Here is a 72,089-nt window from a genome sequence, read left to right on the forward strand (position 1 = left end):
AATTATAGGCAGTACTCTCAGAAACCCTAAGGAGTTTCTCTGTTTTTGCTCCAAGTAACCAGAAGTCTGGAGGTATTAGTCACTCTTTGGATAATCCTTAGATAAATGGATAAATGACTCAGGGCTCCACTCTTTGGGGAGATAAACCTGAGCCACACTACATGTTCCTTAGATGTCCCCAGAGAAATTGACATTCAGTTGTCCATAGCAGTAACCACCTTCATGATGCACTCTTTCCTCTTTTAGTTCACTCTTCCTGTTCCTTTACTTTCCACATCTAGAAAGCCCTCCCTAATAAACCACCTACATCCAAGCCCTGTTGTCATTTGGATCTAGAATGTTCCCCCAAAAAGCTCATGTGTTAGGTAATGCAGCAATGTTCAGGGGTTAAACGATTGGATCATGAGGTCTATAATTCCATTAGTATATTAATCAATTTAATGGATTGATAATTTGATGCACGGTGGGTGATGACTCTAAGCAGGTGGGGAATGTGTGGAGGAAGTAGATCAGTGGAGGTGTATCCTTGGGAATATATATCTCAGCTCTGGCTCCTCCTCCCCTTCCTTCCCAGCTGCCATGAGCTAAGCAGCTTTCCTCCATAGCGTGCTTCTACCATCATGTTCTGCCTCCCTTGAGACCTAGAGCAATAGAATTGGCCGACCACAGACCAAGACTTCTGAAACTGTGAAGCAAACATTTCCTTCTCCAAGTTGTTCTGGTCAGGTCATTTGGTCACAGTGATGAAAAGCTAACACATCCTCCTTAAAGAACTTGCTTTCAGGGCACCAAATCAAATATCCAGTCAGCCCTCAGTATCCATGGGTTCTGTACCTGTGGATTCAAATAATCATACATCAAAAATATTTGGAAGAAATGCATCTGTACTGAACATATCTTGACTTTTTTCTTATTATTCCCTAAAGAATAGAGTACAACAACTACTTACATAATTTGTAATGCCTCATGCATTGCACTATCTAGAGATGATCTTCAGTGTATGGGAAAGTGTGTATAGCCTATATGCAAATGCTGCACCATTTTATACTCAAGGGATTTGAGCATTCATGAAGTTTGGTACCTGCAAACGATCCTAGAACTAATCCCCATGGACACCAAGGGATGATTGTGCTGTGTTACACTGGGTTCCTTGGAAGCTGACTCTGAGATGAAAGCTTACTGGGGAGAGACCTCAGAAGATACAAGATTAGGAGGAAGGTAAAACTGACCTGCAAAGTGACTGGCACTTTAGCCAATCCCAATGGGGCTCTTTAAAGTTGGCATGGCCCCTCAAAAAGTCTCAAATTGAGGCAGGGGGCTCATTCAGTCTTTGGTGATTGCAATCAATATCCTCAGCAGCTGAGGTATGAGTGTGTTGGCCCTGAAGAGGGGTCTGGGCTGAGCACTACAATGTCCACAAGAAAGCCCCAACATCCTTGCCTCGTTACCCCTTCTTGGGAACTTTCAATAGCCCCTCAAAATCAATCATCCCTGTCTCCTGTAAGTAGTTTTCACTCGGAGAGGGAACTTCCCTGTAGACTTAGTGTTTAGAAAAAAAAAAGTTACATTTGGCATTCTGAGTAAATATACTTAAGAAACCTAAAATCACAAGTGTAAAAATTGGCTACAAGGTGCTAAACTTGAGTGTCCACATATAATTAAATTCCATCCATGATGTGAAGTTATATTCAAAACATCCTTTCTCAGAAGGGTTTTTTCTTCTAAACTGTGGTGACTGGGGTTGTGGATTGTTTTTTTCACACATGGAGTGAAGACAAAAGTGTCTGTCAAGGCACTTGTTATAAAAGGGCAATTAAAACATCCTGGATCCGGTATGACTAACAGATAAGAGCCCTAGTGCTCCTGAAAATACTTCACTAATTACAGTCTCATTTAGTGGCAGGCCCAAACAAAAGCAGGCTACTTCATTTTTCAAATTTAAATAAAAAGCATCTGATAGTTAAGAACAGAAAAGTGTGACTGCCTGAATCTCACATTCTGTAATGGAAACCACCACAGTTGCTGTCCTATCTAGGAGCAAAAAGCAGCCCAACTCCCCAGAACACCTGTCCTTCCTAGAGTGACAGTCTGGGTACATCATCAACTTCCTTCTTTCTGGAAATCTTTAAAAAAAAATTTGTAGTAGTAGATGGACAGTATGCCCTTATTTTGTTTATTTTTATGTGGTACTAAGGATCAAACTCAGCGCCTCATTCATGCTAGGCAAGTGCTCTGCCACTGAGCTACAACCCCAGCCCAGATCCTTCTTTTTCACTGAACATTTTCTTGAAATAATTGCAGATCCACATGCAGTTTTAAGAACTAGGACAGAGAGGTCCTGTGTGTTCTTTACCCAATTTTACCTCTGTGGTAACATCTTGCAAAACTATAATACAAAATGGCATCACCAAGGCAGTGACATTGATACAATCCATCCATGTTATTCATATTTCCCAAGTTTTACTTGTACTTTTGTGTATTTAGTTACATTACCATCTTATTATCTATGTGAGCTCACATATCTACCACAACAGTCAAGTTGCAAAAGATGTAGAATACCCCAATCAAGACAAGGCTACCACCTGTTATCCATTAATGACCACATCCACCACTGTCTTGCTCCTTTCCAATCCCCTTCCTCCTCTATCCTGCTTCTTAAAAAAATATTTTTAGTTGTACATGGACACAATACCTTTATTCTATTTTATTTATTTATTTATTTTTATGTGGTGCTGAGGATCAAACCCAGTGCCTCACACATGCTAGGCAAGCACTCTACCACTGAGCCACAACCCCAGCCCTCTAACCTGGTCCTTAACCCCTGGCAACCACCAATCTGTCCCCCATTTCTAAACTTTTATCATTTCAAAAGTGTCATATACATGGGTTCGTATACTGTGTAACTTCTTGGGATTGCTTATTTTTATTCAACATAATTCCCTAAATATTCATCTAAGATGCTGCATGTATCAAGAGTTCATTTCTTATTGTTGCTGAATAGTATTCCATGGTGTAGATGTACCATAGTTTAACTGTTCATCAGTTGAAGGAAATCTGGCTTGCGTCTTTGTTGGTTCTATTACAGATAAAGCTGTTGTGTACATTCATATATAGGTTTTTGTATGAACATAAGTTTTCATTTCTCTGAGATAAATGCCTAAGAGAACAATTTCTGGGTCATATGGTAGTTGTATATTAAAGAAATTGATGAAGTGTTCTTCAAAGTGGCTGTATCATCTTCTATTCCTACCAGCAGTGTATGAGTGATCCAGTTTCTCTGCATCTTCACATGCTGTTATGGTTTTGTATATGAAGTGTCTCCTAAAAGCTCCTGTGTCAATGTAGGATTTTCAGAGGTGAAATGTCTGAACTATGAGAATTATAATCTAATCAATGGATTAATCTATTTTATGGGTTAATAATTTGAAATGACTGGGTTTTAACTCTAGGTAGGTGGGGCATGGTTGGAGGAAGTAGGTCACAGGAAGTGTGCTGTTGGGGATCGTAGCTTGTCCCCCTGCTCTTCCCTCACTCTATTTCCTGGCTATCATGAGTGGAGCAGTGTTCTTCCACTATGCCTTTCCACCATGATGCCCTCCTCACCTTGGACCCAGAGCCAAGATAAACTTTTCCTTCCCTAAGTTGTTCTTGTCAGGTATTTTGGTCACAATGACCAAAAAGCTACCACACCAGGATTTGTTGTTCATTGCTATAGGTGTATAGAGATATCTCACCATGGTTTTAATCTGCATTTTCCTGATGGCTAATGGTATGAACATCTTTTCAAATGCTTATTCATCATCTGCATATCCTCTTCAAAACATTTTCTATTATTTCTTTGCTGAGATTTTCTATTTTTTATTTGCTTGTTGCCTGAGGTGGGTCAAAGGGGTTTCCCCTAGCCAGATAGCCAGATGTCCCTAGAGAGGATAGGGAGTCTTAGGCCAACAGAAAGAGGCTTCCTTGCCTTCTGGGCCACTTGTACTGGTGTCTAGGTTTCACCCAGGAGGAGAGGAATGTCTCTGGCAAGGAAAGATAACATGTCTTTTGACCACTCACCATTTACACCACTTCTAATCAATCCCCCATACTGGTGGTTCTGGATGTGCCTGGTGTTGTCAGAGGCACTTTCATTTGATCCAGGTATATAATGATCCTGTTTAGGTTGCCTTCTATTTCTAGGTTTGTGATCCAGAAACACCAGACCAAGTCACTTTCTCCTATTGATTGGGAGTATATAAGATGCCCCACAGCTATGCAGTTCTTCCAACTCTGGGGTCCCAAACCAGTTGACTTTCTCATACCACTTTTCAGGCTTCTCCTTTGGTTGCCTTTTGCATTATTTTCTGGGGTTTTGGGATTTATAGTTGTACTTAGCTAGAAAAATCTGGAAGAAGTGTGCTTATACCATCTTGTCTGAACCAGAAGTCAGATATGCCCTTTTTGAGGATGTATTTCCGCTTATTTACAGCTTAGTTTCACGTTCTGTTATATATAAAAAGAAATAAGAGATTATTTTTTCACCAAGCTTGATATTCTGTAACCTTAGATGTTGTTCTCAAAGTGTTACTTGTGGAGGTTAAGAAGAAAGTAAAATTTCTCCTGTAGATTCAAATTTTTGGAGTCAAAAGAATCTTAGAGATCATCTAAGCCAATGGTTTGTAAACATTTTTAGCTACCAAACACTGTGTTCCAAGTGGATTCCAATGGAGAAAACCAACATCTAGATGTCAGTATGCATGAGTAAAAGTAGGAGTAGGGAATCAGCCTTTCATTTTTCATATTCCTCACTCTACCAACTGAATCAGAGTCTAGAGAACTTAAGGAAAAGAGGTTCTAAAGGACACATGTAGTCCAATTCTTTTACAAATAAGGACTCTAAATTCTAGAGAGGGATATAATTTGCCTAAGGTAACAATAGATAAGTACAGATCAAAACTGAAGTCTCCCAAGTCAGTGATTCCAATCCTAGATATTTACCTAAAAGAACTAAAAATATATGTCTACCCAAAACCATGTGTATAAATGTACATGTTATTCAGAAAAGCCAAAATTTGGAGGCCACTCATCAACCAACAGGTGAATGGCAAACAGATTTTGGTACATCCATACACTAGAACACTACTCATCAATAAACATGGATGAACCTCAAAACCATTGTTCTAAGCTAAAGAAGTCAGACTTGTATATCCATATGTATAATCCATATTACATGATTCCATGTATATAAAGATCTTATCTAACCCTGATAATTACATTTTTCCTCTTTGGAATTTTACCATAATACTTCCTTCCAAAATAATCTAGTTTATAGATTTGACTGACATATAAGGTGACCTTAGGATCCCAACTCATGCTGTACAATCTTCAGCCTACACCTAGTTCCTATGTAGATAAACGTAACTGCTGATCTAGATGGCTTCTATGGCCCTAAAACTATATTTATCTATAAGATTTCAATGCATGGGAGGGAACAGTTGGAGTTGCTAAAGGGCTAGGAAATATACTAGGGATTAGTCTGGAAGTACTGGTGCCCACTTGGACTACATAGAGATGGATTAGGTAAAAGATAAAGCTATGAGGACCCATGGGGGTTTTGGTCACCTAAGGAAAAAAGCAGTCCCAACTATAATTTCCCATCTCTACTTATCATCATTAGTGTATGGTGTTCTATGTTCCTTCTTTGTCCACAAGGGATTGGATCAGGGCCCATATTTGAGCTGAGGGTAACCATATGTGGGATGAGCAAAGAATTCAGGGCATCCTCCGTAGGGGAACTGTCCTGGAAATACAACCTACTTAAATCCTCCATATGGCAATCAAATGTGAACTTCAACAACTTTAACAAGAATAAGATGGGTTATTTTGAACGTAGCTATGGCCCCAAGACATTTAGAACTACCCCCCATGTTACCAATGAAGCTCATAGCTCATATCTCAGCCCAGAGATCTCAGCCATCACAGGAATATGTTGCTGAAGGGGCAAATTCTTCTTCACCACAAATTCCTCTGCATGCATAGCCACAGATCTCTTTTGGTAATGGGTATTTATTATATCATTTTCCCTCAGAAATTTGGCTAGCTGGCATGAAGAAGCCTAGAATCATAGAAGAAATTTCCCTCTTAGCAGGCATACAAAGACAAAAGAATAGAAAAATAAAGTGAAGGCTGGCCAATTGATCCAATTCTCTAGAAACCATCCTCTGGATTTAAAATACACGCAAAACCTCCATCTCATTTCCATCCTTCATTCCTCTCAAGATCTTGATGGATTGAAATCAAGGCCTTTCATTCTACCCACAAGGATGAGTACTGATCTATTTGTTCAAATCATAATACTCTAAGTGGTTCATATTTTCTAGCAGGTAGATCACTCTGTACTAAAAGATGTCCTGTTTTTACAATTGGGAACAACTCTTCTGAGTAAATGACACAGGAGAAGGAGTAGGCCACAAAGTTCCCTCTCCTGCTTGTAGCAGGGCATTTGGGATAACTAGCCTTTCCCCATGTCTCATTTTTTTTCAACTGTCCTGACTTCTCTTGAGGTCAAGCATATCACCTTTCACCTGAACTTAAGAATACATTCAGAGTAGGTTATAGAGAGTGGAGAAAGGACAAAAAGAAGCAGGGAGACCAGAGCGGTTTTTTGTTTTTGATAAATTGAATCATGTCTGGTACTGCTGACCTCTAAAAGTCAACATCACTGGCTTCCTAATCTATTTTGATTAGTGCTGATTTAGAATTTTATCCTGTCCCCCCCTTCTTTCAATCACAAACCACAGACATCAACTCTAACCTCATTCAAAAAAAATAGAAAAAAAAAACCCTTGTGGAATTGAAGGCAAAGCTCAATAAGCAGGACTTGGGAAGGGCAGCACATTCAGTGACTCTAAGAAGCTCCATCAGAAATTTAGAACAGCTGTCTACATGAGAACATTAGAATGACTGGGTCATGATATTTCTCTGTCCTTAGGTCATTCTGCTAAAGTCAAATCCTCAAGACACATACTCTGATTGACCTAGTTTATGTGATTTCCCCTCCACTTGGTCACTAGAACCATATAGAATGGGGGAGAAGGCTGGGTCTACTTATCCAAGGGGGATGACCCTCACACACATCAAAGTCTCAAAGGCCCTGCCCCATCACCCAAGCACCTAATGTGCCATTTGCTTCATTTCTCCCATCAGGGTCCACTACCGTTAATTCATCAAACTCTTGACTCCAGACCTCTGCATACTATTCCCTCTGCATATGATATTCCAATCTTCACTTGACTAGTTCCTGTTTCCTATAAATTCTCAGAATAGCCCTCCTACAAATTCCTCCATTCCCACCCCACCCCACTTCATCAGCCCTTATCCCCAATTTAAATGAGACTCTGGGCTTATTCTTCAGAGAATGTGCTTCAATTTCTCTTGATCATTGTATGCTACTCTGTTTAATATCTATGTCCCACCAGTCTGTAAGCCTGGTGACAGCAGACTTTTCATCTATTGGGTCCTCAACTCTTTTCCTACTGCCTTGCAGGTAAGTAGCACTCAACACATATTTGTAAGCAATACAGTGAAAGGGAAGTTTCCTTCTTTCTTCTGGAATACAAGGTAGGAGTTAGGGTGCTCTGACCTTTGAGGAGCTAAGATTCTGATTTGGAAGGAGACTCTTTAGGCTTCTTGTCCAGTAGTTCACCAGGATTCAGCACTGGGGTTTGGAGAGAAAGTCACAGCTCAACAGAAATGGCTTTGCCATAATTTTCCAGCCTTTCTCCCTTGGGCATATAATTTCTCCATCTTATATTTAGGGGTAAGAAGTAGGTTAGGATTACAGTATCAAATTTCCAGTGTCATCTCATAACATCCCAAATCACCATAATTTCTATCATCTGCCTTTTAATGTTTTTAATATTAAAAATAATGATGAAGTAAGGAAAAAATGAACTCATGTCCTTTGTGGTAATGGTTCTAAAAAGAGGATGAACAAAAAGTATATAGTTTCCCAACTGTTGATCTTATGGATGTGAAGACTAGAATAGTGATTGCTAAAGGAGGAAGGGAGATGTTGATTAATAGGTGCAAAATCACAGTTAGGAGGAATTTGTTCTAGTGTTCTATAGCACAAGTAGGTAGCTATTGTTAACAATGCTTTACCAAATATTTCAAAATATAAGAGAGGAGTCTCAATGTTCCCAACACAAAGAAATAATAAATATTTGAGAAAAGAATATGCATATTCCCTGATCTGATCATTGCATATCATATTCATGTATCAAAATATCACACTGTAACTGATAAATGTGTATAATTATGTATCAAATAAAATTTTTAAACAAAGTAATATATCCCCAAAATGAGGCTAAGGGGTTTTTGAAACATTTACATTGTAAATATTAAATGACTTAAAATATGAGCCTGGCTGCTGAGGAACAACAATAAAAGCCCAAGGTGGCATGCATGACCACATGTGTAGCAGAGTCTCTTAATGAGTTTGGGGACCTGTAAAGGTAGACTGGAAAGTCCTTTAAGCTAGGTAAGAGGAGCTGAACTCTTCAACTTTAGAAATGAATAGAAATTTGGGTGTTCAGAGGCTGGATAACAGACAGGAGAGACTGAAGATTATTCAAGGTAAGCAGCAGCCATTCCTACCACTGGGAATTTCTCCCTGGCTGGAAGATTTAGAAGAATATGGGCATATAATAGTCAATTTTAAGGTTTTTTCTGAGGTGGTTGAGATCACAAAAGTCTGCCCCACATAGCTGCCTCAAATGGATGATGCTTTGTGAAAATCAGGAAGTGGGAATCTTTTTCTTTGGGGGCTCAGAATTGGAGTATCAAAATGGGCAATAGCAACAGAGTAAAAGGAGTCCAGCACTACCAAGAAATTGGGGCAATGTCTCAGACTCAGGAAAAGGTAAGTTTCTACCCAAGAATGGGTTTCTGGTCATTTAAAGAGTGGTCAGGATATTTGATAAAGCATAATTCATGAAATAATGAAAATTCACCTTTAGTATTCTTATTCTCCTTGATGTCCCTTTAATGTTAATTAGGTGGGTTACTCCCTTTGCCTTTGAAAGAAAATGCCTTCAGGACCCTAACTTTTCTGTTCCTAATGTAAAAGACACTCCCATGCCCACTTTCTACTACCCCTAAAGAATCTCATTTCAGAAATTAGAATGCCCAGTCCAAGGCAGGAAGCAAAACTGGACACTTGATTTAACCTTGAAACTTCCTTCCCAGCTGAGGCTTGTAATTGAAATCTTGCAAAACTAAGATGTGCAAGGTGGGCCTCTGGTCTACTTCTCTACCTTGCATATCACCTCTCTTCACTCCAACCCTTTCCTCTAGCCCCCAACAAGTTGCTAGCCAAGTTCCACTCCCTCTAGAGTAGTTGCACTTATCTGCTGCTGCATTCAAAATAAGAAACTTAATGGCTTAAAAATAACTTAATTATAACTCACTATTCCGAAATCTGGGCTGGGTTCACCTGGGTAGACCTACTTCACATGGAATCTGCTGAGGCTGGAATATTCACAGTGACTTCTTCCCTCATGTGTCTAGCACCAGAACTGGAATAGCTGGAACAGCAGGGTGCTGGCCAGGTATGTGTACGCTTGACACTTCTCATAACTTCTCTGCAAGACCAGCTTGGGCTTCCTCAAAGCATGGGGGCCTCAGTATACTCAAACTTCTTCCCTGGCTGCTGGCTTCTAAAAGGAAGTATAAGCTACCAGGTTTTTTAAAGACCAGAAGTTCACTTCTGCTGCATTCTGATCATCAAAGCCAGTTACAGGTTCAGTCCAGATTCAAGGGCAGGGGAGACAGACTACCTCTTGGTGGCTCAAGTTCCAGTCACTGTATCTACCTTTTAGCTGGCAGAAGAACAGAAGGATCAAAGAAAGGCAAGTCCATTCCCTATAAGGATTATTCCTGGAAGTTGCCCAAGACTATAACCATTCTTTTTTTTCCTATAAAATATCCCTGCCAAGAACGGATCTCCAAATTGGTTCATGAAGGTCCTCTTCCTTTGTATGCATGATTGTAATAAAAAATTTGAACTATGTACTCATAGCTAAATCGAATGAAGTTTCCTTTAACATTAACATACACATCCAAGTTGTTGCTGCTGAGATCTCTCTACTGGAAAAAAAAATATCTGGAAGACTTCATGTTAGATCTCTTCCCAAATAGCCTACATCTGGTTCCTAAGAAATCCTACCTCCAAAAGAAACAAATTTTAGATATAGAAAAGATAAAATAGCTCCATTGTATTACCCCAGATTGTCATGTTTATGACAATGAAGGTTTCCCAGGATCTTGACCATTATCTTCACTTTTATCTCATTCAAAAATTATCAGTAAAAGAATTTCACTAGAATGGGTTGCATTCCATGTATGTATAATATGTCAGAATACACCCTACTATCATGTATATCTAAAAAATTAAAATAATAAATTTTTAAAAAGAATCCACAGGAGAGAAAAAGATATTCCACAAACTGAAAACTCATCTCTGAGTAATCCATTAACAATAACTGACCACAAACCTCAGCTTCCACTTTCTCTTTTCTTTTCACCTGCACTGCTGAAGTTATAAGATTTGTAAGGACTTTTCAGATCATGTGGTTTAAATTCCCAATCATTAGTGTCTCTGATCAATGATTGTCCAGCCTTCCTAGTAATACCTTCAGAGATGGTTAGCTCACTACCTCACAAAATAAGCCATTTATCATTGACATATACTCATTGTCAGTTCTTATATCTGGCCAAGAATGTGCCTCTGAGTAATCTCAGCTGTGGGGTGGGTTCTAATTCTTTAGTATAGCACAGGACAAGCCTACTCCTAGTTCTCTGTGGTAACACTTCAAATGAGTGCAATACAAATTCCTTCCTACATTTATTATATGTCAATTACCTATTGTTGTAAGTGACTATCCCAAAACTTAATGGCTTAAGAAACAACGACCATTTTATTGCCCATTATTCTGTGGGTCAGGAATTTGAACAAGTCAACAGGACCGCCCATTGTTGTTCCATATGACTCCACTTGGTCTGGAGGATCCAAGATGGACTCCCTCAAATGTCTACAGTCTTTGTGATAGCTACCAGGTGGGCTCCTGTGTTCTCTCCATGTGGTTTCTCTCTCTCCCCACTTTTCCATCATTTAATTGTCCAACCCCAGTTTTTTCCAATTTATTTATTTAAATTAGTTACACATGACAGTACAATGACCTTGACATATCATACATTTCAATCAGATGGGATACAATTTCTCATTTTCTGAGTGTACAGGTTGCAAAATCACATTGGTCATGCATTCACATATATACACACAGTAATAATAATGTCTGCTTCATTTTGCTGTCCTTCCTATCTCCCCAACCCCTCCCCTCCCCTCCCATCAACCCCAGTTTTGTTATGTGGTGACTATCTTCCAGAAGATCAAATGCAGAAGCTGCAAGACCACTTAAGGCCTAGGCTTAGAAGTCACATTGCTACTACTGCCACACTCTGTTGGACAAAATAAGTCACAAGGCTAGTCAAAATTCAAAAGAAGGACTCTACTTGTTATGAGAAGGGGAAAATTCATATTGCAAAAGAGCATATAGAATGGAAGGAATTCTGGTAGCTATTTTTGGTAACAAGCTACCATTCAAAGTTACAACCTTGAATGAAATGATAGTCTTTGCCATTCAATTCAACAACCTCTTAAAAAACGTTCTAGTTTAGGTACCACATTTTATAAAGGTTATTGGTGAAAAGGAAAGTCATGGAGGTATTGCAAATGGTCAATAAATGGGAAAGAATGCTAATGCCAATAGCAATGAAAACTGAAAGTAAACAGGACATTTTTCATCAGCCAAAGTTTTAAAGGTTTAAAAACTATAAATCTTTGAATGTAAAAAGATCTACAATGTATCAACTATTTGAAAACAACCCAAAGGCTAGGTTTGATCTGTAGTAATTTGAAAGTATGCTGAGGCCCACATTTGAATACCACATGCTAAGAATGCAGAATTAAGTCACCACAACTAGAAACAGAGCCCTAGAGAGACCCTAAAAAATAAATATCAGCTCAACTTTGCTATTTTCTGCTACTTCTGCATGTTGGTCTGCTTACAAGCTAGAAGGAAATTTGCCAAAATGTCAAGAGTATTTGAATAGTGGATGATTTATACAGTCTTTAAAAGGTTTTATACTTTTGAAATGCTTTATTTACAAATATTTTACTTTTATACATAACTTAAAAGAGTAAGGATCAGGCCTAGGTGTAATAGGCCTGGTACAATATTCCAATTAAAACTTCTTTCATTTTTCTTGATTAAGACAAGCATATTTATATCTTTTCACTTGTAATTCCCTCTACCTAGAGACCTCTTGTCCCTCCCACTCCTGCCTCAGATATCTGTATGCGTGTGTGTGTGTGTGTGTGTGTGTGTGTGTATAAAATGTTGATGGACATTTTATTCATTTATTTATATGTGGTGCTGAGAATCGAACCCAGTACCTCACACACTGAGCCACAACCTCAGCCCCTGTCTTCTTCTTTACTACCCTCAAACTTGCTCAGATCACCTTCTCCATGAAGTTATACCTGAACACCTGCTGAAAATCACAATCTCCTCCTCCTTATGGCACTGCTACTTTCCCTGGCCACTTTAATTTTTTTCCATAGCTCTTATCTCTAATGGCTTATATAACTTATATATTTGAGTATTGTCTCCCCATCCCACCCTCATATGATTTAAGCTCCAAAGGGTACAAGAAGATTGTACCCTCAGGCCCTAGAACAGGGCACAGGTTCTAGGATCTTCAATAAATTTTGTATGGATTAATGAATTTTTTAAAATGGGATTCAGTCCAGGGCAGAGCCCAGAGACTCTGGCTGCATGAGACTTACATCACACATTTCTCTTCATTCAACTTCTAACCACATCAGCTTTCTGAACAGTCACACTACACGGCTACTTCTTATTAAATCTTGTCTATGAAACTTGCAGACCTTTTGTACAGGAACTACTCTCATATCCTGTCCTGTTATAAATCATGACTCTATATTTATTTTTTTATTAAATTTTAAGTTCAAATCCCTACACTTATCTGGCAAGGGTTGACCATTCTTCTAGGCGATTGAAATCTTTTTGAACCTTAATTCTACCATCTCTTATTATCAGCTACACCTCACAGTTTTGTATCTGCAGATTTGATGAGTGTCTCCAACATCTTCATTGGATTTTTATGGATCAGAAGCCAATTAACATGTGGAAAGTGTTGAATAAATGGTGTCTTATACCAGAGAATGAGTATGCATTTTTCTCTTGCTTAATCCTTTCAATAATCCTGTTAAATGGATGTTTTATGCAATTTACAGGGTACAAAACCTGAGACTTAGATAAGTAAGCAATTTGTTAAAGGTCTCGTACTGAAGGGAAAAACCAAGATTCCTACTTGAGTCACCAAAACCCACAAAGAGCTGTGACCTAAACACACATCTTTATAGCCACCAGGACTCCTTAATTTCCAGAATTAGGTTGTGGGCTCCATCTCAATTAAAGTCACAAGCACTGCACTTAAAGCAATATTTCTAGGCCAGTATTTAATTACCACTATATATCAGTATCACCAGAGTAAATTAAAAAGACACACAGATGTCCAGGTTCCACTTTCCAGAATTTCTGATTTAACTGGGCTGTGTTAAGACCTATGCAACCTACTTTATAAAAGCTCTCCAAGTGATTCTAATGTACAGTCAAGGTTGAGAACTACTTGGATATAGGAGAAATATAAAAGTTCCAACATTCAATTGTTTGTAAATGAGAAATACTACATTTACAGAATCTTCCAGCTGCTCTAATAAATCCAAGCGAATTTTATCTGTGTCTAGAACCCAAACCAAAATCACTTCTTTTCTTCCCTCTCAATTTTATCCAGGTTTCCACCAGCACCACCCTAGGGTGGTCTAGACTCCTTTCTTGTCTCTACTTTCTGTTCACACACACTTTTTCTACCCAGGTTAGCTTTGTACATCAACCTGCAAGTATTATCCTGTGGAGTTAAGTTCTGGACCAGTTCCTTTGATGCCTTTGAAATTCTTCCTTGAACAGAACTCTAATGTCATCTGGTTTTGCTATAAAATCAAATAAACATATTAGACTTTTGTATCCAAGTTATGCATATAAGCAAAGATTTAACCATGGGTGTTAAATGAATGGATCTATTTTTTCACTACCCTTGTACTTTTATCTTTCTTTTCTGCACAAACCTTTTTTACTCTTTATAAGCTTCAATCTACTCATTTCTAAAATTCCATGTGAACATACTTACCTATTGGATGATCACTCTTTTTTTTCATTCTTTAACTTTGTTTCCTTAGGCCACACTACCTATCATCCCATTTTACACAATGACTCACACAGTCAAATATCTAAAAATGTGATATAGAGGGGCTGGGGTCATGGCTCAGTGGTAGAGTGCTTGCCTAGCATGCGTGAGGCACTGGGTTTGATTCTCAGCACCACATAAAAATAAAGGTATTGTGTCCACCTACAACTAAAAAATAGATGTTTAAAAAATATAAAAAGAAGTGATATAGAGTTAAATCCTCGGAAACACAAACTGACCTTGCTGTGAAATAATAATTCAAAGAATAATTTGCAATTCCACATCACTGGGAATATATTTCCCAGAGGATTTTTTGGGTTTTTGTTTTCTTCCCTACTTTTATAAAGCATCAAATCCCTAGACAGGTGATTGTTAAATGGACAATTTAAACCTACTCTAAATATGTTTATGTTTAATATTAGTGGCCACCATCTTTGTACAGTGAGCAAATACAGACTTTTGAAGAATGCAAAGAAAATACAATGAATATCAATCAAAACATTTTCCCCTGTGAGGTTAGAAAACTCTAACACTTTGTAATGAGGAGCATTTACCATGCATGTTATGTGTTGTGGGGGTTATAGAATATAGATTATGCTCACTTTACTCCTCTGGGCACTAGGAGGAATTTAGCTCATGTTTTATGTTTTGATGGAAAGCGGGCATATGTATACAGATGCCTTTTTCTTAGGCTTCCCTAACTCTCCATTGGAGGTCAAGCACTATCCTTGACAGATTTTCAGTTCAAAAATGTGTATAATTGGGGACTACCCTCTTTATCACATTTCCCTCCTTGCCACAGTCCCTCATACACATAAACACATATTAGCTCCAGTTATCAAGCTGGTCCTGTTCCAAAGTCTGCCTGAGCCAGTACCATAGTTTTAATCTGAAATATATCCCCAAAGATTTATGTGTTGAAAGCTTGTCCCCAGATGGTAGCACTATTGGGAGGTAGTAGAGACTTTGGGAGGTGATACCTAAAACTTTAGGAGGAAATAGGCCACTGGGGTAATGTCCTGGAAAGGGCTATTTGGTCCCTGGCCCCCTCCCCACCCTCTTTCCACTTCCTGGATGCCATGAGATGAGCAGCTTGGCTCCACCATGCCCTCCCTACCAAGATGTTCTGCCTCAACACAGGCCCAGAAACAGAGCGAAGTAACCATGGTCTGAAACTGAATTGAAATAAATCTTTCCTCCTTTTAAATTGTTTGTATCAGTTATTTTGTCATAGTGATAGAAAGCTAACACCTCCAGCTTGTTCTAGTTTAATCATTCAATTCCTGCATTCAAGTACCTGTCATTAATCATTCTGTTAAGTACAGAGTAATGGGCTAGGCACAGAATAGAGGTAACAAAAAGAGCCTCCTAGCACACTCCATAATCTGTGGTGGTGTAAGGATTTGAGACAAGATGTTATACCCATTCTACAAACGAGAAGATAGAGGCTCAGAAAAATTACTCACTGGCCCAAGGTCACACACAGCTAGTAAGTGATAAATTGGGGAAGAGCTCAGGGCCGCCTGACTCCAAAGATCTCTGACTTTCCCCATATAAACTGTTTCCCATGTGACTATAGAGAGGCAAAGATATGTAGAGAATCTTCCTGGATATTTAATTAGGGTCCTGAGTTCAAGGACTTTAAATTCCTGGTTAACATTTCCATTTCCTTTTAGAAAATTAGTCATTGGGAAGTAGACCCAACACAAAGGCTTACAGAGATCTAAGTGGTACTTTAAGGAGCTTCATCTAACAGTAGCCTGCAGAACGAACTATTGAGGGAAAATGGGTCTGAACAGAGATCAGTTAGCGCTTGGGAGTTGATTAGATCTAGGTTTTAATCTCAACTCATCAAAATACAAGGTGATCCTGGGCACATCACTTAACATCTCTCAGCTCAGTTCCTCATTTTCACACTGCAAAAAGGATGGAGTGGTACCTGCCTCACATATCTGTTCAAGGATGACACAAGAAAATGTACTTAAGCCTCCTAACACAATGCCTAGCACATAGTAAGAGCTTATTGTCTAATGTGATGGTATGTTGAAAAAAGATAATGGAAAGGAGAAGGGAATGGAAGGAACTGAACCAACCTGGAAGGAAAAAATTGAACATATTCAACAATTCAATAAATGACTGATGAGAAGTTTTATAGAGAGGAATAGAGTCTGGGGCCTCAATGAACCTCATATCAGTGATACATCCTAGTAACCAATACCATAACACTAATCAGAATGGAACTGGCTACCAATACAGCATTTTGAACTTTTCAAGAGCCCTTTCGAATCTTACATTTTATTTTATAATAATGTTATGACCCATACTTACTTAACAGGGTAACCTTTTCTGGGAAGAGCATGATCAATATTAGCACATTAATACAAGGATTGAAGCAATCTCTAATATTCCCTTCATTAATCATTGCTTCCAATCAGGTCATGAACATTGTGGTAAAGAGTTTCAGTCCTTTTGGGACCTCCAAGTCTCCAAGCCTTCCCATAATAACAGGTGGTTCAATTATGGGTTCCACAGTGATTCTTTCACAAGTATGCAAATACATTATAGTGTTGTTCATTCTGGTGCAGTTTATAATAGAAGAAAAATAACCTAAGTAGCCATCAGAAAGGAACAGATTGAATAAATTAGGTCATATCCATACCTGGAATATTGTGTCACTCTTAAAAAGAACAAAATGTGGTCTGGGGGTATAGCTCAGTGGTAAAGCACTTACTGAGCATATGTGAGACACTGGGTTTGATCCCAATATTTTAAAAAAAAAGCCAAATGGAGAAAAAAAATTAAGGTGCAGAACAATGTGAATCTATCTATATTGTGTGTGTGTGAATGCACACATACACACATATGTGTGTGTGTGTGTGTATATATATATATAACAATTTTATATAGACATATATAAAATCAAAATTTCTTAGAAGATACTGGCAATGAATAACAGTTTTTGGGGGTGGGATGGGGGTTAAAAGAAAAATATAGACTACACAGTCATTTTCATTTTAAAAATTCTTATTGAAATATTTCCTGTGTAGTGCAAAGTGTATTAGCTTTATGCTAAAAACATATTTTTTAAAAATTCTCTGTGATTCTGTGAAGTCCTGCAGGCTGAAAACATGCCATCAAATCCAACACTATAAATTAAAGAGACAGATGCACCTCTTGCCCTAGTCAATGATTATGTTTGTGGTTGTTTTCCTCCAGAAGAATTTATTTGATTTTAAATTAGAGATAAATTGAGCTATATTCATAGGGCTATTGTATTGATACAAAGTACTAGAATTGAATGCCTATCGGCAAAGGCAGCTCCATTGATAGATACACTGAGCAGATTTCTTTTAAGATGTCTGAATAGAAGTACTGACAACAAAATTCATAGTAAAAATGACATCCAATGTGATTCTGCAACCTGTACACTCAGAAAAATGAGAAATTATACCTCATCTGATTCAAATGTATGATAATGTCAAGATCATCGTACTGTCATGTGTATCTAATTAGAACAAATAAAAAATATAATATGAAAAAAATGACATCTAATCTTTGGGCGTGTCCAGCAACTGCCTAACAGTGCTCTAGATTTTTGCATGCATTGTTTCATCTAATACTTACAACATCCTTGCAAGGCAGGTATTATTGCCATTTCAGAGAGGAAACCAACAGTTACCTTCTTAGCTAAAGAATGTCTTCACAGAATTTTTCAAATGTTTTAACTTCTAACTACTGAAACCATATTGAGAAATTATGCTTAATTCTCATCATAGCTTCGAGAACTGGGCACTTCCCTAAGGCTGAAAGTCCTATGATAAATAACATGTTCAGGAGCTCCTCTGTCCAAAAATCCACTTGCAGGGGTCCTAGAAGTCAAATTTGGCATTCAGGTAGATCATTGAACCCCTCCCTCTTGGCCTCAAATCCTTTCTCTCTAAAATAGGAATATGAATACTGTCCTAACCTACATCAGAGATTGTTAGAAGTAGTAAATAAGGTAATTATGTGAAAACTCCAAGTACGGTGGTGAAAAAAAAAAGAGGTATTTGACTTTTACTCACACATAATAAGATTTATAGTCAATAATAATAAACCCTGAGGTGCATTCTCTTCAAAGAGTTAAACACTTTTACTACTAGAAAGATCCTGTAGTTAAAGACTTTTAGTACTAGAAAGATCCCTGACTTTGAAGAGGAGAACCCTTGGGTGAAAAGAACCAAAATAACACATCCAATATTGTGTCAGTCAGCTTTTTGTCACTGTGACCAAAATACTTGACAAGAACAAGTTAGAGTAGGAAAAGTTTATTTTAGCTCACAGTTTCAGAGGTTCAAACAATGGTAGGCAACAACTCCAACACTCTGGGCCTGAGTGAGCAGAGTGGCTGCAAGGTATGGCAGAGGAAACCTGCTGAGATCACCACAGCCAGGAAGCAGAGGGGGGCGGGTGGTGGGGAAAGGGAGACAGAGAAAGAAAGAAGGGAGGGAGAAAGGAACAAAATATAACCCCCAAGGGCACACCCCCAGTGAAATAAACCCTTGCCCCACCTTCCTACAGTTACCACCCAATAATTCATTTAAATTATTAATCCAGCAAATAGATTAATCCACTGATTAGGTTAAAACTCTCATGAGCTAATCATTTTCTGTCTGGACATTCTTGCATTGTCTCACATGAGCTTATTGGAGGATACCTCATATCCAAGACATAAATATCACACTGCAGAATCAACCCTTAAACCCAAGTCTTCCAAGTCCAAATCCCAAACACTTGGCACTCTCTTGGCTGTCTCCCCAGCAATCCTCATCACTGCCATCTAAATGTCTTCTCTGCCACTGCTGTTTAGGCAAGACGATCCCTGCAAATCAGAAAAGTTTCTTTGACTTTGTTTCTTCATCTGCAAGATGAACTATGAGCAATGAGGACCTTGCTGGCCCTGTCATTGTATGTCCTGTAACTAGCAGCAGAGTTGGGATTAGAAGCCTGGTCTCTACCCACCCCCCACCTCAACCCACACACACAGGGCTCTTTGCACCATCCCAAATAGTGATCACTCCCTGAGTAGAGTGAGTTCTATTCATAAGACAAATAGACAGCAAACAATCTATGTGATGACTGAAATTGCCTCCTAAGGAAGTATCTCAGTACCAACCACACCAAAAACCACTCTGAAATCCCACCATTAGAGATGTACCTATTTTAGCTAAAGTTTTGAGTCTCGAGATACTCTGTTAATATGCAAGTATCCCTAAAAAGGGTAGGTACAATGGCCACTTCAGGTCATCAACCCTTGAACCCAGATAATTGGGAAATGACTTTGGAGTTTGACCTGATTTGGGTCCAGTCTCTGCCATTTTCCAGCTATATGAATTTGGGAAAGATACTGAACCACTTGTTCTTTTTCTATCTATAAAATGGGTAAAATAAGATCCACCTCAGCAGGGTGGGATGAGGAAGATTAAATGTCAAGTATGTATTTTGTCTGTCTAATTAGCACTTAGCAAATGGTGTTTTCACTACTATTAATTATACTATGTTTTAAGTTGTTTTCTAAAACATGACAGAATATATGAAAGACCCCTGGAGAATAGGTTTGGTAGGATAAAGAAGATCAAGAATATACCAAAGCACCAGGCACAGAACCAGGCTCAAGATTCTGTTAAAGGATAATTTCTAAAAGAAGATTATAAATAACTCTCTTGCAAAGTGAACATGTGTCAAAGATTTTATTTAACTCACTAAGTCATGAGGGAACCAGTAAGATGTTACAACCTGATCAAGGGAGAATCAAAGCAGTGCATATACACAGGCAGACAAGGAATGCTGAAATGAAATTACAAATAGATACAAAATGAACCAAAACACAATATCACTCCACCAGACACAACTAATTTGCATTTCTATGGGCAAAACCAATTTGCATTATTATCAGTTTTCAACAACTTATAGAGATAAGAAATTCAAAGACAATGAATGGTAGAGAGAACCATGAAAGGTATGCTAAATCCACACTCAGTTTTTGCTTTGGTCTTTTTTTCCCTATTTAAGAGACTCCCAGTTTTCCTCATAAGTCCCACAAAGTAGTCTGGGCCCACAGTTACTCCTTGAGATCAGGGTATTGGGAAAGGAGAGAAGAAGAGGGGAGAAGACATACAGAGAGACAATGAAAGAGAACAGATTCTCACTTCTTCTGAAACATAAGGACAATCTGTAATATAATACCATCCCCAGTAGAAGTCTCTTTGCTTTGCTCTTAATAAAAAGTAAGCAGAGGGTGACAGACACACTTTGTTATCTCTTAATATTTGCTCTCATCTCCTTTCTTGGTAACAGAATCCTCCATTTTTAGCAAGGCAAAGGGCCACTTAAAATGAAGACTTCTTCTCCTCACTTGTAGCTTGGTGTGAACATGTGAGTAAGTCTTCTGGCCAATGGGATGGAAACTTAAAAGTCCTGGGTAAATTCCAGGAATGATCCTTATAAGGAATGGGCATGACCTTCTTTGACCTTTCCATTTTTCTGCCAGCTCAAATGGTGGATTCAGTGACTGGAACTTGAGCAACATCTCAGTGAAGACCATCTGTTAAGCATAGCTGAGTATCAACATAGCAGGACCCTGTGACTGTGATAACTTCATGAAACATTCTTCATAAGAGAGATATGGACCTTGTTACATACAGATGAACTTAATCCAAACTGATACAGGGAGAGGCCCTGAGGAAAGTGAGTCATTTTCCTGAGAAGTCTCAATTTAAATTGAAATTGTTCCTCTGAAAAAAATACATTTATATTTATAGCTAAACTTCAACTGAGTACAACCATACATTACTATCCTCTGCTCACTCACATGTACACAATTTTCTGGGGACAAAGTTATCTCTATCTGTAATCCATAAGGGATATTTGAAGATGTCACCTGAAATTGGTAGTAGGAATTAATAACTGTGGTGGGAGCAACCCAATGTGGTTCATGATGTGCCTGTCACAGAGGCACACACCTACAAAAATCCCAGTTTCCTACCTCCTGGCTCAGGAACTCAGGTGAGTTTTACAGCAGGGAGGTAGCCTATTTCAAAGTAGACTGAGAGGAAGACTGAGAGGAAGTTCCACATGCTAGAAGGGAAAATTTCATTTCATTTCTGATTATCTGCATTTTTATAGGCTGAAATATCCAAAACCACATCCAATATAAAACCCAGTGGTGTCTGGCTTTGGTACACATTCATTCTTGCAGCAGCTGCAGATTTACCTTGGTGATTATCTCTTCCTGAAGCTAATATCAGAGATGGTTGGCATTCCCCAAGCACACGCTAACTAATTGCAGGCAAAGTGAGCTAAACATGCCATACTGGGATTAAAATTGTGTTGCAGATAATCAACAAGCTGAATAATTCACCCACTGATAAATTGACCAAACTATGCAATTTTCAAACTCTGCTAGTCATAAATATGTGTGTGCATGTGTATGTATATGTGTGTATGACTAGCAGAGTTTAAAATGTGTATATATATTTGAATACATATTTAAAAATATATGAAATACACACGCATGTGCACATACACATACACACATACACACACACACATACACACACACACAGTGAGCTAGAATACTAGCCCCAAGATTCTTCTTATATTTCTTTTTACATGTTCATTCCATTCACTTGCTTAAATGTGTTCTGAAAACATTATCCTCTCACTTTTCATCAATGGGAAAATTATGGCTTTATCGTACAAGCTCCATTAAAAATCCATATATTGAGGAATTGTTTGAAGATCTTTTCTAAGGAGTAAGATGATATTTTATACAAAGAAGCTTAACCTTCGGCAGACACTGCAACCCTGGGCATCACATGTCCATTTGACTGATGCCAGAAGGCTCAGGTTGCAGACTTTCACAGAGTTGGAGTAAAACACCAAAAAATAAAAAAAAAAAAGATTCATTGTTTCACTCTTTTACATCTCATAATTTTAAATAGTGCTTCCTATATGCTTTTCTGGAAGCAGAACAGAAAATCTGTGGTTTGTGTTTGCTGTGCTCTGAGCCTCTTTTTAATTTTTATTCTTAAAAACTCCCATGGAGAGGTGAATAGGCAGAGCACAGAGGATTTTTAGGGCAGTGAAACTCTTCTATGATATTATGTAATATAATATGATATCATAATGCTAGATACACGTTTTAGTACATTTTTCCAAACCCATACAGTGGGCAACATCTAGAGGGTATCCTAATGTAGACAATGGACTCCTGGTGATTATATGTCAATGCAGGATCATCGTTATAACAGATGTACCATTCCAGTAGGGGATGTTGACAATGAGAGAGTCTATACAAGGTAGCAGACAGGGGACATATGGGAAATATGAACCTTCATCTATATTTTACTCTGAATCTAAAACTGATCCAAACATACTAAGTCTATAAAAATCACTCATACACAGGTCAGAGGGTACATCTCATATTACATCACCTCCATAAGAGGGCATGCAGGCCTGTGGTTTTATCTCTGACTCTGTGCCCAGTATCTCCAGAGCCAGTCAGAAGGTCAGAAACAGAGAACCTGAGAGGTGGCTGCCCTAGGGTTCATAGCCCACACTTCACTAGAAAGGTAGAAAGCCCATATTTTCTGCAAACCAGTGGAGTTGGTCTCATGAAATAACGAACAACAACAACAACAACAAAAAATCCATGTTATTAAAGGCAGTGATTTTTTTTTTACCTCTTGATCTTACCATCCACAGGCTTTTGGTAATTGTGGTAATTTTTCATTTTCCTTAAAAGGTTTATCTTTTAATTTATTTGTATTTCTTCCCTAGACTTTATCCTTTTAGGTCAGAAAATATGGTATAGTAGATAGTCCCCCACTTGTCCACAGTTTTGTTTTCCAGTTTCAGTTACCCATGATCAGTCTGAAAATATTAAATTGAAAATTTCAGAAATAATGTGTTTTAAATGACTTCATTATGACACATTGTTACCATTGTTCTATTTAATTATTAGTGATTGCTGATCTGTTACTGGGCTTAATTCTCTCTGTCTCTTTTAAACAGGATCTCACTATGTTGTTCAGGCTGACCTTGAACTCCTGGGCTCAAATGATTCTCCTGGCTCAGCCTCACAAGTAACTAGACTGCAGTCATGCACCACTGTGTCCAGCACTGTGCTTAATTTATAAATTAAAGCCATTCATTATAGTTATGCATGTATAGAGAAAAATGTAGTATATTTAGTGCAATAGTTTGGATCTTAAAATGTCCCCCAAAAGTCCATTTTGTTGAAGGCTTGGTCCTCAACCTGTGGTGCTATTGGAAGGTAGTAGAATCTTTAGGAGGTGGGACCTCTTGGGAGAAGGGCTATTGGTACCATGACTTTGAAGATGACATTGGGACCCTGGCCCCTCCTCTTCTGTTTCTCTGCCTTCTGGCCTCCAGGAGGTAATCAGACCTCCTTCACCATATACTATTGTCATGATATACTGTGCTACCACAGGCCCAAAGTGACAGGGCCAAGTGACCATGAACTGAAACCTCTGAAACAAAGCTAGGGTTATAGCTGGTAGAGCACTTGCCTAGCATACACAAGGCCCTGGCTTCAATTACCAGCTAAAAGAAACCTTTCCTCCTCATAATTTGTCTCACGTATTTGGTACAGCAAGGGAAAACTGGCTAACACATTTAGGGTTTGGTACTATCTATGGTTTCAGGCATCCAGGGAATATTTTTCACCACTTCCTCCATGGACAAGGGAGGGCTACTGTACATGGTTTAGGATTTAGTAGAATTGAGCTACTTCTTCATTAATATAAATAGGAAGCCTGAAATCTGTGGTCCTCAAAGGGTGTTCTCCAGATATATGGCATAGGCCTCATCTTGTTAGAAATGCAAACTCTCAAGCTATACCCCTAACCTATAGTATCAGAGCCTGAGAGAAAAATGGAAGAATGATGCTAAGCTTTCCAGGTGATTCTGAAACACACTCAAATTTATGAACACTGCCCTAAAGCAATAAGTGTTACTGGGATCACCAGTGGACCTTCCCAGTGCCAACTCCCCAAGCCCAGAGTAGGGGATTTACTAGGTCTGAAGTGGACCAGAAAGTATATTTTTTTCTAAAAAGCCTTCAAGCAACTTGTAGACACATTTCTAAAAAAGATTCGCTGTGTAGCCATCCATGATAGCTTTAAGGAATGCATATGGCCAACTGCCTTATTTCTTCGATATTTTACTTCAGAGAAGGAGAGCTAGGTAAAAGGTAGGGAGAATGATAAAGAAAATATTCAAGAGTTGCCCTTTGCCTCTAGTTATAATAGCCAATACATTTTAGAAGCCTAGTTTGAAATCTCAGAAGCAAGAGATAACTCCATAAATAATCAAAGATCAAGGTCATTTAAGCCCCAAACTCCCTCATCTTCTCCTCTTGACATACAGCCTCCCCTTAATGCATTTCCTTCTTTATATATTCGTATTTTGAGTAGCAGGAAAGTCAAGAAAGGAAACTGGCATTTATAAAACAGGTACCTTATATTGAGCAGCTCGGTTAATCATCACAATGATCCTCTTAGAGCTATTAATACATTCTCTCATAGAAGAAGAAAACTAAGGCTCAGGTATTAAGAAACATGCCCTGTTTCCAATAATTACTCATTGGCCAAGATGAGTCTTGTACCTAAATCTGTCTGGCTCCAAAGTCCACACTGGCACCATTTATTCGCTACACTGCTATCTGCTTGTATTTTGTGGCTGTTGAAGTCATTTCCAAGTAACAATGTGTTTTCCATGTAAAAATGTGCCCCAGATTATAGTTGATAGCAAACTTTACTTGTTTGAAAAATGATAAGGGTTGGAAAAGTTGAAAACTCAGACCAAAAGAGAGAGATCAAAGGCAAATGAATTTATTCAGTCTGGAAAAGAAATTTAAGATTGAGAGCACTTTAACAAGAGTTTTTGGAGGCTTTGATGGATAATTCTCCTTCATATGATGGAAAATAGAATCAATAAGCCTCTATCCACTCTATCCTGTATCCCAGGAACTGAAAAAGTATTCACCTGGGTATGGATCTTAGGTTCCAAATAGGTATACTTGCTACACAGCCTGTGAGTTCTTATTTGATCATTGGTGTGGAGTGTGAAGTTTGAATAGAAAAGGAAAGTATGATTTCAAAATCTTAATTTCAGATAGCACCTACAACAAAACCTAAAACATGGTTTCCATTTTCAATATATGTCCATTGAATAAATATGGTTGAATTTATCAGCAATTGTTAAACAGGAAAAAAAAGTCATCTTGGACATCTTTGAGAAGATGAGAGGTTGACAAATTAATCGATAAATAGACATTCCTCCATCCAAGGTGACTAAATTAGGGTTCCACAATGGGAGTGTCTGAGCTTTACCTATGCCTCTAAGTCAGTGCTCACTGTATAACTGTTTGCCCACCCTACTTTACCCCCTTCACAATTAGCTAATCACAAAAATCAAAGTTTCACCTTCTCTGAGAGTTTACAAAATAACCAAAAAAGATGAAAGCATACAGGTAGGACAGTGGATGGTACACATTATGAGGATCCTGATCACTACAATCATGTATCCCTTAACAACAGGGACACATTCTAAGAAATTTATCCTCAGGTGTTTTCATCATTATGGGAACATCACTCAAGACAAACTAAGATGGCTAAGACATCACCAAGTGATATAGTCTTATAGGACCACCATTGTATATAAGGAGTCCACTGTTGATCAAAGCATCATCATGAGACACAAGACTGTTTTCAACAAATAATTTATTATTTCCAATCTCATAAACCAACATGCTTGACTCACATCCCTTGAAAAATATAATATTCAAAATGGATCAAGAGAACTCTTAAATCCATGAACATCCTTCTAAGTCCAGCCCCCAGGAGTTGCTTTCTCATGAAGATGAAGTCTTTTCCAAGAGGTTTCATACTGACTCCATTTCCCTCCCCTCCCTTCCCCTCCCCATAGACACATCATGATGAGCTATCTGCAGAAGTACTAGGCAGAAGGAAATTGTAAACCTCTAAGGATGCATCTGCTAATTTCAATTGCATGTCCTTGGTAGGTCATTTGCCAATTGAAGCAGGGAATTACTAACAGATGACCTTGTTTTTTGAGCTGGGGAATCTTATCCTGAAAGACCAGAAAGTAAACAAAAAGCATATGTGTGACAGATGCTCATTTATAAAGATCCTTATAAAAAGGCATCATGCACATTCCTCAGGAACTTATAGGGGCAGTCCTGGACACCAAAACAATGGGGACAAAGATCAGTACTCTCTAGAGACATAGTTTCAACCCTATCTAGGTGTTGTCCAGTTTTCCTGGTGATGGTGTTCTGGGCCACCTGAATGCTCATTACCTGGAAAGATGGTAATAAATGAGGGTTCGCCCTCAAACTTCCTGAATCAGAAAACTTAAGGATGAGGCCTAGGAGTGAGCATTTCTAGCAAGCACCTAGATAATTTTTCCTGTGGCATGTCAAGCATGAGAATCACTGCTGGCAATACTGAAGAACTTCCACTCCAGCTGACCAGGAAAGCGCCATTGCCATGGCAACAAGCTGTACAGCAATTTAGAAGTAACTTGCTCTAATGTTACCACTGGATGGAAAGCACACTACTGCTCAGGGGTGATTAAAGAATGGTCCAGTCGTGGTGTGGGGAGGTTCAATCAGCACCACGAACTGGTTTGCTAAGTACAAAAACAGAACTAAATACTTTTAGAAAATCAGAACTATAGAGAAAATAGAACTTTTGTAGTTGAAGAATTTAACTCTGAAGGTCAGCTTGAATCCATTTAAAAAAACAAATAGGAAATTCAGACTATTATCTCTATTAATATACAGAGAAGACATGTAAATAAGTAAAAGTAGAAAGACAAGACTAAAATTAAAATTATTTTCAAAGGGCTAAGTTGGTACATTTTTTTCCTTCTATGCTTGGAAGCTTTACCAGAACCCAGCCTATTTTTAAAGGCCCTGGAAACCCACTTACAGTGGTTTTCAGAGGATGTGGCCACAAATGGTACCCATGCTTCATCAGATCCTGAATAATATACATGTGGATCTGGGCAACCGTAAGGGGAAAATTTTTATCATGAAAGAGCAAATGAAACGCTGCTGTGTTTTAGCATCCACATTAGTCCCAGATGTTTTTCCAAAGGAACTCAATTTGACATAAAAGCTGAGACAGACTACCACACCCTTAATATATGAAATATGTACCAATTAAGTAATAATACACATGGATTAATTATAATCTTAACATTATCTATAATAGGCTAACTATCCTTTCAACACTTCAAGGCCTCAATTGCTTTTAATAAGTTTTTTAACACAATAAATTTATTTGATTTTTTTTATTTTTATGTGGTGCTGAGGATCTAACCCAGTGCCTCACTCTTATTAAGCAAGCACTCTACCACTGAGCCACAATCCCAGTCCAACTTCTAATAAGTTTATGTCTTTTTAGAAAAAATGCAATGAGTATATGGAAATATACAAAAAGAAATCTCACTGAAGTGTTATCCAAAAATGATATCGGGGGATACAAAATTTTGTATCACTGAGCAACACCTTTTAAAACAAGAGTGAGTCTTTGGATTCTTAAGTTTCCCTGAGCTAGTTTGGACAGACAGAAAAGGGAAAGTATATTAGTTTTATTCATTACTATAATTAAATACCTGAGACTGGTAACTTTAGAAAGAAAAGAGGCTTATTGGGGCTCACATTACTGGCCCCAAGTCAAGGAACTTCCTGCTGGAAGAGTCCCAAGGCAGCACTTAGCAAGATACAGGGGAAATATTTGTGTGTGACTCTTTCTTCTTATAAAGAAAGACACCAGGATTCAATCACAAGTTCTCTGCCCTGATGAACTCTCTCCTAATCATCTCCCAAAGGCCCCACCTCTAAATACCACAGTCAGATTAACTTCCCACCCCCTTATACTCTCACAATGGAGATTAGATTTCAATACATGAATTCATATCCAAGTCATATCTAAACCACAGCAAAGGGGTAGCAATAATTAAACTAGAGGAAACTATCAGAAATCATGGCATTGTCCGGTGTTCCCAGTTAGCATGATCTCAAGGACGATGTAGGACAAAACCTATGGCTTCCTTTCCAATCTACCTAGTTACCTAACACCTGGAAAACTGTCTTCTCCACTGAGTCTCCCAAGCTTGTACTGTACATTGACACCAGAGACTCTGTTCATTCAATTTCTCCAGCATCTTTATGCACCTTTGACATCTCTGACTTCCTTTCCTCATATCTTCTTCAACTCTCCCTCTGTATTAGTCACCTTTCTGACACTATAATAAATTACCCAAGAGAATCAATTTATAAGAAGGAAAGGTTTGTTTTGGCTTATGATTTCAGAGGTTTTTGTTCATGGTGGCTTGGACCTGTTGCTTTGTGGCAGCATGGTACATCAGAGGGATAGTGTCTAGCAGAGAAAGCTGCTCACCTCATGATGGCCAGAAAGCAAAGAAAGAAAGAAGGGGCCAGGGTTCCAATATTCCCTTTGAGGGCATATCCCCAATGACCTAACTTCGTACAACTAATCCCCACCTCTTAAATGTTCTACCACCTCCTAATATCACCATGGGCTAGGGACCAGCATTTAAAACATGGTCCTTTGTGGGACATTGAAGATACAAGCTGTAGTACCTTCTTCTGTCCTTCAGGGGCCAAGCTCTCTACCTCTCTTTGGCTCTGATTCTCCTAGATAATTAGTGTCACTACTTGTTGTGGGTTGAATTGTGTCCCTCCCAAAACCACTTGTCCCCACTCCAATTCATATGTTGACACCCTCAGAATGAGACCTTTTTTGGAAACAGCATAGTTGCAGATGTAATGAGTTAAGATGAGGTCAATAAGGTAGGTCCCGATTCAATATGACTAATGGCCTTATAAAAATAATATTATGTGAAGAAAAAGAGACAGATATAAAGCAAAGATAAAGTAAAAAAAAATCAGGGAGAAGACAGCCATCTACAAGCCAAGGAGAGAGACATGCAAAAGATTGTCCCCTAATTATACTCAGAAGGAACCAACCCTGACACCTTGATCTTAGACAATGTATTTTTCCCTATTCACCCATTTTGTGGTCATTTGTTATAGTAGGTCCCAGCAAACTAATACAGTTATTATTGCTTGGGATTCAGCACTTAGGACCAGAACCACATTTGGACATCTGTGACTCAGACAGTTTTGTCTTTGTGGGTCCATTCCCCCATAGAAAAGTATTTTAAGATACATTTTATGATGGTTGCTATAAAGATAAATGTAAGAATGCCACTTATTCCAACTTCTTCCTTGACCTAAAAGTTCATGTTTTCTTCTGAATTTAAAAGAAATTAAAATATATAATGGGGCCCTAAAAGTATAGGGGGGCCAAATAACTCTTCCTATTGTTCCTAGAGGATAGGTTGGCCCTGCTTACAACCTTCTAAGCAGTCACTTTGGTGACAAGGATTTGCACTACCAATTAGACCATAATCTTTAGAAGGGCAGAGAGCATATATGATCTCCTTTGCATCCTCCACCTATAACATGTTTTCAAGAAATATCTGTTGATGAATTCATCTGGTCTAACTCCCATCCCTTTCATTGCCTCTAAAACACACAGAACTTTTCACTGTACTTTCTTCCTTCTAAGTCTCCAAGGACAATGACTCCAATTCATCATTTATCAGAGCTTACATCTGGAACCATCTTCTTGATGATCAATAGTCTTTTCAAATCAATACAATTTAAGAATATTCCTGATTATCAGTATCCCCAACACCATATATAATCTATCATCTCAGTGTGTAATGGTGGGTAACCTCATAATTGCTCTGCACCTCAGTTTCCATATATGTAAACTGGGGAGACAGCTTCACATGATCACTTAAAGGCCCTTCAAATTAACTAGTTGAGTTGAGCCAGAATTAAAACTGCTTCCAAATCTAGTGCTCCTAAAATCACATATTTTTTAAAATGAAGAATTTCAAGGAATAGACAAGGAAACCCACATAACTTCCTGGTCCTGCCAAAACATGAGGTGGCTTTCCTAATTGTAGGTTTCCTAATCTATATCCCACTCCTTTTGCCATCTTTAGATTCACAAAGTAATTTCAGATGACCTTTCTCTTCCCTTCAGAACCTCAGTTTGAGACCTATAGGAACCTAATGAACAAAGGATTCTCTCCATGGGACCTAGGGAATAAGTTGTGCAGACACCACTGTCATTCCCAGCAAGTGATTCTATTATCATTATAACCATTCTCCATCCTCAAGCACTTGTCCTAAAGTTTATCACCATGTGTTTCAGAAGGATTTAACAGGTTTTTTTGTTTTGTTTTGTATTTTTGTATCAGCATTGTAACAGACACAGTGCAATCAATCTTAATAGGATTTCATTTCTTCATTGAACTCCTTCAATGAAATCAGGATTTCATTGTGAGAGGGAAATAAAACTGAATAGTGGTCAGACTTCAACCTTATATATATATGCTTGTAAACAAGCATATGCAGATTTGCTACAGCAAATGTCCCTGGCACTTATCAATTCTGTTCATGCTGGTGTCACTTCTAACTACCAGCAAATGTGACTCTTTATTTGATGGTTTAAACTAAATTTTCATCAATAAAGAAATGATTAATAAAATAAGATATATCAATACAGTGAAATGCTATGGATACACAGGGTATATTCATACTGCAAATTACTAAAAATAATTAGATAAATCTATTTGTACTAACATGAGATCTTCAATACCTACTTTTTTCAAATAACTGAACACACACACACACACACATTTCTCATCATCTCTTGGCATTTATAAAAAACAAGTTCCAAGAACATATACAAATACCCAAATCTATGAATTCTTAAGTGATTTATATAAAATAAAATAGTATTTGCATATAACCTATGCACATTCTCCTGTATACTTTAAATCATCTCTACATTACTTATAATACCCAATTCAAAGTAAATTACTATGTAAATAGTTGTTTTACTCTAATGTTTAGGGAATAATGACAAGAAAAAAATCTATACATGTTCAGTACAGATGCAATTTTTCCCTCAAATATTTTTTGGTCCACAGCTGATTGAATTCACAGATGTGGAACTCATGGATATAGAGTACTGCCTATACTTTATAGTGTGCAAACCCTAAGACAAGGATTCAAATCCAAGTAGTTTATTTGGGAGGTGATTCTGGGAAACACCAACACAGAAGGGAAGGGATGAGATAGGAAAGTGAAGGAAGCCAATAGAAAATGTGTTTTTGCTTTCAAGTAGGTTACCACTATGAGCAATTAGTGCTTAATCCCTGGGGATACCACAGACTACATTTTATTTTTTTAAATATGTATTTAGTTGTAGATGAACACACAGTATCTGTATGTATTTTTATGTGGTGCTGAGGATTGAACCCAGTGCCTCACACATGTAAGGCAAGCACTTTACCACAAAGCTACAGCCTCAGCCCCCACAGACTATATTTTAGAATTATCCCAACCAAGAAGTGAAGAGGTGATTCATTACATACCAATACTCATCAGTCGTTGGTCAAAGGCTGTTCTGGGGTGTTTTAAGTCCCTGACATTGCCAGTTTATCTTACATGCAGATAAAGTATCTTGCAATGAGTGGAGAAAACCATCAAATAAAGAGTCACATTTGCTGGTAGTTAGAAGTGAGAAAGTGAGACCAGCATGAACAGAATTGATAAGTGCCAGGGACATTTGCTGTAGTAAACCTGCATATGCTTGTTTACAAGCATATATATATATATATATATATATATATAGATAGATAGATAGTTGGAGGCTGACCACTAAACTCTTGAGATAAGTTACTGATCTAATTATTTCTTAAGAGAGCTCATGCCAATTCCCTCCATGTTATCTTCCTCTACTGCAGGCAACTTAATTGCACTTCAAGGTTGGTAAAATGAAACCCATTTTTTGTCTCCTTGAAGGGCTGCCATACCTCATATTCTTCTCTGTATGCAGGATCTCATTGCCCAATAGTGGGTAGCTATCATGGAAGCTCTTAGGAAGCATAATGGATCATGTGACAGACAAAACAGACTCTTCCTTGGGCCCCTCTAGGAATCTGTACCCAACACAGCTCACACATTTATTTTTAATGAATAATCATTCCTGTCAGTCAAAAATATTTTAAGATGCCATTGTCTTCTATTCCATCCCACTTTAACCTTCTATCTCCACCTGTCTACCATTTTTTAGGCTAAGTCTCAAATTGGCCATTCTACACCTTGACCATCTGGGTAACACTAAATGAATCACTCATGTGTCAAGGGTCTCTGACTATTTAAACTCATACTGCCCTCTGTCCAGAGTTCCTGGTGAGTTGGTGATATTTCTTGCACCCAAAGAATTGCCACATTCCACTTGACTTACCAGAACATATGTGGTTGGTTAACCTGATTTTGCTCAACGGGCTCAAAGAAAAATGGTCTGGAAAAAAAAAAACACACTTCTCTAGACATTCTTTAAAGAAACCCAGCCAAGCAAAACAAGGAAGAAAATATGATGTCTCTAACTCGAGATAGGTCTTGGATATCTTGGCTTCATTTGGGTATTGGTCTGTTCATTCATTCATTCAAACATTTATTGAGGGTCTGTGATGGGCCAGGCACTTTACCAACTTTTTGTACCCACAAAGGCATAAGCCAGAGAAGGCGGCAACTTAAAGGTGGAACTTTCTAGATCAAGTTCCCGAGTCCTATTTATAATACTAAAACTTTGCCAATCTCCCTCTAACTTAACCTGCTTCTGTGTTTGCCAGGCAGTTTATAATTCTTGATATAGCTATATCCTAAAACTCAAGGTCCTGAGAACAGAGGTGCTTCATGGTTGAGAGGCCTGCCCCTGTGCCTATAGCCTGCCTTCCAGATGTGCACAATCTCATCTAAAATATCAGTCAGCTTTTTCCAGCCTCACCACTGCTTCTCTGTCACTGGTGAGACAGAGTTTAATCTTAATATCTCTGCAGCTCCTTGCCTGACCCTTCCTTATCTTCTAAAATTCAGCTCAAAAATCTGCTCACACATCACAGAGCAACCCCACACAGGCCAATGGTAGAGCTGTTCCTTAAACTGGCATTCTCCCTTCATGGAAAAACAGATCCTGGAAAAGGAACAAGAAGCAGGCACAGATTGAAATCCAGGACTTCCAGCAAAAGCATCAGGCCCCTCAGTGTGTGATTTATTATAGAACATATACCACAGATGCTTAGTTGAGCCACCCAAGGCTTTATCTCCTCTGGCTTTGTAACAATATGATTCAAATAATGCCCCTGAATGTGAAAAGATCCATTAATCCATACAACTTCCATATCACATCTTGCAGTCGAACATGTATTTTGGGGTTAGGACAAAACATTGCCTACAAATTCTTTTATTCTAAAGGGACAGCTTCTTTGAAAAGAATTGCTTCCTAAACAGGAGATGGGGACCAAAGAATGAAAATTGATATAATTTTCTACTCTTTGTGAAGAAACATTTAATTTGACATCTTTTATCCAGTGAAAATCTGGAAACTAATCGCTGCTCATTATTGGTTCTTTCTTTGATGCTCCCCACCCACGGCTACTCTTTGAATTACACCCCCTATTCCCCCTTAAGCAGGAGGTTGCAGGTAGATAATGAAAAAATAATAATTGCCCTGGTTAAAAGGTAACATTAAACTGGAGGCTGAATTTAAGTGACTGAAATCTGAATTAAGCAAGCAGAAGCAGGCAAGGCTTGCAAAGACCCTTCCTTCAATTCTTAAGACATTGAAACCACTGTTGATAAAAGGTGGAGAGAATGGCTTCAAGAATCTCCCATCCCCCTCCCATATTATCTTATTGTTCCAAAACATTTCTAGGTGAAGTTTCAGTATGGGAGACTTATAACAGTGGTGAACTGGGTTCCAAAAATCCAGAGGTGCATATAAAAGTATGTCATTTTAAAAAAAAAATGTATCTAACACTGAGGTCCCATATACACTGAACAGAAAAAAAAAAAAAAAAAACTCATTCATCAGGATTTCCCTCTCCCTGACTCATCCATTTTGTTGAAACTACCCCAGGATATGACACATGCTGTAAGGTCAGGAAAAGCATGCTAGTCTTGAATCCATGTTCACTATCACCAATGTCAAAGCCATCATGGTCCTTGGTATGCAGATCTGCTATGCCTGTATGTCACTTATACATCCTGGTATCTGGGGACTTACTTCCCTTTCATGCCTCCAAGCCATTCCGCTCTCAGGCTTTTCCATCTCTCAGGTACCGTGAAAGCCAGAATCTTGAGCGTTCATTACCACTGAAGCCCCCTAATGCCACCAATTTTCAAATCTTGGAGTTTTCTTCTTCTTTTCGTTTTGCTCTTGGAAACATCTGTTTCCAAAAATGTAGCTCTCTGAATGGATGGCTGAATGTGATAAAGCAAATATAATAGAATAATAATGGAAAAATCTGGATGGTGAGCAATGGGAATTCACTGTAAAACTCTTTCAGTGTTGCCATATGTTTGAAATTTTTCATAAAAACAGTGTAGAAAATACAAATTTCATACCAACCCCTAACACTCCATGCTGTGGCTTTAGAAAACAAGAGCCTAAAAGGAAGTAGAACACAGTGGGGTACTTGGCCCCATGTCATAAATCTCCCCTAAGACAGGGGAAATGATCTGACTAGCAATCCTTAGAATCCAAGAAGCCAAAATAAAGTCAGAACAAAGCACAATTTTAAACCTCAGTGAATTTTCCTGCCACACCCTTATCTAAAATCTAGTTGTCCACATAATATAACCACCTGATTTTTATTCAAAAATGTTTAAGAATGAAGCAGTTTTCTAGCTCTCCTCACTTCTGCATCCCACAGCCAGGACACAAAGGATACATTTTTGGCCACAGGACATAAATTGAAGACACTCCAAATTTTGATGGTCAAGAATTCAAAGAAACTATCACGTAACTCATAAGCTCTGAAACTATACTCTAAATTGATTGTTAAGGCTGTATTGAAAGATTGTAATGTTGTTCTGAATGCTGAGGAATGCTGCACTCCACAGGTCTTCCTCGTTCTTGGTTTTAGTTATAAGTAGCTATTGGGAATTCCTAAACAGTCAAAGCATTGGTTAAAAAAAAAAATCAAAAGTTTCTTCTTATCTAATAAAGTCAAGTTTCTGACTACTGTCATATCATATGGAAATGACTAGGTGGATTTTCATCAGATTTGGAAGGTATATGCTGAATATATGATGTAATATATGCTGACTGGTTCATGGAAAATATATATTGAGTTGTGCATTAGACTCCCCCATGTGCTATAGTTTGGGTATTTATTTGAGTGTTCCACAAGAGTCCACTATAATTGAAAGCTTGATCGGTAGGGTGATACTATTGGGATGTGGTGCAACCTTTAAAGGAGGGGTATAGTAGGAGGTTCTTAGGTCATGGAGGGTGGGGATTGTGGGCCCAAATCATTGTCATTCATTGTCATTCACTGTCATTCATCACCCCCCCCCAGTTTGAGATATGCACCTTTTGCTCCCACACACATTCTCACCATGTGTGTGTGACCATTCACTGTCCTCACTAGAACAAAGCAGATATAGGTATTACACCTTTGAATCTCCAAAAGTGTGGGCTAAATGAACGTTTTCTCTTTATAAGTTAGTTGCCTTGGGTATTTCCCTATAGTAATACAAAGTTGACTAAGATATCATGAGAGAAGTAGTCTCAGGGGGAGGCAAAAGAGATAATGGCAAGATATCCATGGAACTCCCGATGAGAAGAATAACACCTAAAAAAGGACAGATTTCAACTTTGAGATCTTAATTGAATTCTGTGATATGAAAACAGTTGTGATTGGGATGTTTCTCACCTAGGTAACTCTGAGAATATACCTCTTAATGGAATTAGTTTATTTAAAGATGGGGATTGATTCTCCTGAGTAATCCTGGGGTGTTCGGTGGTTAATATCATTGAAGAAGCCTGTAGTTAGACTATCAGAAATAGATAAAATTGAGTATACAAAAAGCATTCAATTTGCACCTAGATATTTTGGGCTTTTTCCTCTCATTCTCAGCTCTATTTTCTGCATATTTGCTAATTATGGATTAGCTGACCACTTCACCAATGTTAGAATTAAAGTTCTCTCCCTCTCCCTCCCTCTCCAACACACATGTGTGCACACAGAGCTGTTTGACAAATACTATAGCAGGCATGATATTAGATTCCATGATAAAACTTCCCCATACTCCAATAACATGAATTTAAATATGACCTCTCATAACACTCCGTCTGACCCCTACTCTAAAGAGAGAATAGGCCTTTCCATTTCTATCTTAGCTCTCTTTGTGCTTCTCTTCCACACCTCATAGCAGGCTGGTTTTACTTTCAACATTGTTTCTCAAAGAAACCAAACTTCCAAATCAAAGAGGGAGAAACGTGATTTAGAAAAAGAGAAGGAGAACAAATAATGGGTAAACTACAGCAGTTTCCCAGTGCTCAACTGTCATGCTAAGATTTTCATTATGATGAAATGACTATCAAAAAGAAATACATTGTTTAAATTGTTCCCTTTTGGGCAGGTAGAAACAGAATAAAATCACCAAACATTTTACTCTGAAGACAAGCTAATAGCCAAAAGATATATGGAAAATAATGTTCAACATTACTAATCAGAGAAAGGCAAATTAAAATCACAATGAGCTATAAGTTCATGCTTGTTAAAATGGCTATTTTTTAAGATAGTAAGCATTGGTGAGGATGTAGAGGAAAGGGAAACCTAGTACACTGTTGGTGGCAATGTAAATTAGTATAGCCATTGTGGAGAACAGTATGGAAATTCCTCAAAAAACTGAAAATTGAATTATCATATGATTCAGCAATTCCACTCCTAAGTCCAAATGCAAATGAAATCAGAATGTTGGAGAGATGCATATATACCCATGTTCATTGCAGCATTATTCATAACAGCCAATTATAGAAACAACCTATATTATCATTCAACAAATAAATGGATAAAGAAAATGTAGTATATATACACAAAGGAATACTACACAGCCCTATAGAAGAAGGAAATGGTATCATTTAAAAACAACACAGATGAGCCTGGAGGACACCATGCTAAGCAAAATAACCCTGTCACAGAAAGACATGCAGTGAGATTCTGCATGAACTCACTTATATGTTGAATCTAAGGAAGTCAACCTTATAGACATAGAAAGTAGAAAGGTGGTTACCAAGGTCAGAGGGGGAAGTGGATTAAACAAAGGGGAGATGTTGTTCAAAGGGTACAGTGTTTAGTTAGACAGGAGGAATAAGTTTTATTGACCTGTTGCACATCATAATGACTACAGTTAATAATATATTTCAAAATAGCTAAAAGAGTAGAATGTAAATGTTCTTACTACAAAAATGATAATTAGGTAAAGTTGATTATCTTGATTCAATCATTCCACAATATGCATGTATCATTTTATCCCACAATTATATATTTGTGTGCATCCATACACACATTACATCATATTACACTACTTAAAGATATATAATATTAAAAATAATTATGATAAAAATATATATAAACTTACAGTATGTAGACCTTGCTCTTCTTTCCCAGATTCCTCCCTTGAAACAGGTTTGCTTAGCAAATATACCTCTAAGACCTAGAATTTGTACACATAAATAAAGGCTTTGGTTTAAGAAACTGAGACCAATTTAACTCTAGTCTTTAAAATGCAAAAAGTTACTGTGATGGGGTAATTCTATGGGTAATGAGTGAGGTATCATAGATGAGTAGTTAATAGTGTGGACTTTGAAGTGAAGTAGTTGAGTTTGAATCATATCTCTCTGTGTATCCTTGTGCAAAGCATATATATTTAAAATACAAGTGTGAAATTAAGGTAGCTTCCATACACAAAGAAGTATGTGCTATGTGTCTTCTCTTATACTGTATTAAGTTTATACTCACTCAGCATCTCAGGAAGGAAGTACACTTGTCTACAATTCCCTTGTGTTTATTCCCATTCTAGAGAGTTCTTGAAGCCCACACAGAGCACAAGCCAGATGGAGAAAACTTCAAACCAATTCAGAGAGCATGAGAGACAGAATAATTTGAGATTATAAGTAAGATTTGTCATTGCAGATCAAACTGTGAATGTGGATTGTGATAAAGAACAAAAAGAAACAAGAACCACTTTGGCATCAACTATAAGATTTCACCTTTCCAGAGATAAAGATTTCCCAATTCCTCAAGGAAGCAAGAGCAAGTCTGCATTCTTTAAAAAAAAAAAAAGACCACCACCTGGCGACAGTAATCAAACTGTTTGCCTTTGATGTAGCCACTGCTAATGAAGTCACTAGAAGCACAGCTTCTTAATTCCTTCTGTCTTGGCCAGGGTATTCCTGGGAGAATTGGACAGGGCTTTTTCGGTTGGAAGCTGCATTCCCAGCATCTATATACTGGATACTCAAGGCATTGAGCAAGTGAATGAATAGATGAGTTGACATTCTCTGTAATATCAGCATGTGCTAAAAATCATACTCAGAGCTCATCCTACAAAAACTAAGTTGGGGGACTGGTGTTGTAGCTCAGTGGTGGAGTGCTTGTCTGACACATGTGAGGCACTGGGTTCAATCCTCAGCACTAAATAAATACATAATGAATAAAAGTATTGTGTTCATCTACAACTAAAACTATTTAAAAAAAAGAATCACAGGGCAGGGGCTGGGGTTGTGGCTCAGTGGTAGAGCACTTTGCCTAGCACGTGTGAGGCACTGGTTCAATCCTCAGCATCACATAAAAAATTAATGCATCCACCCATACATAAATGTATTGTGCCCATCTACAACTAAAAAATATCTTTTTTAAAAAAATCACAGGGCAAACTATAGCACGAAAAATCCTTGAGGCCAAAACCTAGACCCAGAGACCCAGTTCAAGTCCAAAAGATGGAGTCTAATTCCCTGGTGCTGGTAGCCATGACCATATCTACCCTGGCACTGTTCTGCCTTCTAACCAGGAGCCAGACTGACTGAGTAGCAAGGCTGGGCCCCTCTCTCTCATTCTACATCTGTAGTTCCTTCTGCTAATGGTGCAACCACTGAACAGGAACATGTCCCTGTTGGCACTCCACTGTGGCTCTACTATGCCCCAGGCCCTTTGTGTGGCAAGAATATCCACCTGCTAGGATTAGAGAAGGGGAGAATGTCAGGAGATAAGGAAAAACCCTGTGTAAATATCTAATCTATCCAGTCCGGACATAAAGCTGAAGAGCACCCACCTGACATCACCACTGTGATTTTACATAAATGACATTCAGGCTGGCTACAAAACCCCATGTGAGTCTCAACAGTAAAGGGCCTCTGGTTAATTCACCAGCTGGCTAGCTGATTTTAGCACAGTTAGTAAAACACTGCATTAACATTTAGCTTTTGTGTGTAGAACAAGCTGTGCAGTAAATTTTTCTAAATGTTACTGAAATATATTACCTGCAAACTACAGGCTAGCTGAGGCAGCAACAGGAAAAGCCTGTTCTCAGAAAGCCCAGATTCTAGAGCAAGTTTAACACACAATTGGAGGATGCACACATCTGGCCCACAGGGGTGATAGCATGCCTGGATGAGGGTTTGACCTTTACCTCAGGACCTCATTCATATGTGCTGTGCACTTACTGTCTGCAAAGTTCTTTACTAGGGGCCCCGTTGTTTGAGGAGCAACAAGTCAAAGCTTTTTTTTTTTTTTTTTTTACACTGTGAAGGTAGGAAAATGTGCATGGGAATCTACCCTCAGGACTCTGGTTCGATATCAGCTGCTGTCACAGTCCCACCCAAACACCTTCCTGCACATCTCTGATTTCCTGGCATGCCAAGAGCAATTCTCCTTTTCCTGAACCCTGGCAAACTGGAATTGAGGGACAGTTAATGTCTCCAGAGGCAGCTTTCAACCAGTTGCAGGCTGGAATTGGGAGGCAGATATTCGAGTTTCTTTGCTCCACATGTGAGGATAAAACAGGTATGTATGTCACCCCATGGTCATTGGCTCAGGAGTACATACTATGACAGATGTTCCTCAACCTAAAATGGGGTTATAGTCAGAATAAACACATTGTGAACTGAGAATGCATTTAACACACTTAACCTGTCACATATCCTAGCTTAGCAACACAGCACACTGTAGACTGTCAGGGGTTTCCCCTGTGACTGAGTGGCTAACTGGGAGCTGTGGCTCCCTGTCACCGCCTAGCATCAGTCCACATAATGTTAGCCTGGGAAATATTAAAAATTGAAGTGTGGCTTCTAATGAATGCATATCATTTGTGTACAATTGCAGAAGATAAAAAATGATAAATTGAACCATGTCAAGTAGGAACCATGTATATTGTCTGCTATCTGTCTACCCCCTACCAATGCTTCCTGGAATCAATCAATCGCTCGCTCGCTCTCTCTCTCTCGATATATATATATATATATATATATATATATATATATATATATATATATATCTTCTCTCCATATATTGCCTTAAGAGTTAGCTTTTCAAGTACCCCGCCATAAGACAGACCCTCTTTTAATCTATCTCACCACTTCCACACAAATATTTTGGAATCTAAATCATGTGCCATATCTGTGGATAATTTCCTTATGCTCCTCCCTAAAAATTAATAAATTGATTAGTTAATGAGTAAACCAACTTTCTTTTCTCCAAAGAGCCCCAAATTCATTTATACAGAGGTATGGCTATACAGACGGTCCAAAAAGAGTGAGCCCATTCTCCACTATGCCAACGAAGACTCAAGAAACACAAGGGACTACACACAAAATGGTGGACCTCAGCCTGATGAGGCCTGGCTTTTGCAATCAGGAATGTGTACTGCAGACACCCCCATTTGCTCAAATTTTCACAAAAGTGGCCCTGAGAGATAGTATTTTAGTACATTTTCTATTACTATAGCAGAGCACCTGAGACTAAGTAATTTATAAAGAAGAAATGTTTATTTTGGCTCACAGTTCTAGAAGTTGGGAAGTCCAAGAACATGGCGCCAGCATCAATTTGGTATCTAGTGAGGACTTCATGCTGCTTCAACTTATAGCAGATGCTGGAAGGGCAAGTTGGCATGTACAGAGGAAAACATGACAGTTGGCCTTATGTTACAACAACCTGCTCTTGCAGTAGTTAGTCCGGTCCCTCAAGAAATAAATCTTGGGGCTGGGGATGTAGCTCAGTGGTAGAGTGCTCGCCTTGCATGTGGAAGGCACTGGGTTTGATCCTCAGCACCATATAAAAAATAAAGGTATTGTTGTCCATCTACAGCTAAAAAATATATAGTAAAAAAAAAAAAGAATGAGAACTCTCATCAGTGAAAAGTATGAATCCACTCATGTGGGCTCTGCCCCATTACTCAGATACCTTTCACTACATCCCACTTCCCAACACTGCCTTGCTGAACACTAAGCCTCAATATGAGTTTTGGTGGAGACAAAACATATATAGACCACAGCATGTAGGAAGGGGAAGTGTAAGAAGATACACAGAAGAACACTGAGTAGGATCGTTGTCCTGATGTCCCCCTTCCAGTAATGCTGCTGAAGGCTTATTAAAGGTCAGAGAACTCCCAGAGCAACTGGGATAAAAGGGCATGGAGACCAAATGTTGTAGCAAAGATACTGGTGACTATAGGCAGGAATGGGTGGAGATATTGGGAAATGTTAGGCAGGCCAGGGAGTGAATAGAGAGCAAGTGGGGGATACAGAGATCCTGCATATCAAGACACAGACCTCTAGAGAGGACAGAACTGAAGTAAATATCTGTATAAGCCAACACCAGGAAGGGGAACCCAGAAACATTCATCTACTCCTAATTCTCCTCTGGTGGATTATCTAGCTGATGGATGGTCAATAACAAAATTTCCACCCTAGTCTGACTTCCCTCTCGCATTCACACTATACCTGATGACTTCCATGAATACTGGCTGATATACATTTAAGAAATGCAAAGCCATTTTAAGATAAATCTGATGAGGAGATAAAAATATGTGTGTGTATGCAAAAGCCCAAGAGAAATAATTTGTGATTATTCTCAGTGGATTTAATTATTTGGCCCCATAGCTCACTTCCATTTGCATGGTAGCTCAGGAAGTAACTCTACACAAACAGCTCTGCCAAGAGACACACACTGGTGGGAAGGATTGGCCGCCCTGCCAAAGCTTCCCATCCAAGCCTGTCTGCAAATAGGCAGCTGGATACATTTAGAAATAACAGCATGCATAAAAGAAATAGCATATATTCCATGCAGCTTCACCAGCATACCTGGCTTGGCTACCAGACCATTCAGCAAATACTTCTTCTGTTAACTTCTTTGTGTGTTTTCTAACATACAGGTTCACAACGTATGGTAAGTATGGCAAAGATGTTCCAATTATTGGTGGCTGCTCTACCTGCTGACAGCTCCTAGATGATAGCCAATGGCCAGCTTGGCTTCTGGGCGTTTGTCACACATGGTGCACACCTTGCCCCCAAGAAATTTGAAGGCCCTTCTTACCTCCAGGCCTAGTGTTTTAAAATGTCTCTGATGGTGATGACCATCCCATTGCTCTCACAGATAACAGAAATAAAAACAGGCATAGCCAATTGGTAGAGAAGGAAGATAAGCTATTGTCTCTCTCTGTGTGTATACACTTATGCATACACATGTGTACATACATATATTCATGCACACATATATGGGAACACACATGTACATATGCATATGTATACATGTGTATACAACTACATGTATGTGCTCACACACATGCAGACAGGAATTGTGCAAACACCCACATGTGTTCCTTCATGTACATGCATGTGCGTGCATATGCATGCATGCACATGTGTGTATACACACATGTATGTGTCCACATGCACATACATGAAGACATGAATTGTGTGTATCCACACTTGCATGGATGTGTGCACATGTATATACTTGTGTGCATATGTGCATGTATGCATGTTTATGTGTGCACAGATGTATATGTTCTCATGTATATCCACACATGCATGTATACATGTGCACGTGCACATGTGTGTGTGCATGTTCATACTTCTATGTGCATGCATGTTTATGCATATGTGCACATGTGTATTCACACTACACACACATGATAGCCTATTGGCTTCTGGCTCTTATCTACCCACTGTTATGCATGTTTTTATTTCTCTCAATACATACACACACACACACACACACACACACACACACACTCTTCAAGTTAATTTCACATGGGTCTGAAGCCCTAATAAGAAACTCTGTTGGGCTGGGGTTATGGCTCAGCAGTAGAGCGCTTGCCAAGCACGTGCGAGGCCCTGGTATGCTATTAAAAAAAAGAAGAAGAAAAACTGTCTACAGTCCCCAGTACCAAAAAAAAAATGTTTCTAATATAAGTGGTCTTTGTTCTCCTGAAATACTAGAGGGATGGTGAGAGTGTGTTTTTTTTTTTTTTTAAAGAAAATGAAGTATCACAGCCTTGCAGACACCACCAAAGGCCTCCTAGCCCTAGGGGAGAAATATGTTTAAGAAAGTTGACCTAACAGATTAGTTATGGCCCAGTTTGTCCCTTAAGCTTGGATGTGATGTTACTACAAAATGCAGTAGCTTCTTTGGTTACATCCATGATCTTCATTCACTTGTGTACTGCACATCTCCTCATGGGTGATGAATAAACATTTCGAACTCAGAGCCTAAAGTCCTGATTCCAACCCCCACTCCAAACCAATTCCTCCTTGGTCTTCTCCTTCCCAGTAATTGATTACTCTATTCTTCCAGAGGTTGTGGCCAAGATCTTGGTGTCATCCTTCATTCATCTTTTCATGCCCCACATTTAATTGATCATTAAATTTTCTGGCTCTACCTTAAAAACATATAGGGATTCAGCCAAATATTCTCACCTCCATTGCTAACACATTGGTGCAAACCACTACCACCTCTCCTCTGTAATATTGAAATAGTCCCCATGTGATCTCCCTCTGTCTTTCCACATCTATACCTAGTATGCTCCAAGCAAGCAACACAATATTTTAAAAACCCAAATTAGGGTATGGGGTTGTGGCTCAATGGTAGATCACTTGCCTAGTACATGCAAGGCACAGGGTTTGATCCTGAGCACCACATAAAAATAAATAAAACAGATATTGTGTCCAACCACAACTAAATATATATATTTAAAAAAACAAATTAGTTCATGTTCACCTTGTGTTCCAAGTCCTCCAATGGCTTTTCACTCAGAGTAACAGCCAAAGTCCCCACACTAGCTTTTAAGATCCTATGAGACCCCAATATCATCTCCCATCACTCTCTCCTCAGCTTACTCGGCCTCAGCCACACACCAGGCATGCTTGCACTTCAGAAGCTTTTGCAAATGCTATTCTCCCTACAGAGAAATCTCTTCTGATAGCCACATAGCTCGCTCACTCACCTTATCCAAGGCTTTGCCTCAAATCTCCTAATCAATTGGGCCTTCCCTATCCATTCTCTTGAAAATAGCAGGGCTTCCCCAGGCCTCAAGCCATTTTCTTTTTCTCATGGATTTTATCACCTCCTAACATAGTATCTCCTTGTCCTGGTAATTATCTGTCTTTCCTACCTGAATGTTAAGTTCCATGAATGCTTGTCTTGTTTATTTCTGTATCCCTGGCACCTAGAGAAGTATCTAGCACATAGTAGGTACTCAAAGACTTCAGTGAACTAATAGAATGAATAGAGGCACTTCTGAGATAATTCTATTAAATAAAGTGAAAAGATGTGTGTGTGTTTGAGGGCCAGGGAACATGTCCTAGAACTTATTTGATCCTAAAATATAATTTAAAGCATCACATGCTAATTGGGTCATGATTTGGGGTTCATTTATTTGCTTGCCTAAGAACATTGATCACAAACTTTTAAGAAGCAAAAGGTAATGGTTTCAGGCAAGGTTGTACTGGCAGAGAATAAATTTAAATATTGGTTTCAACTCCTATCCTAGGCTGGCCTTTTCCAATGAAGAAATAGGTGACAGGAGGGGTGCTAGAAATTGTTCTTTGTCTGTTGGCCTTCCCCAATGCATTCATTATTTCTTTCCTTGTCTAAATAAAACAATCCAGGAACTGCTGATGTGGATTTCGCATTCCACTGGGAGACACAAATAATAACTAGTGACCAATGCTAAGGATTTGTTTTAAAGAAACAAAAGGCAGGCAAGAATGAAGTAGAAAGCTTTCTAGGCAGAGGTAACAAAAGTTCAAAAGCAGGGGGTCAGGATTGTGTGTGGCATGGTCCTCACCCAGCATATAAATGAGGGTTGAGGAGGAGGATACAGCCAGAAGGATCACAAGAAACTGGGACATGGAGGGTCTAGTAGGGATGGAGGCATTTGCAATGTGGGACACAGGAAGTCTAGGAGAGTTTTGCACAGAGGAGTGATATTTTTGATTTACACTTTAACCATGTCTACATTTGGTCACTCTGTTAGGGCTTTCTTTTTATTGGTGCATCATAATTATATATAATAGTGGGATTCATCTTGCCATATTTGTACATGCACATAATTTTATCAGCCTCATTCCCTTTGACCTTCCTTTTCCTTTTCTTCCTCCTTTCCCCTCTTACCTGTTTGCTCTACTCTACTAATAACCCTTCTATTATTATTAATTAGTGCATTATAATAATATATAAAAGCAAGATTCATTGTGGCATATTCACTCATGGAATAACATAATAGGGTAGATTATTCCCCAGTGCTTCTCCACATCTGTTAGAGCCTTCTTAAACCAGTATATTTATTCAGAGTTTAAGTTCCTTGAAAGCAAACACATCCAACACATCTCTTTTCTCCCTGAACCCTAAACTCTCAACATCTTCCACACCCAGTTGGTTCTCAAAAGATGTTGATTGATTCACTCACTGTAGTTACCTGGGCTGGGTTGTATATTGGCTAACTCTTATCAACAGAGATTAATGGATCCAATTAGTCAGAATTGGCAAAGCTCCAAGTTCACCCAGGGGCACATTGGGAAATTCTTGCTGCTCGGGAAGAATGTCACCCAAGATCCTCCTTTCACGATATTAAAGCTCTTGTCTGCCCAATATATGTTGGAATTCTTTACACCGAATGTGTCATGTTTAAGAAATGTTAGATCTGTGAGCCACTGTCAATACCAAACATAGTCTATACAGTTCTGTTGTTAAAGGAAGTAGGGCAAGTAGATGAGGCAGACAGCAGGGGAATTACTCAAAGTTACCAAGTAAATCACTAAAAGGAATTTGCTGTCTTTCTGCCTCATTGAATCATTTTGATTCAAGATCTTCCATAACCTTAACTTCAAAGAAAATAGATCATTAACTTGACATTGAACTCAATAGAGCATAACATCTTATAAGACAATCCATTCCCTATGTCCCTTTTATCTGTACCAGAAATATAATATGATGCCTATTTGCAACTCAAATTATTGTTTATTAAGAAATTTCCCAAAGCCAAATAAAAGGTGAATTGCTCATGGAACAAAGGCTCACCAAAATTAGAGTTATTAAAAAGCACTCAGGTTAGGGTACCAGCAGCTTTTTTGTTTCCTCATACCACCCACTTTCACAACTAGGTGCCAGAAGAGACCAGGGGTATGTTAGCAAGCGAATGCATGTGACAACTGCACCATTTTCCCTAGATGATATGACCCACCTGGTTTTCATTTGACCATGTTGTTTTCCTTTTGGAAGATCGAGAAGGAAGATATTAGCAGCAGCTAGCAGTGATCCTCCTAAAGCAGTGGTTCTCAAACTTCACCTGCATCAGAATCTCCTGAAGGGTTTATAAAAACACAAAGTGATAAGCCTCACCTTGCACCTTATGATGCAGTAGCTCTGAGGCATGGCCTGAGAATCTGCATTTTTAATGAGCTCCCAGGGACCACATTGTGAGACCCACTAGCCTAAAGAAACAAAATCCAAACCATCTAATAGCAGTCAATAATAACCAGTCGTTTGGATAAAAGTGCTGGGTGAATGAGAACAACCTAATGTGATGGTTCATCCCTTAATGATGGGAATGCCTCAAGAAATACACCAATTAGGTGATTTTGTCATTATGTGACCATAGAATGTACTTACACAAACCTACATGGTACAGCCTATATGGCACAAGCTGTGGCTCCCAGGCTAGAAACCATTACAGGATGTTTTTGTAGTGAATACTATGGGCAACTGAACACACCAGTAACTTTGTGTGCATCTAAACGTGTGTAAACATAGAAAAGGTACAGTGAAAATACCAGGTGATAAGGAATTTCCAGCTCAATTATAATCTGATGATATGGTTTTGGATATGTAATCTGTCATTGACCAAAACCTTGTTATGTGGTGCATAACATTTATATGTGCACATTTTAATACACATGCAGAATATTCCACTCGAAAAGAGTCAGGCTTTGTCATATATTTCTCTTTTAACTTCCTACGTATCTTTAGTTTTCCTTAATATGTCTGTCTTACTCCATACTTACAGGAGTTTGGCGCATGGTGGATATCCTTGGTCTGAGAGACCTGGGCCCAGAAAAAAAGGTGGAAAATCTCTTTGAAGACTGATATTTTCTGCTCATCATTTTGTTAGAACTTGCCCAGCTGGAGGCAGGCAAAGATTTTTGTTTCCAACTATTTTATTAAATCAATGTCTGAGTACTTGTTGATAGGATGTTGTGATCAAAGGCTGAGCCCCCCATTTTCTGAATTCCCCTAACAACCCTTTGGAAAATGTCATAAAAACATGTATCTGTTGAAATAGGTTCAGCATCATCCCTGGCCTCCTCCCAAGCCCTCAAGGACACTCTAGAACACACAAAGAAGGTAATTTGAGAATAACAGCTTCTCCAGGGTTGTTTTTATTCCCCTTTCCACTGGGAAAACACCCTTGGAAATACCCTGGTGAAACACAGGCTCTATCCATTCTGGTTCCTTGGCTGCCTCCTTTTATCCCACAGTACCTGAGGGTCTGGCACACACTCTGCTTTTATTCTCTGCTCCACTGCAAGGGAGAAGATTTATATGCCAATCGCATCATCATCACAGTGTCAGGGCTGCACGGAAGGAGCAGAAGGCCTGAATCAGAAGCGTGTTTCCTGAGAGAGATCTGCAGCTCACCACAATTAATGGATTATTTGAGAGGTCTCAATGTGGTCAGCTGCCAATGCCAACTGAACGGAGGAAAATGAGATACTGATTGGAAGTAGAAAAATCCCCTACTCAAGGCATTGCTGCTGTTTGTATGGGTGTTGTTATGGTTTTATGTTGTCTTAAGGGAAAGTGGAGGATGCAAATGAATTCTTCTAGGCTGGGAAATGCAGCAGCAGCAGCAACCCCTGTGGTCCAGGGAGCTGCACTGAGCAGCAGATGTAAACAAATCAAATAGAAGCCTGGGTTTTATGTAGCTGTTTAAAACCAAGATGCTTAGAAATTTGGGGGTATCAGGAGATCTTACTTGTTTCTCTCTCCCAATTGAGGTACAGAGAAATAACTGAGTGGTAGGGTTTTTAAATGTCACAGGAAGGATTCATTTTACCTGCTTTGAAACTCTAGGAGGAAAAACTACAAAATCAAATCAAATCTCTGATGGAGAAAGAATTGCCTTCAGTATCTGATGTCCCAAAGGGACCAAGGAGCATTATAAGTGCTATCTCCCCTGGAATCAGTAGAGCCATGGAGTGGTGGATGAACATGATCATTCTCTTTTGCAAAAAACTCCTAAGGGACTACAACCCTTTACAGGGGTAAGCACTGAGAACAGAATCTCAGCAGAGACCTGAGGAGGTTTGGGGAAATCTGACACCAAGAGTTAGCTCAAATCTTCTGGATCAGCATGCTCATCTAACCCTATTTTAAAGATACCATGTGTGGCTGGAACTAGAGCCTCCAAACCCATCTTCCCACAGCCATAGTCCTGACTGTGGTCATCACATGAGCCTCAGCCCCTAGGCTGAGATCAGATGAGCTTAGACCCTCCTGAATCACAGAAGGGCAGTGAACAGTGTATATGCCCAAGGAAGCAGCTCAGGCTGCACACAAGGGGACAAACAGGAAGACAAAAGATTTGATCAACCTCAGGGAATCCTACAGGGAAGGTGAAACCAGATCTGATACAGGAGAGCTCTTGTGATTTCTGAGATCAGTCCTGCATCCCTGTCTGCCCCAGAATGAATAAAGGACAATGGCCCAAGCTGTGGGGATCTTTGGTCCCTGGATGGCTTGGGCTCACAGCACCTGCTAGAGACACTCATAAGATCATGAGCAGCGTGGCAGATGGAAGGAAAAGTTGATTTTGATATGGGAGCACTGGGTTTGAATCCTGCGCTAAGGGACCATGGTGCAGGACCATGTACCTCTCTAGGGAACAGATACTTCTTCTAAAATGACAACTGACTAAAGACCTTCATCTCTAACATATTATAAATTTATGTGTGGTAATCAAAATTATGGGAGGCCAATGTTGTAGACTGAGCTCCATGCTAGTCCCCAACAGAGCAGACCAAACCAAAATAGTCACTCATGCTACATGCCACATAATCAAATTTTAAGGAAGCAGATAGAACCCAAAACACCAGTTCCACCCCCACCCCCTAACAACAGGAGATTTGAGTCTACATGAGTCAGCATAATAATGAAGTCCCCTCTGCTTTAACTCTTACCAAAAAGGTCTCCTAAGTCTTAAAAAAGTAATCTGAAATTCAACCTGATCTTGATCATATTTTTTTCTACTGTTATGTTCCCTTATTCCCACCTTACAAAATCCACTATTTTGCTATTGCCATGTGGGAGACGAAACCAAATAAATCCATTTATGATTATAACACAGAGACATTAATGCTCAAAACCTCTGTTTTGTAAGGTTGACCAAAAGTGGGGGGGGGTGTTAAATTGAAATAACTTGGACCTAGAACTGCCTCTGTACATATTTGAAGTCTGGCCTAAAGGTTCCTCTGAACATAGTGAACCATAACCTGACATGTATAAATAGACTATAACCTACTCTCACAACAAGTAGCTGAGTCTCAGTCAATCAGAAGCACCCAACTTTTTAATTCATGTTCATATAAGTCAGATATAAGCTATAACCAATTGAGTTGTCTCTATCTCACTTCCATTTTTTTATATGTCATTTCCTATTTTCTGGCTATAAATATAACTTATCTATGTTGTGGGGCACAGTTGTTCTGGACCTACTCTACTTCTGGGGGAAATCCAATTCATGCATCATTCCTTACTCAATTAAACTCATGAATTTAACATATTTAAGGTTTTTCATTTAACAAGTGAAAATACGAAAAAACATGTGTTGCCAGGAGCAATGGCACATGCCTATATTCCCAGTGGCTCAGGAGGCTGAGGCAGGAGGATCACAAGTTCAAAGCCAGCCTCAGCAATGGTGAGGTGCTAAGCAACTCAGTGAGACCCTGTCTCTAAATAAAATACAGAATAGGGTTGGGAATGTGGCTCAGTGGTTAAGTACCCCTGAGTTCAATTCCCAGTACTCCCCCATAAAAAAGAAAGAAAGAATACACATGTTTCTTCCAGAAGGGATAGGATGAACTAGATGTATAAGATGCACCAACGATTTTTAAAACCTCTGTTTTCTTCGTCCTACCCTCTAACCTCTAAATTTTGGTGTACAGAGAGCTAAATCTTCATTTTAAATAGTTTCTGTAATTATTACCCTTTAAATTAACCCTTAAGATAACCCTTAAATGTATCTGCAATGAATAGTACAAGTTACCTCGTATAAAACCTATATACTAATATATTTCTATATGTACATATAAAATATACAGTGATGGAGAATATTTAATCAAGAATAGCTGCCAGGACTGGGGATGTGGCTCAAGCGGTAGCTTGCTCACCTGGCATGCGTGTGGCCCGGGTTTGATCCTCAGCACCACATACCAACAAAGATGTTGTGTCCGCCGAAAACTGAAAAATAAATATTAAAAATTCTCTCTCTCTCTCTCTCTCTCTCTCTCTCTCTCTCTCTCTCTCAAAAAAAAAAAAAAGAATAGCTGCCAAATATAATTTAAGTAAAATTATGAGAAAGACAAATAGATCAACTGTCTCAGAAAAATGTACCAATGTACATAATTGAATCTGTACAAGTTAGATGCCTGTGGAATTGGTTTATTAAAAAGGTTGGACTTGACTGATGATAAATAGGAAGTAACTGTATTTTCCTTCATTATTGCCTTCTACCTTGTTTCATCAAACCAGTTTTCTAGCTGGGCACAGTGGCTCATATCTGTAATCCCAGCAGCTTGCGGAGGTGAGGCAGAATGATTGCAAGTTCAAAGCCAGCCTCAGCAATTTATTGAGGCCCTCAGCAATTTAGCAAGGTTCTGGCTCAAAATAGAAAATAAAAAGGACTGGGGATGTGGCCCAATGGTTAAGCAGCCCTGGGTTCAATTCCTGGTACTAAAAAAAAAAAAAAAAGTTTCCTTGCCTACTAAAAATACTTTAGACAAAGAAAGGTCTTCTGATTCTCAGTCACCTTTAAGAATAAATCCCCATTTTAGTATTACAAATTCAATCTAAGTCAATACTTTAATCTCATATACAGTGCAAGGTTTCTCACCTTCCCCCTGGTTCAGGCTTGATCCCTGGGTTAGAGAATTTATCTTATGGATAAAAAAGTCATAACAGTTCTTTCTACTCTTTCTTCTGTGCTTCAGTCACTTAGCTAAGCTGGGACTACATTTCCCAGAATCCCCTTCTCTGCATAGGTCAGAGTTTAAGGCAGAGCTCAATAGAACTGAAGGAGCTGCCATTTTTATATTCTGAAAATGAGAACAGGGTGCCAGGCACTGCAATGGCTCACAGGCATTTCTGCTTATCTGCTGACTCATGTTGTTAGTGTGGATAGCACCCAGGCCCACAGAACCTCCAGCTCCAGCTGGATCCCCTCCTTCAGCTCCAGCTTCAGCCCTGAACCAGGCATGTGTGCATCTCCAAAGCAGACAGTGCCAGCTTCTCCCATAAGTCACCCATGCCATCAAGGTTGAAGGAACTGAGAGTTGCAATTTGACCTTGCATGTTATAATTTGTTCTTATTCTCCCTCACTTCATACCCAGTTTCCCTTCCCTTCTGTTTATGTTGTTAGGACTAATATCCTAGGAAGATCTACCTGCCCAAATATTTTCCTCCTCCTTGCCTTCTGTAATGCCATAGACCCTACCATTAGAAATTCATTTCATTTGCCTTCACAGTGTCCTTAGTGAGAACATTTGAAGCTATTATTCTATACCAACACTTATTCATAGATTAATTAGTCAAATTGCTTTACAGAGAAATAACTGGTTGAGTAAGTAAGAATAAAATTCAACACAGAAGCTTGAGTCAGCTCAGGCTGCTATTACAGAATGACACAGACTGGGTGGTTTATAAACCATAGAAACTGATTTGCTAAAGTCTGAGATCAGGGTGCCTTCATGGCCAGGTTCTATGTATGATGGGAGCCTGGTTCTTGGTTTATAGACCATTGTTTTCTCATTCTGTTCTCACATGGTGTAAGGGACAAACACGTTTCCTGGGGCCTCTTTTATAAGGGCACTAATCCCATTTATGAGGGATCTACCCTCAGGACCTAATCACCTCCCAAATGCCCTGTCTCCTAATATCACCACCTTCAGGGATAGGACTTCGACAAGGCAATTTGGGAGAGGGGAGGGCAAAAGCATTCAGACTCTAACAACAGACTAATTTGATGGGAGAAAGCTAAATTCGTACTACAGGATGTTTGGGGTATCCAGAAAGGCTGAATCATCATAGACTGGCCTGAAAGCCCTGGAGCCCAGACTGGGAGGACAAAGGTGGCAGCTAAAAAAGTAGAAAGATAAATTCCATCACTCACATGTTTCTAGGTAAGCTTTTGTACCAAAAAATATCTAAATAGGATGTTCTAAATAAATACTACATAATTAACAATTGTTTGATATCTTAATAATCTCATTTTTTTAAATGAAAATGTTTGAACACTTCTTTAAACCTCACATCTACAGTTTGTCCCCCTTCATCTCAATACTTGTTCCTCCAAATAATTTTGTCACTAATGAATAACTGAACTAAGATGCTAAAGGTATATTTGGTGCTGGGGTGGAGACGAGTTCATGGGAAATTCATTTTTGGGTGGAGCTCTGCTTTTCTTAACTACAGAATTGAGAAGAAGTTCAATGTTCTGAACTAGATTTAGACACTTAATGCTATCCTCTTACCCATTATTTCTTCTACTGATTTGGAAGAGGGAGAGAATTAAAGATAAGAGGGGCTGGAGTGCTTGCCCAGTATGTATGATGTTTTGGGTTCTATCCCCAGCACTGAAATAATAACAACATTCTGATTGAATAGATCAAGATCACACTTGGGAAACACTCTGAGATAGAGCTTACAAAGGCAGATCGACCCATTCCAGCCCCTCTCCATCCTACATATAATAGCCAGAACCCCATTAGCTTCCTGCCTAACACCATTGAGTCCTTTTCCAATACATAGCAATACTCCAAAAAGTTTTAAGCCTGAGAAATTTCCTTTATTTTATTTTGTCCTATGCAAAGATATTCAATGGTACCTCCAGGAAAGGTTTGTGGATTTCTCTCTCCTGGACACACTCTCATTCAACAAATCCTTTAGTGAGATTCATATAAAAAATTGGAATGCCAGATTGCTGATTAACAAAGAAATATCTGTCTGCAGTTGGGGCTGAGCACTTCCCATTCACTGCATTCTCTCCCTAGAAGAAATCTCCATGGAAACATTATAATCAAATAGTTTGCCTACTGGACATGGAATATCAGGCAAGGGCTTTGAGTACAGGAATCACTATTGGAGCATCAAAGGCACCTGTCTACATAATCAAGGTCTACTTCCTCCCCTCCCCGCAGATCAAATGGGGCAAAGCACATAAGACTTAGAGAATTGCTCTTAGGCCCCCAACAAGCCCTTGTCTTCGTGTTCACTAAGGAACTAACTTGTCCCCTGTGGTCATATTATGTCTTTAGAGTCACAAAATAAATATTTGTTGAATTATTAAATCATAATAATGGAATCTTCATTCTAGATACATTACATAGTGTCTCACAGACCTGGACGTCATCCTTTCACTTTAAGGAGGCTTTTATAGAATCATGGCAGAGAGAAATTTTCTGTCTTTCATTCATTCTTGGGGGGAAAATAAGATTTGACATATAACAGTTTTGAGGTCCCAACTCCCAGCCATAGAAGGAAAAAGAAGTTTTCAGCAGATGAGGAAGTAGGTCAAAAGCAGTCCCTGTTCCTATAAATGACTTCACAGCTATGTGGTCAGAGACAAAGAGACCCTGAAAGGCATTCCTAAACCCTTCAGAGGACCCTCCTGAGTCACCAGAGATAGAAAAAGCATAGAGCAAGTTATTGGTTTGATCTTGCATTTGACTTTGGTACTTTTTCAGTTTAACCAACATGGCATTTTGTTACTTCAAAATTACAGTCATTTTACATTTTCTTCACAAAATGATAGATTATGCTAGTTGTGTGAAGAAAGAAAATTTGTTAGTTAAGGCAGCAGGTAAGGTCATTTATAGATTTACATTTATAATTTGTAAATAGTTGGAAACATTATTAAAATATTAACAAAATATTTTAAAACATTGTAAAATATTAACAAAAAGTATTAGTATACATATACAAATACTGATAATAGATGCCCATCCTGAGTGCTCAGTTTCTTTTGTGGTAGTCAGAAGTCCTCAACCCTAGACTAGAGGCCCCTCCTTGTCAATACTCACCAGCCAGGCCCAAAGCCTACAGGCATAAGTATTTGTAGGTTTTTTGTTAGGGGTATATGGTGTGTGTGATCTCTGATGAGTCACTATTACCCAGAAAATACAGAACAAAAAATTACTCTGAGTCCTGCTAGAAATGCCTTTTCTCTAGTGCAAAACAGGAACTAGGGCCAAAGGCCTGCTACCATCAACAGGGTCTGAAAAGAAGAGTCTTTAAGATCATGGTTGCAGACACCACCACCTTCCTCACTGAGCCTTTTAGGCACCTCCTTGCTTTCCCAACAGTCAAAGCTCTGGCTTGTCACTGTGTACGGGAAGATGCCATGAAGGGACCATGCCCTCATTGAAGTGTTTGATCAAAACCAATAAATAACACTGGCATCTACAGAGACATATCCCAGGATACAATCTCTATCTCCACTTCACCCTGGACAACTTTCTTTTCTGCCTACCAATAACAAAAATCATCTCACCTGTGATTTTAGGACCAAAAGGATGAGTTCAACTTCAAGGTGTCTGTATTTGAATCAGATACTACTTTGCTTTTTCAATAACTCAGGTATATTTACAATTGAAATATACAAAGCAACATAGCAACTAGTTTCTGCTCAGCCCAAAGAAGAACCTCACTTCTTTTGTACTCTGCCTTAAACTTTCTATGTGATGCAGACAATTTCCCATCTCTGGGGCTCCGTTTTCTCACCCAAAAAATACAGAGATTAGCCTGGGTGATCTTTAAAGCCCCTTTCCAGCTGTAATAATCTGTGTTTCTATAAAACAAAGGCTAATATAGATAACTCATGATATTAATGGTAGTCAAGTGCTTGGCACTTAATAACATTTAGCCCTTTCAACATGATGTGGTAATGTCTTATTTAATCCTCCCACTGATCCTGAGATGCATTGTTAACTCTGTTATTCTGGTCCTATTGCAGCTTAGAACAACATATTTGAATATTAGCAAAAGGTATTATAAATGTATAAATAACAATATCAAAGCAATAACTATTGTGTAGGAAAACTGAATTATGGAGAAAACAATATTATATGCATTTATGAATATGTCAAAGTGAACCCCACTATTATGTATAACTCCAATACACTAAAAATACGATTTTTTTTAAAAAAAGAAAGTCAACAATTATTTTTAAAAATTATACTCTCTCAGAGCTTCTGAGGGCCATGAATATGAGAGTCCTCCAGCTTGGGGTCTTTTGTGGAGATGTAAACAGTGGCTGAAGCTGGAACTGCAGGAGGCCAGGGGAGCTGCAGACTGAGCATCCCTCTAGCCACATGCAGTCAATTCTCATCATTCATGGAAGTTATGTTCTATAAAGTCCCTGCAAATGCTAAATGAGCGAATATTGAACCATTTCTCCTAGGGGAAATACTAATCTTTGGTCAACCCATCAATACATAACCTTGTTTTATGTATGTTTCTGTTTAAAGATACCTTATTTGATATATGTTGTTGATTCATTAACATTGAACTCAGTCAACAGCACCACAATTTATGCCAAAACAGTTTATCTGACACACATCTCTTCTCTGTGAGGCGCATCACTGTGTTCCTGAACTAAGCGACTTTACACAAAAGTGGGGAAAATGTAGCACTAAATAGACTGCAAGAGATCACTTGTTTACTGTGTAAAAGCTGAAATGAGAAGGCAGAGTGTCACCTTGTTTGCCTTGTTTGAGCTCAGCTGGGAACGTGTACATTGAGTGACTCAAGTTATTTGCCACTCTGTACATGTTCACAAATGACTCTGAACATGCTGTAAGTATTGATTTGGGGTTACAAAGAAATTGTATTGAGTACGCAAATTTAAAAATACAGAATCTGCGAATAATGAGGACCGACTGGACTTTCTGCATTTCTCCATGTTGTTTCTTACAAGAGCTGGCTGGGGCTTTCTCATTGCATGGAGAACTTTGGGCAGCCAGATAACTTATGCAGCAGCTCAGAACTCCACACTGCACCTTTTCTTATCTAGCTTCTGAGGTCATACAGCATCATTTCTCCTGCTTTCAACTGATTACAAGAAAGTAAAAAACCTGTCCAAATTCAAAGGGAAAGGATATAGATCCTACCTCTTGAGGGAAAATAACACAGGTCCAGAAGAATACCCATTTTACAGATGAGGAAACTGAGGTTTAAAAAGTTAAACCATTTGCTTAATGCCATAGCTAATGTGGAGCAGATCCAGAATTTGAATTCAGACTTCTCTGACTACAAATCTTATGCCTTGACTACTCTGAATCTGGCTCCATGTAGCATCCCTTTGGTTTATAATCTATAGTTTCAACTCAGGGCAAACAAAAACTAGAGGGAAGCAGTGTGGCTGAACAAAGGGCTTGATGAAACAGATAAAACTTTAGGAGGAACCTATAGAAAGGAAAAGTTCTTGGCAACTACAGTTCAGGAGATTGATCAAAGCATGAAGGTGAATATGAAGAAGTCAAGGAAAATTAAACAAAGGTTAGGCAAAGCAAATATTTAGCTTTGATACAGTATGAAAAAGGGCTAAAAATTAAAAGGCAAATTCTGAGACCTAACAAAGCACACAGAGGAACAGAGATGGATGAACAGAAATGCAGTGGAATTTTAGATACCAGATATGGCACAGACACCACAAGTGAGCAATTTAGCACAGAATGACCTTCAGTACATTTGGAAAATACTATCACAGAACAGGTCCCTATTTAATTCATCAATGTGAGAGGCAGAGAATGGATTTGGAGAGCCCAGAATAAACTGGGAAACTGAAAACTACAGCCTAGAATTCAGCATCTGTCAGAAGACCTTATTCCTAGGACCTTTGCCTATAAAATGAGAGGGGGCATCTTAGTTTCTGTTGCTATAACAAAACACCTGAAACCAAGTAATTCAGAAAAGATAAAAGTATATTAGCTCACAGTTCTGGAAGCCTAAAAGTCTAAGAGCATGGTGCCAACATCTGCTCAGCATCTGGTGATGACTTTCTTGTGTCATAACATGGGGGCTCGAAAGTCAGAACAAACATGGTAGCTCAGATATCTTTTCCTCTTGTTATAAAGCCACTAATTCTGTCATGAGGGCCCCACCCTCATCTAATCCTAATTGCCTCCCAAAAGCTCCCCCTCCAAATACAATTAACATATTACTTTGGAGATTATATTTCCAACACATGAATTTTGGGGTGACAAATTGAAACCATAACACGGAGAGTATCTCCTCCCTAGTAACAGAGAAGTTGAACAAACTACAACTGTGTATTCCAATGACAACTCTCCCCCAGTGCAGGCAAAACAGCCTGTTGATGATACACCAGGCCAGAGACCACTCCAACAGGTAACAGTAATAATCCCTGCTTAATCTCTCCTGTGAATTTGAACATTCATATGAGACCACATGTTATTCTTTAGATGTGAGGTGTCCCCCAAAAGCTCACACGTGAGACAATGCTAGAAGGTTCAGAGGAGAAATGATTGGGTTGTAAGAGTCTTAACCCAATCAGTGATTTAATCCTGATAGAGATTAACTGAGGGTAACTGAAGTGATAGGGTGTCGCTGGAGGAAATGGGCATTGGGGCGTGGCTCTGGAGTATATATTTTGTATCTGGCAAGTGGAGTCTCTCTGTTTTCTGATCATCTTGTGAGCTGCTTCCCTCTGCCTGACTCTTCCACCATGATGTCCTGCCTCACCTTGAGCCCCAACGAATGGAGCCTGCTCTCTGTGGATTGAGACCTCTGAAACTATGAGCCCCCAAATAAGCCTTTCCTCCTTTATAGCTTTTCTGGTTGGGTCCTTCAATCACAGCAGTGAAAAATCTGACTAAAACACCACCATTTTGGAACTCATTTCAATAAAGTATCTCAATATAAAGGAGGAAGCCCTATCCTCAATGGATACCTAGAAACACAAAACCTCTGATAAGAGTCTCTATGGGAGCCATCCTCCTGATGGCAATTCACCTTGAGTCTCAGACCCCACCCCTGCTCTTATTGGCTGACCAATATTCATTTTTTCCTTCTCATTGATTATTCTACTTTTTCTATTGCCATGCAACAACTTACCAAAGTTAGTGGTTTAAGAACAGCCATTTTCCTTGGTTCATGATTTTATACATGGTTGGGGTCTCTGCAGTCATCTGAAGGTTCAACTAGGCTGAACTTCCAATATGGCACACACACAGGCTGGCATTGACATCACCTACTAGCTGATGGTTGGAGCTATTGACTGGAGCACCTACATGTAGCCTCTCCAGGATGGCAATCTTAGGATGGCCAGACTTCTAAAATGGAAACTGGTTTATTCCAGAATATCCCAAGAGAACCATACAGAGCTGCCAAGTCTTCAATGACCCACCTTGGAAGTCACTTCCACCATACTATATGAGTTTACACAATCACAATTAGATTGAGGGAAAGGGGCACAGACATGACTACTTGATGGAAGGAGTGTTGAGGCCATATTTTATGACTGCCTATTATAGGTTGAATTGTGTCTTCTAAGAAGATATTGAAATCCTAACCCTCAATATCTGTGAATGTAACTTTATTTGCAAATATGGTCATTTGCACATGATTAAGTTAAAATGAAGTCATTAGGATGGGCCCTAATTCAATATGATTATATCCTTATAAAAAGAATATCTAGACACAAAGATATATATTGATGGAAAATGCCATGTGGATATGAAGACAAAGATCAGATTAATGCATGTATAGGCAACAGAATGCAAAAGATTGCCACAAACCACCAGGAGTTAGGAGAGAGGCTCAGGATGGATTTCTCTCACACAGCCCTCAGAAGGAACAGGCCCTGAAATACCTTGATTTAAAACTTCCAGCATCCAGGACCATGAGATAATAAATTTTTGGTATTTAAGCAACTAGTCTCTGGCACTTTGTTATGACAGCCCTGGGAAACTAATATGCTCTTGCACTGGCTTAAAATAACATAGGTGGAAACATAGAACTTCCCAAACTCTCTTGATCTTCCAAGAATTTCTGGGAAAGCCTGGCTTACATGGCAAAAGACTGTTATTTCCTCTTTTTCCATTTCTCCTTTATACTGCCTATAATATGGATATGAAGTGTGGAAACAGATTGGCCATCTTGCTTCTTGCCTGTAAGGACACAAAAACAGATAGGAACATGGAAAGAACCTGAATCCCCAAGGGCAGCCCTCTCGGCTCAACAAACATTTCACCATTGATTAAGCATCTCTTGTGCACCAGGCACTATGCTAGATTCTGAGGATACCATTTCCCCTATCTTCTTTTAATGATCTGTCCTTAACCTCATAGGTAGATCATTTTAACTTAATGAGATTCGTGCAAGGATAAAAGTGTGGCTGTGATGTTATGGACTCCCTGTGGGAAGCCTCCTACCCAGTCTGCCAGGAGAGCTTCCTGGAGCTCTCCTCAGGGAGGAACCCAAGGGATGTGCAGCATTAAAAGTCTGTTAGCCCCTAGGAAGCTGAGAGCCAGGGGATTATCCTCTTCTTCCTCAGCAAGAAACATACCTTCCTGGAGTATCAGATGGTCAGACCAGGGCTCTCTGAAGCCCTGAAGTACAGAGTGTAGCACAGCTGAAGCTGCCTGTGGTTCTCATGGCAGCCACTACCTCAGGATTCCTAGCAACCAGGCCTCCCAAGCTGTCCTAGGAGACACTTCAGGCTGCCACACAGTAGCCAATCTGCCACTTTTCTCAAGAGGGCTAATCACTGGAAACTGAAAGCAGCCATACCATGAATAAAACTAAGCAGACCTAGAACCTGGATGCTTGCTGCCTTCCATTCAGCAAGAATGTTGTGTGCATTCAGCCCATTTTTTTATCCTTAGTCATTAAGATCCCGAGTTAGAAGTCGCAGCTGTGGCAACAACATGGCTTCCAGGGACTTCCACAGAAAACAAGAACACTAGGTTTGCTCCTGAACCAGGTGGAGCTTTCCTTATGCCACTGGGAATCTAGTCAGATTATCAGCCCGGACCTAACAAGCCTGAAAAAAGAAGTCACCCCAAAAAAGTTCACTGCTTTCAACATGTTCACAACTTCCACCATCCACCAAGCGACCTGCGCAATGGTTTCATTAATGAGGTTCTAGGCATAAAGTTAGTTAGAAGAGATCGAAATAAAACACACAGACTCGGTTACCTTATTTCTATTGCCAGGTCCGAGACAGCTCACCTCTCTGGTTCCCTCCTCTAACTGCCCAGCAGGGCAGCAAGGATTACTCAGGGCTAGCAGGAGAGAGAGAGAGCGAACACACCTGGAGTAGCCTTTTATTGGGGAACAAGAGATTCAGGGGAGAATTCCATCCAATGAAGGCTGAGGGGGTGCTGCACTCCAAGGTCAGGGTCAGTGATTGGGTCCCCGGGGTCAGTGGTCAGGAACACCCCCACACGGATGGGCTCTCTCATCAGGAAAGGGCCAGGAAAGCTTCGACACAGCCAAAGTGCCTCAGACCCTTAACGGGAGCCACCCAATCACGTGTCAGAAATGGCTTCCCACACCACCAGTCTGAGGAAATCACCACTCTTCACAGTAGGGGCGCATGTGCATGGCTCCTCTCAAAAGCAACAGCTTACCAGAACCTGTGGAAAAACTGCTCAGGATGTTACTTTCATAACCCTCACCTCCCTCCGAGTATAATTATAAGTGATGCCCTCTGAACATCAAGAGAGGGATGAAGGAGGATTTCAAAAATCCCTTGGTCAATGAATATAAATAGTAAAGACCAGAGTGGGGTCAGATGCCAACCAAACAGATCCATTTTCCAATCTCTATTTGTATGACTTCACACAAGTTAACTGGTGTTCTGAGCTGTAATTGCCTCATTATAAAATGAAATAATATTTACCAACTATAGTCATTGAGAGGATTAAATTAAAAAATCTATGTATGGCATCTAGAATGCTACCTGGCACAAAGCAACAGAGTCCACAACTAGTGGTGTCCTTCCCTTGTCATGGCTTGGATTTCTAATTCTTCTCGAAGAAGAATCAATGAGGGGGGCTGTGGCTGTAGGTCAGTGGTAGAGCAATAGGCTAGCACATGTGAGGCCCTGGGTTCGATCCTCAGCACCACATAAAAATAAATAGAGGTTCTGTGTCCATCTACAACTAAAAATATTTTTTTTCATTTTTTTAAAATTTTTATTGTTGGTTGTTCAAAACATTACATAGTTCTTGAAATATCATATTTCACACTTTGATTCAAGTGGGTTATGAACTCCCATTTTTATCCCGTATACAGATTTCAGAATCACATCGGTTACACATCCATTGATTTACATATTGCCATACTAGTGTCTGTTGTATTCTGCTGCCTTTCCTATCCTCTACTATCCCCCTCCCTCCCCTCCCCTCTTCTCTCTCTACCCCCTCTACTGTAATTCATTTCTCCCCCTTGTATTTTTATTCCATTTCCCCTCACTTCCTCTTGAATGTAATTTTCTATACCCCTGAGGGTCTCCTTCCATTTCCATGCAATTTCCCTTCTCTCTCCCTTTCCCTCCCACCTCTCATCCCTGCTTAATGTTAATCTTCTTCTCATGCTCTTCGTCCCTACTCTGTTCTTAGTTACTCTCCTTATATCAAAGAAGACATTTGGCATTTGTTTTTTAGGGATTGGCTAGCTTCACTTAGCGTAATCTGCTCTAATGCCATCCATTTCCCTCCAAATTCTATGATTTTGTCATTTTTTAATGCAGAGTAATACTCCATTGTGTATAAATGCCACATTTTTTTTTTATCCATTCGCCTATTGAAGGGCATCTAGGTTGGTTCCACAGTCTTGCTATTGTGAATTGTGCTGCTATGAACATCGATGTAGCAGTGTCCCTGTAGCATGCTCTTATTAGGTCTTTAGGGAATAGACCGAGAAGGGGAATAGCTGGGTCAAATGGTGGTTCCATTCCCAGCTTTCCAAGAAATCTCCATACTGCTTTCCAAATTGGCTGCACCAATTTGCAGTCCCACCAGCAATGAGTGCCCTTTTCCCCGCATCCTCTCCAGCACTTATTGTTGTTTGACTTCCTAATGGCTGCCAATCTTACTGGAGTGAGATGGTATCTTAGGGTAGTTTTGATTTGCATTTCTCTGACTGCTAGCGATGGTGAGCATTTTTTCATGTACTTATTGATTGATTGTATGTCCTCTTCTGAGAAGTGTCTGTTCAGGTCCTTTGCCCATTTATTGATTGTGTTACTTGTTGTCTTATTGTCTAATTTTTTGAGTTCTTTATATATTCTGGTTATTAGGGCTCTATCTGAAGTGTGTGGAGTAAAGATTTGTTCCCAGGATGTAGGCTCCCCGTTTATCTCTCTTATTGTTTCTTTTGCTGAGAAAAAACTTTTTAGTTTGAGTAAGTCCCATTTGTTGATTCTAGTTGTTAACTCTTGCGCTATGGGTGTCCTATTGAGGAATTTGGAGCCTGCTCCCACAGTATGTAGATCATAACCAACTTTTTCTTCTATCAGATGCCGTGTCTCTGATTTAATATCAAGCTCCTTGATCCATTTTGAGTTAACTTTTGTGCAAGGCGAGAGATAGGGATTCAGATTCATTTTGATGCAAATGGATTTCCAGTTTTCCCAGCACCATTTGTTGAAGATGCTATCCTTCCTCCATTGCATGCTTTTAGCCCCTTTATCAAATATAAGATAGTTGTAGTTTTGTGGATTGGTTACTGTGTCCTCTATTCTGTACCATTGGTCCACCCGCCTGTTTTGGTACCAGTACCATGCTGTTTTCGTTACTATTGCTCTGTAGTATAGTTTGAAGTCTGGTATCGCTATACCGCCTGATTCACACTTCCTGCTTAGTATTGTTTTTGCTATTCTGGGTCTTTTATTATTCCATATGAATTTCATGATTCTTTTATCTATTTCTACAAGAAATGCAGCTGGGATTTTGATTGGCATTGCATTGAACTTATAGAGAACTTTTGGTAATATCGCCATTTTGATGATGTTGGATCTGCCTATCCATGAGCAGGGTATATTTTTCCATCTTCTAAGGTCTTCTTCTATGTCTTTCTTTAGGGTTTTGTAATTTTCATTGTATAAATATTTCACCTCTTTTGTTAGGTTGATTCCCAAGTATTTTATTTTTTTGGGGGATATTGTGAATGGAGTAGTTGTCCTCATTTCCGTTTCAGAGGATTTGTCGCTGATATACAGGAATGCCTTTGATTTATGCGTGTTGATCTTATATCCTGCCACTTTGCTGAATTCATTTATTAGCTCTAATAGCTTCTTTGTAGACCCTTTTGGGTCTGCTAGGTATAGAATCATATCATCTGCAAATAGTGATAATTTAAGTTCTTCTTTTCCAATTTTTATCCCTTTAATTTCTTTCGTCTGTCTAATTGCTCTGGCCAGTGGTTCGAGGACTATGTTGAACAGAAGTGGTGAGAGAGGGCATCCCTGTCTTGTACCAGATCTTAGAGGGAATGCCTTCAATTTTTCTCCATTCAGAATGATGCTGGCCTGTGGCTTATCATATATTGCTTTTACAATGTTGAGGTATGATCCTGTTATCCCTAATTTTTCTAGAGTTTTGAACATAAGGGGATGCTGTACTTTGTCGAATGCTTTTTCTGCGTCTATCGAGACGATCATATGGTTCTTATTTTTTAGTCTATTGATGTGGTGGATAACATTTATTGATTTCCTTATATTGAACCAGCCTTGCATCCCAGGGATGAATCCTACTTGATCATGGTGTATAATTTTTTTGATATGTATTTGAATCCGGTTCGCCAGAATTTTATTGAGGATTTTTGCGTCAAGGTTCATTAGAGATATTGGTCTGTAGTTTTCTTTCTTTGAAGCGTCTTTGTCTGGTTTCGGAATCAGGGTGATGTTGGCCTCGTAGAATGAATTTGGAAGTTCTCCCTCTTTTTCTATTTCCTGAAATAGCTTGAAAAGTATTGGTGTTAGTTCCTCTTTAAAGGTTTTGTAAAACTCTGCTGTATACCCATCCGGTCCTGGGCTTTTCTTAGTTGGTAGTCTTTTGATGGTTTCTTCTATTTCTTCTATTGTTATTGGTCTGTTTAGGTTGTCTATATCCTCCTGGTTCAATCTGGGCAGATCGTAAGACTTAAGGAATTTATCTATGCCTTCACTATCTTCTATTTTATTGGAGTATAAGGCTTCAAAATAGTCTCTGATTATCTTCTGTATTTCTGAAGTGTCTGTTGTGATATTGCCTTTTTCATCCCGTATGCTAGTAATCTGGGTTCTGTCTCTTCTTCTCTTCGTTAGCATGGCTAAGGGTCTGTCAATTTTATTTATTTTTTCAAAGAACCAGCTTTTAGTTTTGTCAATTTTTTCAATTGTTTCTTTTGTTTCAATTTCATTAATTTCAGCTCTGATTTTGATTATTTCTTGCCTTCTACTTCTTTTGCTGTTGTTTTGCTCCTCTTTTTCTAGGATTTTGAGATGAAGTATGAGATCATTTATTTGTTGGTTTTTTCTTTTTTTGAGGAATGAACTCCAAGCAATGAATTTTCCTCTTAGGACTGCTTTCAATGTGTCCCATAGATTCCGATATGTTGTGTCCGTGTTTTCATTTAACTCTAGGAATTTTTTAATTTCCTCCTTGATGTCTTCAATAACCCATATGTCACTCAGCAACCTGTTGTTCATTCTCCAAGTGATGCTTGATTTTTCCTTTCTTCTTTTATCATTGATTTTCAGTTTCATTCCATTATGATCAGATAAGATGCATGGTATTATCTCTACCCCTTTATATTGTCTAAGAGTTGCCCTGTGACATAATATATGGTCTATTTTTGAGAAGGTTCCATGTGCTGCTGAAAAAAAAGTGTAACTACTTGATGTTGGGTGGTAAAGTCTATATATGTCAATTAAGTCTAGGTTATTAATTGTGTTGTTGAGTTCTATAGTTTCCTTGTTTAACTTTTGTTTGGAAGATCTGTCCAGTGGTGAGAGAGGTGTGTTGAAGTCTCCCATGATGATTGTATGGTGGTCTATCAGACTCTTGAACTTGAGAAGAGTTTGCTTGATGAACACCGCTGCACCATTATTTGGGGCATATATATTTATGATTGTTATGTCTTGTTGGTTTATGGTTCCCTTGAGCAGTATGAAGTGTCCTTCTTTATCCCTTTTGATTAGCTTTGGCTTGAAATCTATTTTATTAGATATGAGTATGGACACGCCTGCTTGTTTCCGCTGTCCATATGAGTGGTATGATTTTTCCCAACCTTTCACCTTCAGTCTATGGATATCTTTTTCTATCAGATGCGTCTCCTGTAGACAGCATATTGTTGGGTCTTGTTTTGTGATCCATTCTACTAGCCTGTGTCTCTTAATTGGTGAGTTTAAGCCATTGACATTTAGGGTTATTATTGAGATATGGTTTGTACTTCTATCCATATTTGTTTGTTGATGTTACTAAACCTGATTTGTTATCCTCTTTGACTACTTTCCCCCCTTTACTGTCCTACCTCCCATTGTTGGTTTTCAATGTTATTTTCCATTTCCTCTTCCTGCAATGTTTTGCCAAGGATTTTTTGAAGAGATGGTTTTCTAGCTGCGAATTCTTTTAACTTTTGTTTATCATGGAAGGTTTTAATTTCATCTTCTAACCTGAAGCTTAATTTTGCCGGATACACGATTCTTGGTTGGAACCCATTTTCTTTCAGTGTTTGAAATATGTTATTCCAGGATCTTCTAGCTTTCAGAGTCTGTGTTGAGAGATCAGCTGTTATCCTGATTGGTTTACCCCTAAATGTAATCTGCTTCCTTTCCCTTGTAGCTTTTAAAATTCTTTCCTTATTCTGTATGTTGGACATCTTCACTATAATGTGTCTAGGTGTGGATCTCTTATGGTTTTGTACATTCGGCGTCCTGTAGGCTTCTAGGATTTGGGATTCTGTCTCATTCTTCAAGTCTGGGAAGTTTTCTCTTATTATTTCATTGAATAGGCTGTGTATTCCTCTGGTATGGAGCTCTGTGCCTTCCTGTATCCCCATGACTCTTAAATTTGGTCTTTTGATATTGTCCCATATTTCTTGGATGTTCTGTTCATGGTTTCTTAGCAGACTTGCTGAGCTGTCTATGTTCTTTTCCAGTTGAAATACTTTGTCTTCATTGTCTGATGTTCTCTCTTCTAAGTGATCTACTCTGCTGGTAGTATTCTCAATTGAGTTTTTAAGTTGGTTTATTTTTTCCTGCATTTCTAGTATTTCTATTTGTTTGTTTTTTATTTCCTCTATCTCCCTGTGAAATTGATCTTTTACTTCCTGGATTTGTTTGTCAATGTGATCTTTCATTATCTGATTTTGCTGTCTCATGTCTTCCTTGAGACTCCAGATCATCTGAAGCATGTATATCCTGATCTCTCTATCTGACATTCCATCTGTTGCACCTATTACCTCTTCTAAAGTTGAGTTGACCTGTATTGCCTGTGGTCCTTTCTTTCCTTGTCTTTTCATACTGCTGGCGTTTCTTTCTGCTTGGTGAAACTGTTGTGTTTTGAAATTTTCCCTCTATTTATTTATATTGCTCTTGTATAGTTGAATAATCACCCTTGCAGGGCATGTAGTGGCTGTGATCCTCCTCCAATTGGTGTGATCCGTCTACCACGCTGGCAGGCCCTAGGTCTGCTCTGCTGGTCGGTCAAAGGTCCGCCTACCCAGCAGGCACGAGGGGCACCTCTATCACTCCGCAGGTTGCTGGGCCTAACCTCCCGATGGGTCGAAGGTTCGCCTAGCTTGCAGGGGGCTGCTCCCGGAGCGAGAGCTAGGCCTCCCGGGGGAGCCCGGATGGTGGAGGCCGACTGCCGGTTCAGGCGGGGCGGGCCAAGCCGCACTGGGTGCCGGCGGCTTGCAAACGCGGCTGGTATCAGCAGGACTTAACTCCTGCACCCGCTGCGGGGGCACCTTTATCGCCGAGTAGCTGCGGTCGCGTGGTTGGGAACCGGGCGGGTGGGGCCGCTTCTCCCAGGGCAAGAGCTGGGCCTCCCGGGGGAGCCCGGATGGCGGAGGACTGCTGGTTCAGGCGGGGCGGGCCAAGCCGCTCCGGGATCCCGCTGGTTGCAAAGGCGGTTGGCGTCTGCAGGACTTAACTTCTGCACCCGCCGCCGGTTCGGGCAGGGTGGGCCAAGCCGCTCAGGGTTCCCGCGAGTTGCAAAGGTGGCTGGCGTCTGCAGGATTTAACTTCTGCACCCGCCACGTGGGCACCTTTATTGCCGAGTAGCTGTGGCTGCCTGGTTAGGAACCGGGCGGGTGGGGCCGCTTTTCCCAGGGCGAGAGCTAGGCCTCCCGGGGGAGCCCGTATGGTGGAGGACTGCCGGTTCGGGCAGGGCGGGCCAAGCCGCCCAGGGATCCCGCGGGTTGCAAAGGTGGTTGGCGTCTGCAGGACTTAACTTCTGCACCCGCCGCCGGTTCGGGCGGGGCGGGCTAAGCCGCTCAGGGTTCCCGCGGGTTGCAAAGGCGGCTGGCGTCTGCAGGACTTAACTTCTGCACCCGCCACGTGGGCACCTTTATCGCCGAGTAGCTGAGGCCACCTGGTTAGAAACCGGGCGGGTGGGGCCGCTTCTCCCAGGGCGAGAGCTAGGCCTCCCGGGGGAGCCCGTATGGCGGAGGACTGCCTGTTCGGGCGGGGCGGGCCAAGCCGCTCAGGGTTCCCGCGGGTTGCAAAGGCGGCTGGCGTCTGCAGGACTTAACTTCTGCACCCGCCACGTGGGCACCTTTATTGCCGAGTAGCTGTGGCTGCCTGGTTAGGAACCGGGCGGGTGGGGCCGCTTTTCCCAGGGCGAGAGCTAGGCCTCCCGGGGGAGCCCGTATGGCGGAGGACTGCCGGTTCGGGCGGGGCGGGCCAAGCCGCTCAGGGATCCCGCGGGTTGCAAAGGCGGTTGGCGTCTGCAGGACTTAACTTCTGCACCCGCCGCCGGTTCGGGCGGGGCAGGCCAAGCCGCTCAGGGTTCCCGGGGGTTGCAAAGGCGGCTGGCGTCTGCAGGACTTAACTTCTGCACCCGCCACTTGGGCACCTTTATCGCCGAGTAGCTGAGGCCACCTGGTTAGAAACCGGGTGGGTGGGGCCGCTTCTCCCAGGGCGAGAGCTAGGCCTCCCGGGGGAGCCCGTATGGCGGAGGACTGCCGGTTCGGGCGGGGCGGGCCAAGCCACTCAGGGTTCCCGGGGGTTGCAAAGGTGGCTGGCGTCTGCAGGACTTAACTTCTGCACCCGCCACGTGGGCACCTTTATCGCCGAGTAGCTGAGGCCACCTGGTTAGAAACCGTGCGGGTGGGGCCGCTTCTCCCAGGGCGAGAGCTAGGCCTCCCGGGGGAGCCCGTATGGCGGAGGACTGCCGGTTCGGGCGGGGCGGGCCAAGCCGCTCAGGGATCCCGCGGGTTGCAAAGGCGGTTGGCGTCTGCAGGACTTAACTTCTGCACCCGCCGCCGGTTCGGGCGGGGCGGGCCAAGCCGCTCAGGGTTCCCGCGGGTTGCAAAGGCGGCTGGCGTCTGCAGGACTTAACTTCTGCACCCGCCACGTGGGCACCTTTATTGCCGAGTAGCTGTGGCTGCCTGGTTAGGAACCGGGCGGGTGGGGCCGCTTTTCCCAGGGCGAGAGCTAGGCCTCCCGGGGGAGCCTGTATGGCGGAGGGCTGCCGGTTCGGGCGGGGCGGTCCAAGCCGCTCAGGGATCCCGCGGGTTGCAAAGGTGGCTGGCGTCTGCAGGACTTAACTTCTGCACCCGCCACGTGGGCACCTTTATCGCCGAATAGCTGTGGCCGCCTGGTTAGGAAGCGGGCGGGTGGGGCCGCTTCTCCCAGGGCGAGAGCTAGGCTTCCAGGGGGAGCCGCCTGCCGGAGCGGCTGATGGTTGGGGGACTAGACCTCTGTGCCCGCGTGGCCTTCCAAGATCCACATCTCTGGGGCAACCTGTCACTTCGGGAAAACCTACCAGTTCACGGCAGCTCTCCTCTTAAGGAAGTTATGCTAGAAGTTCCTCCGTAGCTAGGCTGTAGATGTTTCGATGAGTCTTTCATATCCCGTTAAAGTGGAGACATTGGAGTCGCTGCTTCCTCGCCGGCCGCCATCTTCCTTTCCTCTCTTTTTAGGTCTTTAGGGAATAGACCGAGAAGGGGAATAGCTGGGTCAAATGGTGGTTCCATCCCCAGCTTTCCAAGAAATCTCCATACTGCTTTCCATATCGGCCGCACCAATTGGCAGTCCCACCAGCAATGTACAAGTGTACCCTTTTCCCCACATCCTCGCCAGCACTTGTTGTTTGACTTCCTAATGGCTGCCAATCTTACTGGAGTGAGATGGTATCTTAGGGTGGTTTTGATTTGCATTTCTCTGACTGCTAGCGATAGTGAGCATTTTTTCATGTACTTGTTGATCGATTGTATGTCCTCCTCTGAGAAGTGTCTGTTCAGGTCCTTGACCCATTTGTTGATTGGGTTATTTGTTATCTTATTGTCTAATTTTTTGAGTTCTTTGTATACTCTGGATATTAGGGCTCTATCTGAAGTGTGAGGAGTAAAGATTTATTCCCAGGATGTAGGCTCCCTATTTACCTCTCTTATTGTTTCTTTTGCTGAGAAAAAACTTTTTATTTTGAGTAAGTCCCAATTGTTGATTCTAGTTATTAACTCTTGTGCTATGGGTGTCCTATTGAGGAATTTGGAGCCTGACCCCACAGTATGTAGATCGTAGCCAACTTTTTCTTCTACCAGAAGCAGAGTCTCTGATTTGATATCAAGCTCCTTGATCCATTTTGAGTTAACTTTTGTGCATGGCAAGAGAAAGGGATTCAGTTTCATTTTGTTGCATATGGATTTCCAGTTTTCCCAGCACCATTTGTTGAAGATGCTATCCTTCCTCCATTGCATGCTTTTAGCCCCTTTATCAAACATAAGATAGTTGTAGTTTTGTGGGTTGGTTTCTGTGTCCTCTATTCTGTACCATTGGTCCACCCGCCTGTTTTGGTACCAGTACCATGCTGTTTGTTACTATTGCTCTGTAGTATAGTTTAAAGTCTGGTATCGCTATACCACCTGATTCACACTTACTGCTTAGCATTGTTTTTGCTATTCTGGGTCTTTTATTTTTCCATATGAATTTCATGATTCTTTTATCTATTTCTACAAGAAATGCCGTTAGGATTTTGATTGGCATTGCATTAAACCTATAGAGAACTTTTGGTAATATCGCAATTTTGATGATGTTAGTTCTGCCTATCCATGAACAGGGTATATTTTTCCATCTTCTAAGATCTTCTTCTATTTCTCTCTTTAGGGTTCTGTAGTTTTCATTGTATAAGTCTTTCACCTCATTTGTTAGATTCCAAAGTATTTTATTTTTTTGAGGATATTGTGAATGGAGTGGTTGTCCTCATTTCCATTTCAGAGGATTTGTCGCTGATATATAGGAATGCCTTTGATTTATGCATGTTGATTTTATATCCTGCCACTTTGCTGAATTCATTTATTAGCTCTAATAGTTTCTTTGTAGACCCTTTTGGGTCTGCTAGGTATAGAATCATGTCATCTGCAAAGAATGATAATTTAAGTTCTTCTTTTCCTATTTTTATGCCTTTAATTTCTTTCATCTAATTGCTCTGGCCAGTGTTTCGAGGACTATGTTGAACAGAAGTGGTGAGAGAGGGAATCCCTGTCTTGTTCCAGATTTTAGAGGGAATGCCTTCAATTTCTCTCCATTCAGAATGATGCTAGCCTGAGGCTTATCATAGATTGCTTTTACAATATTGAGGTATGTTCCTGTTATCCCTAGTTTTTCTAGAGTTTTGAACATAAAGGGATGCTGTACTTTGTCGAATGCTTTTTCTGCATCTATCGAGATGATCATATGGTTCTTATTTTTAAGTCTATTGATGTGGTGAATAACATT

This window comes from Urocitellus parryii, chromosome X, assembly GCF_045843805.1.
Source record: "Urocitellus parryii isolate mUroPar1 chromosome X, mUroPar1.hap1, whole genome shotgun sequence".
Taxonomy (NCBI): domain Eukaryota; kingdom Metazoa; phylum Chordata; class Mammalia; order Rodentia; family Sciuridae; genus Urocitellus; species Urocitellus parryii.